Source organism: Phragmites australis, chromosome 15 (assembly GCF_958298935.1).
Source record: "Phragmites australis chromosome 15, lpPhrAust1.1, whole genome shotgun sequence".
Taxonomy (NCBI): domain Eukaryota; kingdom Viridiplantae; phylum Streptophyta; class Magnoliopsida; order Poales; family Poaceae; genus Phragmites; species Phragmites australis.
The window spans coordinates 14,864,232-14,936,320 of record NC_084935.1 but is presented as its reverse complement, the minus strand read 5'-3'; the positions used below and the strand labels follow the sequence as shown (position 1 = coordinate 14,936,320).

General features: G+C 47.1%; 1 protein-coding gene and 1 pseudogene across 1 annotated transcript; one reads left to right on the top strand and one right to left on the bottom strand.

Annotated features, from left to right (window-relative positions):
* Positions 1 to 15,028: 15,028 nt before the first annotated feature.
* On the bottom strand, positions 15,029 to 17,830 carry LOC133892955 (disease resistance protein RPM1-like). Its single transcript, XM_062333941.1, has one exon. The coding sequence runs from the start codon at positions 17,786 to 17,788 to the stop codon at positions 15,047 to 15,049; it is 2,742 nt and encodes a 913-aa protein (XP_062189925.1). The 5' UTR covers positions 17,789 to 17,830; the 3' UTR covers positions 15,029 to 15,046.
* Positions 17,831 to 37,777: 19,947 nt separating this feature from the next.
* Positions 37,778 to 65,448, top strand: LOC133892153 (uncharacterized; annotated as a pseudogene).
* The last annotated feature ends 6,641 nt before the right edge of the window (positions 65,449 to 72,089 follow it).

Below are 72,089 nucleotides of genomic sequence, written 5' to 3'. Positions count from 1 at the left end.
AATCAATCATTCTCCTTGGAATTTCATGTGCTTGATGAGCTATGTAGGGCCTGTGTAGCTTTGGGGGTGCTAACACAATGTTCTCTTCCTCTATCTCATCATCCTCCCCGTGGATGCTAGAACCGGCATCCACGACTTTTCCTTTTCCACGGACTGCTGTAACAAGAGTTGTTCCCCTTGGCCTAAAAATGCCTCTTCCTCTCATGGATTGTAACTTAGTCGATCCGCGAGGCACATTTTCTGATTGTGCCGGCTCCTCAATTCGAATTACTCTTTATTCAACACGCTGAGGAGGAGCATCGCTTTGTCCTTGAGCATGAGAATCACTTTTCTGTTTCTTCCTCCTCTCATACCCATATCCCTTGTTTCTATCTATCTCAAAAGACCTGAGATATACATGAAGATATATAAGAGAAGGCACAAGGGTTGGTTGAGAAAGTATTTTGAATTGAAGGAATGCTGAAAATTCTGACAGACCCGGAGTATCCGGGCCAACCTGGATACTCCGGGTAGCCTGACTCTAGGGCAAGAATTTGGGGATTTTGTGATTCTTCTTCCACATTGCAAAAACCCTTCTAGGGATTGATTCTAGGGACCATAAGGAGCATTTTCACCAAAGGAATTTGATTCTAGACCAAGCTATTTGGGGATCGGGTGAAAAGTACCTTTTAGGGCTAGATGAAGCACGGAGATTCAATCCGGAGGAAAGGTCGGAGATTCCGAGCTAGGGATAGTGAAGAATCCAAGAACTTCACGAAAAATCCTTGGACGAAACTTGAAATCACCAGAGCTCTCTTCTTGTGGAGAGGGGAAGGAAAAAGAAGTGAAAGGATGGAAGTAACAGAAAAAATTGGCGGGGTTTGCTGTATAAGCTGGGTAACCTAGAGACTCCGGACTGGCCCGGAGACTCTGGGTGGGAGTCTGGAGTCCGAACCGAAAGCTCGTCCCGGAGGGTGACCTGGACCCTCCGGGTTGAGTAACAAAATCCGGATACTCCGGGTGGACCCGGAGACTCCAGGTTCTGTCAACTGAATAAAACCAGAAGCTCACAAAACAGTGTCAGATTCCGGATACTCCGGCATAGTCCGCACATTCTGGGATCTGTAGATTTTGCAGATTGAGCTAGGAGCTGAGATTCGACGGGGAGAAGATTATTGGACAATTGAGACATATATATTTACCACTTGTGATCAGCCAACAAATATCATTACATAACTATGATCATAATTAGCAAATTATGATCCAAAGATCAAAGATCCAAATTTTTAAATTTTGCATACAAGAGTTTTTGAAAAACACTATCTATAAAACTACAAATCTACAACAATCAATTGTATGCAATATGTCAAGCCACATTGCGAGAATCTAGGATATTAAGCTAACATCTCAACTCGCAAAACCTCCGCTCATCTAATGGCTTTGTGAGGATATCGGCTAGTTATTTTTCGGTTCTCACATGACGAATATTGATATCCCCTTTGGTTGAGTGGCCTCTCAAGAAGTAGTGACGTATATCTATGTGTTTAGTTCTTAAGTGTTGTACGGGGTTATTGGCTATTTTGACAGCACTCCCATTGTCACACAAAAGTGGGACTTTGGTCATGTTGTAGCCGTAATCTCTCAATGTTTGCCTCATCCAAAATAGTTGAGCACAACAAGCGCCCGCTGCAATATACTCAGCTTCAGCGGTGGATAGGGCTACAAAATTTTGTTTCTTAGATGACCAAGACACCAAGGACCTACCCAAGAATTGGCAAGTCCCAGATGTACTCGTCCTATCCACTTTACAACCGGTATAATCGGAGTCTGAATAGCCGATAAGTTCGAAGGATGAACCTTTGGGGTACCATAAGCCAAGGTATAGAGTATGAACTAAATATCTAAGAATTCTCTTAACGGCCATTAAATGGCACTCCTTAGGAGTGGCTTGAAATCTTACACACATGCACATACTAAGCATAATGTCGGGTCTAGATGCACAAAGGTAAAGTAAAGAACCAATCATAGAACGATATACCTTTTGATCCATGGCCTTGCCTTCTTCATTTAGGTCGAGATGCCCATTTGATTGCATTGGAGTCTTGATGGGCTTTGCATTCTCCATATCAAACTTCTTAAGCATATCCTTGATATACTTCGTTTGACAAATAAAAGTTCCTTCCTTGAGTTGTTTGATTTGAAATGCTAGGAAGAACTTTAATTCACCCATCATTTACATCTTGAACCTCTTGGTCATAATCCTACTAAACTCTTCACAAAACATCTTATTAGTGAAACCAAATATAATGTAATTAACATATATTTGGCAAACAAATAAATCATTATCAACATTTTTAGTGAAAAGGGTAGAATCGGCTTTGCCTATTTCAAAGCCTTTCTTAATGAGAAAATCTCTAAGGCATTCATATCATGCTCTAGGTGCTGCTTAAGCCCATAGAGCGCCTTATGGAGTTTATACACATGATGAGGACATTTGGGATCTTCAAATCCGGGAGGTTTCTCTACGTACATCAATTCGGAGATTGGTCTATTTAGGAAAGCACTCTTCACGTCCATTTGATATAGCTTGAAATCATGGTGAGTAGCATAGGCAAGTAATATACGAATTGATTCAAGCCTAGCTATGGGAGCATAAGTCTCACCAAAATCCAAACCTTCTATTTGCGTGAAGCCTTGAGCAACCAACCTTGCTTTGTTTCTTGTCACGATCCCGTTGTCATCTTGTTTGTTGCGGAAGACCCATTTAGTGCTAATTACATTTTGGTTTGGTATTTCCACCAATGTCCAAACTTCATTCCTCTTGAAATTGTTCAATTCTTCTTGCATAGCCATCACCCAATCCGGATCTCCAAGTGCGTCTTCTGCCTTCAATGGTTCCAAAGAGAAAACAAAAGAGTAACATTCACAAAAATTTACAATTCTAGAATGAGTAGTTACCCCCTTTTGTATATCACCAAATATGTTATCCACAGGGTGATCTCTTTGGATGCTTTGATGAACTCTTGGGTGTGGCACTTGAGATTGGGGTTGAATGTCTTCTCCTTCATCATCAAGAAACTTGTTGTAATCATCATGAGCTTGATCTTGACCTTGTTCTTGATTTTGATCTTGCATAGGAGTTTATGTCGATGGCTCTAGTTGAATTGATGAAGATGGTTTACTTGAGTCATTATTGGCCAAATGTTGCTCTTGTGAATCTTGAGGCTTAATTTCTCCAATTGTCATCTTCTTAATTGCTTCACTTGGAATCTCTTCATCACCTAGAACATTAGGATCAACTTGCTCCACTTGGGAGCCGTTAGATTCATCAAATGTCGTGCAATTTCAACACAACCGGAGGTTTTGTTAAAAACATGTTAGGCGTAGGCATTTGATCCATAACCAAGCATAAAACCTTCATCTACTTTAGGAGCAAATTTTGAACTTTTTGCCTTCTTATTAAGAATAAAACATTTGCTACCAAAAACTCTAAAGTATGATACATTTGATTTGTTACCAGTTAGGAGTTCGTAGGCGGTCTTCTTCAAGATCTTGTGGAGATACAAACGGTTGAATGCATGGCAAGCGGTGTTGATGGACTCCGCCCAAAATTGATCCGATATGTTGTATTCATCAAGCATGGTTCTTGCCGACTCTATGAGAGTCATATTCTTCCTCTCCACAACCCTATTTTGTTGAGGAGAGTAGGGTACCGAGAACTCATGCTTTATTCCTTCTTCAACAAGAAATTCTTCAATTTGAATATTCTTGAATTTGCTTCCATTGTCACTTCTCACTCTCTTGATCTTCACATCGAATTCATTTTGAGCTCTCCTCACAAACTTCTTGAATACCCAAGTGAAACGAGAATAATCATCAACAATTAGTAAGCCATATTTGTTACCGCCAATGCTTATGTAGGAGATTAGTCCAAATAGATCCATGTGAAGGAGTTCCAATGGCCTTGTTGTCATCATCATATTTTTTGTGGGGTGAGGAGCTCCAATTTGTTTTCCCGCTTGACAAGCACTGCAAATTCTATCTTTCTCAAAAGAAACATTTGTTAGTCCTAGGATGTGCTCCCCCTTTAAGAGTTTAGACAAATTCCTCATGCCAACATTGGCTAGTCGGCGATGCCATAACCAACCCATGCTAGACTTAGCAATCAAGCAAATTTTAGGCCTCACTTCATCCATTGAAAAATCAACAAGATAAAGTTTACCCTTCAACTTATCGGTGAAAGCTATTGAGACATCCTCCCTTCTAGAGACGGTCACACACACATTAGTAAAAAGACAATTATAACCCATCGCACATAATTGTGACACGGATAACAAATTGTAACTAAGTGATTTAACTAATAAAACATTAAAGATAGAATGATCACTTGAGATAGCAATTTTACCTAGACCCATTACCTCACCTTTTCCATCATCACCAAAAATGATGTTTTCATGTGATCCTCCATTTTCTTCAAAAGATGAGAACATACTCTTCTTTCCGGTCATATGATTTGTGCATCCACTATCGATCATCCAACTTGATCCACCGGAGAAGTATGCCTACAAAACAAATTTTAAGCCTTTGCTTTAGGTACCCAAATTTGTTTGGGTCCCTTCATGTTAGTCACAAGAATTTTTGGTACCCACACACTCTTTTTCACAATTCTATCCTTTGTGCGGGCACCAACATATAGAGCAACCACTTTACCACGGCGGTTCCTCTTGAGCATGTAAGAAGCATAAAAAGATGATTGAGGCGCATAAGCCTTTTGTTGCTTCACTTGAGAGGTGTGATCAGCTTGCTTGCTTCCTTTGGTGAATTTTAGGCACTCCTTGCCTTTGATCACAACACGCTCATTTGTTTTGCTTGTATGCTTGTCAAATCCGAGACCTCTCTTAAGCTTGTTGTCTTTGGCCTCAATAGTCTTGTATAGTGCATCCTTTGATTTGTAGGTTTTAATACATCCATACTTGACCAAGGCATTTAGCATCTCATTCTCCTTTTGTAAAGTTTGCAAGGATTCAATGTTAGTAGCACAAGCGTTTATATCTATGTTATAGCACCGAGAACAACCATTGCTTGTGGAAACACTAGAGAGCAAGGTTGCATCATTAGAGTGGCATGAGCTATTTTTGAGGATATTAATTTGTGCTTCAAGAGTTTTATGACTCTCATCTAATCTTGATAATTTTTCTTGAAGCATAGAATTATCATTCTCAAAACTAGCAATTGAGCTATTGGCCAAATTTAGCTATTTTGGTCAATTTCTCAACTTTTTCCCTTTCTTTCGCAAGAAGTTCCTCGAGTTCAAGGTTTCTCTCCTTTTTAAGGATGGGAAAATCTTCTTGCTTCTCGAGGATCTCCTCTTGACCCTCTATTGTTTCCATAAGTTCTTTCAATTTAGACATGGTATTTTTACTAAGACCTTTAAACATGCTTTCATCACAACTATTACTATCACTATCACTAACTAAAGGCTTAGGATATGATTTTACCTTTTGCCCTTTTGCCATGAAGCATGTGGGAGTGTCGTCGTCGTTCATTTCGCCAAATAGTGATTTTGTCGGTGTAGGGGCTCGAATTGTGATGGTGGCGACTCCTTCATCATCGGAGTCGGAGTCAGAGTTTGAGTCCCACTCCTCGCCAATATGAGCGTGACTGGAATATTTCTTCTTGTATGCCTTGCTCTTGTCCTTCTTGAATGGTTTGCCATTCTTTTCTTCTTTGTCTTTACCCTTCTTCTTGTTAAAACAATCCACTATGAAGTGGCCAACTTCACCACACTCATAGCACGCCCTCTTGGAAGTTCTTCTTTTGGGCATGTCTCTTTTATATTTGCTATATCCTCCCTTCCTCATGAATTTCTTGAATTTCCTCACAAAGAAAGCTATTTCTTCATTATCGGAGCTTTCATCTTCACTTAAACAAGACTCTTCAACTTGTTTGCTCTTGCTTGCCTTGAAAGCTATTTCTTTGTTCTTGGAAGAGGAGCTTTTCTTGGACAAGTTCTTCACTTCATTTGCTTCTTCTTCCATGAGCTCATGAGCAAGTATTCTCCCAAGAACATCACTTGGGGTGAGCCTTTTGTAATCTCTCCTTTCCCGAATGAGGGTAACCAAAGTTGGATTTCTTGGAGCGAAGGCTCTAAGTAACCATCTCACAACCTTGTGGCCATCGAGTTCTTCACTCCCAAGTCCTCTTATCTTGTTCACAAGCACCATCATCCGATCATACATGGCTTGTGGAGTCTCATCATCCTCCATGACAAACCTTCCCAATTTTCCTTCAAGTAATTCAATTTTGGATTCCCTCACGCTAGTTGTACCTTCATGAGACACTTGAAGTGTGTCCCAAATTGATTTAGCCTCCTCAAGCCCGTCCATCTTGTTGAACTCTTCGGGGCTTAAGGCGCTAAGTAGGACACTTGTTGCTTGGGCATTTCTATGTATGGCTTATTCTTGTTCGGTTGTAAGCTCCATGTCTTCGGCCGAAAAATCAAGACCTACACACACAATTTTCCAAATGCTCACATAGAGCGATATTAAATGCATCTTCATCGTGTGCCTCCAAGTGGCGTAACGAGTACTATCAAAAAATGGTGCACGCCTAGATGGCACAGAGATGAAGTTGTTAGAAGGGGAATTTAATTTGCTATAATCAAAATTAATTTCAATTCCCTTTCTTCCTTTGGAGCCACCGGCTGTTGACGCATCTCCCGAATCCATTTGTCTTCTAGAACCACCACTCGAGGTTTCACCTTTGGAACTTCTCGGGCTTTTCTCTCCGGATGCCGACATCTCTAATTCCTCCAAGCGGTTAAACCATGTAGGAGGTTAGGCTCTGATACCAATTGAAAGTCCTTGATATCGACTAGAGGGGGGTGAATAGTCATTTCTGAAATTTAAAACTCAGCACCGGATTAAAAAGTGTCCGGAGACTCCGGCTCAATCCGGATACTCTGGGTTCCGGAGTATCCGAGTTCACCCAGATTATACGGACTATACAGGAACTCAAAATCAAAGTAAGTTTAAGAGAATCTACTAGAGACTATGAGCTACCACTGTATCCCTAAGATGGATATGTTCTTCTCAACAATAATCCTGCACTCAAATACTCGCAAGCAACAATACTGAGGTAAATTCTCAAATAACAATTTGAATGAATAACTTGCAAGAAATTAAACAGAGACAAGATTTAAATCTGAAGTTCGGCCGCCTCACAAAGAAGTGCCTATGTCTCCGTTGAGGAGCTCACAAAGAGCCAGATCTTTTCCAACACTATCCTCACCCAAGCGACCACAAAGATCAAGCTAAGGTTCTTACTCAATCTGTGGGTGATATAAACTCCCCATGGCACTTCATAATGATTGGGTGCTCTGCGGGTGACCTCTTGTCATCTAGAAGCACAAAGCTTCAAGAGAAAAATTGGAAATTGCAGCTTACCAAGAACTTGAAATGCTCAAAAAAAAATTCGCTCTCTTGCTCCAAATCTCACTCCCCAAATCAAACTCACAAATCTTAGCAAAGATTGGGCACTAGAGGGGTTTGTAAGGGCTATTGAATGCTCTAGAGAGAGTGTATGCACTGGTGGTTCAGCAAGCATTAAATGAGGGGTGAAGAGGTATTTATACTCTTCCCCTAAAAATTAGCCGTTACTATGCTATTCAGACAAACTCGGAGTATCCGGTTCACCTGGAATCTCCGGGTAGCACAGAAAGCCACACACCTAACCTGTCAGAACTAGCCGTTACACTGACCTGGAGTATCCGGGTTCACCCGGAGTCTCTGGGTAACACTTTGAGAAAAATCGGCTAGAACACTAGTTCAGAGGATGCACGGAAGATCCGGAAGCATCAGGACTCGAAGACTCCGGACCAACTCGGAGACTCCGGCTAAAAAATCTTAGCTAACCGAGAGCCTTTCTCAGAGTCTCACTCAGTGATTCCAGGACTTAACAACATCCAGAGTATCCAAACTAACTCGGAGACTCTGGGCTTAAAATTAAATCAAAACCGAGAGCTCTTCTCAGAGTCTCACTCGGAGGCTCCGGAACATTTGCACAGTCTGGAGTATCTGGGCTATCCCGGAGACTCCGGGCTCAGAATTAAAGCCAAACCGAGAGCTCTTCTCGGAGTCTCACTCGAAGACTCCAAAACACCTAATAGAGTCCGGAGTTTCCGAACCAACCCGGAGACTCCGGAACCAGACAACTCTGCCCTATTGTCCCGGTGTTCTTGAGTGATGGTGTCTCTCAAAAATTGGTTTTCACAAAATACTTTGAGCACTGAAACACTACCAAAACTACAAAAAGCATCCCTCTTAATAGTACGACATTCCTAAAACTCAAATTCAAAATAAAACTGAGTTGAAATTTATGAGTTATTTCATGTCTCTTCTCCTTTCTTTTTGAGGGATATTGACTTCTTTTAACCTTTTTCAATGGGACTAAAACATGTTCATACACTTGATAAAACCATTAGTCCCTTAATCGTTTGTCATCAATTAGCCAAAACCTACAAGGGGCCTAGATGCACTTTCAGATACTTAGCCACTCAAATGGATGCTCGGTCATAGTACTCCTCGAGTAATTGATGTCGTCCGCTCATAACTGCTCTTGCCCCTCTTCCGAGTAATTTTCCACTCAAGGTGATTCGAACTGGAATTCAGTCAGGAGCACTGCTTTTACTTCGTAGACTAAAAAGAACAGAGTTTCACTAGTGGCCCTATTAGTCGACGTACGAATGGCCTATAGTACCGTGGGAAGCTCTTTCACCCATCGTTTTGAGTAGGCCTTCAACCTGTCGAAAACCTGAAGTTTGAGACCCTGCAAGACTATACCAATGGCATGCTCAACCTGACTGGGGTGAGCTACAAAGGTGAAATAAGTTTTAATGTCGAATTCTTCATAGAACACAATAAAGGTCCCGCTTTTGAACTGGCTACCGTTATCTATAATTATCTGATGCGGAATTCAAAATCGGGTAATTCTGCGGTTATCTTCCCAGTGGGTTCAACCTCAGTCCACTTAGTGAATGTGTCGATAGCCACGAATAGGAACTTGTAACCATCTTGGGCCCTTGGGAACGGTCCCAGGATATCCAAGCTCCAGACGGAGAAAGGCCAAGAAAGAGGAATTGTTTGCAGAGCTTGGGTCGATCGAGTGGTCTGCCTTCTGAAAAATTGGTAGGTCTCGCACTTTATGACCAGCTCGCAAGCATCCTAGAGGACACTCAGCTAATAAAATCCTTAGCAGAAAGCTTTTGCAACCAAGGTACGATAAGACGCATGATTACCACACATGCCTCAATAGATATCGAGCAATAATTTATTGCCCTCTTCCTGAGTGATGCACTTCATCAAGATTCTGTTACTCCCCTTTTGGTAGAGTTTGTCATCTACCAAAGTGTATAACTTGGACTTACAAGCAATTTTCTCTGTAGACACATCATTGTTAGGGATGTTTTGACGTTCGAGATAGGCTTGGTACGGAGTCATCCAAGTTGGCTCACATTTGAGTAATGCAGCTACTGTGTCTGCAGTTTTTGCCTTGCTGACTTGGCTAGGCTGCTGGTCGGGTTGGGCAGCATCTGTTCACCGAACTATCGGGACAGATGGTCTGAGGAGTTTCTCAATGAAGACTCCTACGAGCACTGGTGCTCGAGAAAAAGCAAGTCTAGCAAATTCATCTACACCAGAGTTATCACTCCTTCTGATGTGCGTTACTTCTAGCCCTTCAAACTTTTCCTCGAGCTTTCGCACCTCATACAGGTAAGTCATCATGTTGTCATATGAGCACTGGTACTCCTTTTGAACTTGGTTTACAACTAGCTGTGAGTCCCCTTTCATGAGAAATCGCCTGATTCCAAGTGAGGTAGCTATCCGGAGACCATTTACCAGTCCATTGTGTTCTACAATATTGTTGGAAGCTTTAAAATATAATTGAACAACATGCCTGAGTTCATCGCCTGTCAGAGATTTCAGTATGATGCCAGCCCCCGAGCCTTGAAGTGTGAACGATCCATCAAAGAAGGGGGTCCAATGGTCCTCGACCACACTTGGCTTAGTTTTGTCAACACTTATCCATTTAGCGATGAATTCCACCATTACTCTCGACTTTACGCACAAGCGTGGTGCATAGTATATGTCGAACTCATTGAGTTCAAGCACCCATTATGTGATTCGTCCAGTAACCTCCCTATTGCGTATGGCGTCCTTCAATGGATACGTCATCACAATAGTAACCTTATGAACCTAGAAATAGTGTCATAGCTTCCAGAAAGACATCTAGACTACATAAAGCAATTTCTGCACTTGCGGGTATCGTAGTTTTGCATCGTGTAGGACTTCATTCACATAGTAAACAGGTTTCTAGACCTTGGCCTTTTCCTCGGGGCATTCCCGTTCGACCACCAGAACCATGCTTACAACTTTTGGGGTAGCTGCAATGTACAAAAAGAGCTCCTCTATTTCATTAGGCAGGGTAAGAATTAATGGAGACGATAAATACCTTTTTTAAGTCCTTGAAGGCGTTCTTCACTTCTTCCGTCCACTCAAACTGGTCGTGTTTCTTCACTAGATTGAAGAATGGTATCCCTCGGTCGCCCATCTTAGAAATGAATCGACTAAGGGCTGTTATACATCATGTTAGTTTTGAACCTCCTTTAGTGTTTGAGGTGACCGCATCTAGTCGAGAGCCTCGATTTTGTGTGGATTAGCCTCAATGCCTCGACTTGACATCAGGAAACCGAGAAGCTTGCCAGACGACATGCAGAACATGCACTTTTCAAGGTTGAGCATCATTTGGTACTTCTTGAGGTTGTCGAATGTTTCCTTGAGGTCATTAATCAATGCACCTTCGGTTCTAAACTTGACTACAATATCATCAACATAAGCTTCTACATTACACCCAATATGGGGTTATAGACAATTTTGAATACATCTTTGATACGTAGCACTAGCATTCTTCAAACCATAAGGCATCTTTACATAACAAAATACACCGAAAGGAGTAGTGAAAGCAGTTTTCTTCTCGTCCTCAACACCTATAATGATTTGAAGATACCTCGAATAGGCATCTAGAAAACACAGCAATGCACAACCTGCCGTAGAGTCAACTATCTGGTCGATGCGCGGGAGAGGAAAAGGATCCTTGGGGCATGCTTTATTGAGGTCGGTGAAGTCAACACACATTCTCCACCTGCTATAGCCTTCTTGACGAGGACAGGATTTGGGAGCCACGTAGGATAACGAACTTCTCGAATAAAGCCTACCTTTAGGAGTTTATCGACCTCCTCCTGGATTGCTTGCTTCCTACCCTCAGCATATCTTCGCTACTTCTGCACCATAGGTTTTGCATCGGATTTAACAGCTAGTCGAAGCTCGATTACTTTCCTAGGGACCCCGGACATATCGGACGGTTGCCATGTAAACACATCTTGGTTTGCCCGAAGGAAAGAAATGAGCTCGATTTCCTATTTGGGGTTGAGACCAGCCCTGACCTTGACTGTCTTTGTTGGTTCAGATGGGTCGAGGGGCACTACTTTGACACCACCATTAGTTCTTTTGTCTTTGGCGCCATCGTTGGTCTCTTCCTTTGCGGCATCATCAGACTGGGATGTGCTAGCAAGGCTTACGAGCCTGGAGTCACTGGCGGCTTGATGCTTCTAGAACTTGGACTCTGCACCATTTGAAGTAATTGACGATCGACTGAAGTGTTCGACCATATCCAGGCTCTGCTTGTCGCACTTGACTACTGCTCATTAATCTCCTTTGACAGTTATGACCCTTTTAGGGCTCAAGATCTTGAATGTCTGATACGCATAGTGCATGACAGCCATAAACTTACCTAGCATTGGGCAATCTAGGATCACATTGCATGCCATCTCGAAATCTGTGACATCGAAGTTAAGCTTCTCTGTGCGAAAATTGTTGGGCGTGCCAAACGTGATTGGTAACTCGATCTGGCCAAGGGGCACCGTCAATGAATTAGGGTTATGTCGTGGAAAGGCTCGACACCCTTCTTGAGCTTCGACCTCTCAATCCCCATCTTATTAAAGTCTTGGCGAAGATGAGGTTAAGCGAACTACCCCCATCAACCAAGGTTTGAGAAACTTTGATGTTGAGGATAGTCGGCTGTACCACAAATAGATATCGACCAAGATGTGAGACCGTGGGTGGACGACTGACTTGGTTGAAGGTAATCGGAACTTCTGACCACCTGATGTACTGAGTAGGCCCGATGAGAGCAGGGTTGACTTCTCGTTCGATCGCCTTGTATTGTTTTTTGGACTCATACGTGACGGATCCTCTGAAGATGTGTGCCAAACTTTGGCCAGGCTCATGGTACTCAGGCTCATCACCTTTAGCATCTGGCTTAGCGTATTTGTCATGGTGCACGATGGCGGTGACTTTAAGCTTTTCTTCTGCCTTCTTTTTGAGGACGTAGCATTCATTGAAGTCATGTTGATTAGTCCGATGAACGAGGCACCACTTCTTGCCACCCGACTCAGGTATTTACTGTCCCCGATGTTATGCAACTTGTTCCTATCGATTGCAGCTATGGTCATGTCCAGACCCTTGCGCTTGTCACCACGCTTGCCCTTATTCCCCTCATTCTTCGAGGACTCAAGATTGTCCTTGCCAGGCTCAGAATTTTTGGCCTGTGCCTGAGCTTCGGCTTTCTTTGTAGATTTGTTGACCAACTCAAAGACCTCCTTGACCATCTAGATCTTCCGGGTAGCAAGCTTCTCAACCAGATTTATGTTCTTGATGCCTCTCTTCAAGGCAATGATGACCGATTCGTCAAAAATATTCGAGATCATGTTTCACCTGTCACTAAATCATTGGATGAAGGCTCGGAAGGACTTGCCATTTCCTTGGTTCTGTTGATGAGGATCGTTTTCCATTCCTAGGCACTCGAAAGTACAATAGAAGTTGGCTATAAATTGAGCCTTCAACTCGGCCCATGATTAGATCGAGTTGGGAGGTAGGTTCAACAACTAGGACCTTGCCGGTCCATCAAATGAGGTTATTAGGTAATTGGCCATTACCTTGTTATCGCCACCCACAACTCAGATAACAGTGGTATAGATCTGCAACCACTCGTTGGGGTTGAGCTTCCCGTCGTACTTCTAGATCGGGCTCGCCATGAACTTCTTAGGCCACCATATTGAGCGGAGCTCTAGGATGAAGGCTTCGCAACCTCTGCCAAATTCCTCAGGAGGCGGAGGAGGAGGATTACCACGCCTGTCCCTTTGAACAAGGGAGTCACATCGACCGTTCCGTCCTGGAGATCTGTGATCGTTGTAGCATCAATTATCCTCATGGAGCTCCTCACAGGTTGTTATTGATAACCTCTCGTAAGTCACATCTATTGTGAGGGATGAGGTTCCTTTGGTCTCCGTGATTTCTGCACTCATGAACGGAGTTGTTATAGTTCAACCTGCAAGGTTGTACTCAAGGTCAACCTCCCGAGCTGCCTACTTGTGACCCTTCAACTCGAGAGCGTTCGCGTCCATAGCTCCTCAAACTAGCACCTTGCCGGCTGGGGAGCCTATAGGCACCATGATTGTTTACTCGAGCAACTTGGATCCGAGCCGCATCGAGTAGGGTCATGGCCTGATTAACCATATGGGTTAAAGGATTCGCATCAAACCAGCACCTTGACCTGATTAACTCCGGAAGAGATCCTAGAATCAGATGGCCCCCCTAGACATTAGCATCTAGAGTGGTAAAAATGTCACTACCGAGCCTCAGCTGCGATCGAGCCAACGAAGCCTCATGATGGCTACCCTGAGGGAGTTCGTTCCTCGATCTCAGGACCGGTGCTAGTGGAGGTGTGCCAACTGGAAGCCGTCATTGAAGACCAGGAGGCGCCGGTCTTCCTACGGTTTGTCGATGATCGATGGTATTAGGAGCGTATAGAGCTCTAGCTGTAGATGTCCTTGGCGGTATATCTCCAACGTTATTGGTGATGGCGGCCACTGCTGCTGGATCCTCAGGGATTGTCGTTCCATTATTCACCATGGCGTTTGGATCTACCGCCATTGGATCAGCAGGAGGGACCTTGGTTCCTCTAGCCATAAACATGGATCGATATGTTCAGCTGCTCTAGCTCTCGACGGAACCATCGTCACCACTCGCGTCGTTGTCGGTGTCCATGAACTACATAACACTAGGCTCCTTGGGATCCCACTCAAGGTGTCCCACCTCGTGGTATGCATCCAAATGGGCTAGACTCAAAAATACCGGTGTGGATCAGTCCACCCTGATCGTCCCAGCAGAAAACCATAGTTCCGAACGTGATGTCCAATCCAGCTTGAGGTGATTCGAGAGCGATTGCTGGCGACTCAAAGCGGTCGTAGAAGCCGGCGTCGGAGAATCCGGTGCGAATGTGCACTTGAGACATAGTCAATCTTGAAAAGCAGAAGACCCCTACCTGGCACACCAACTGACGAGGGTTTTTCCTTGACAATATGTCTATAAGAATAACGGGGTTGTCTTCGTGATCCAGGAATCAAACAAGAGATGAGGCACACGCAATGTATGCAGGTTCAGACCCCCGATTAGAGTAATACCCTATGTTCTTTGTGATTCATGATATATCTGTATTCACTCGAGTACAGGTAATATGTCTAGATCTATTACAATGAGTAGATGCAATCTAAAGTAAACTAATGATGAAGTCGCCGACTATCTCCTATGGCCCTAGTGCTTGCGTCGAGTTGTGTTCACCGGAAAAAAAATCTCACCTCGGGGGTCTGGGTTCCCGCCTTATATAGGGGTCTTGTACCGTCTCCTATCTCATCGTAGTCGATAGAGAGTCCTTCATCTTGTCCACCAAGAAAGATCAGATAAATCTGACTAGGATACTAATTGTTCTCGAGTTAGATAACCAATTGAAACCTTCCTAGCATACGCATTCTGGATCTCCAGGAGTATCATGTACCGTAAATTCGGTTCCATAATATCGAAAGTTGTTAAACATATACATGGCAAACCTTATCCGTATATAATATACACTTTATACATATATATCCATAGTCAGATATTCGACACTTTTATCTTCACTTGTTTCTCCCAACCCAACTCAAATATCTCGATGGCCCAAGTGCCTGAGGAAACTCTGATTTTGCAGGCTTGTAATATCCAGCATCACCACTCTGTTCCTTCAACTTATCGACAAACTCAGTTGGCATGCCAAAAGTTTTCAAGCTCTGGAGATGCATGAGGTTCTCCATACCTTGAGGTGTTTCAGTTAGCTCTGTGCACAGGCTAAGCACCAGATCACGTAGCTTTACAAGGCATCCTTGCTGAAACACTATGCGACTAAGGTTAGGCATGTCCTTCAAGATGAGTTTCTGAAGGGTGGAAAAGCTACCTCCTGGAAAGATCATGGCCCTGTCATGGTAGGTGGCGATGAGGCTAAGATTCACCAGCCCAGGAAGTGCCGCGAGGAGCAAAAGTGAATCTTGCGCAATATCGCAGTGGCATAACTGTAGTTGCACGAGGCTGGTCAAGGAGGATGTCCATGATGGCAGCTTCCCTCCTGCTAACCTGCCGGCCAAGGCGAGTTTTTGCAGCTTCAGTGGTGGTTGAGTAATTGATTCTAGGTCTAGTACTACGTCTGCTCCATGCTTCATTTCCAACCCCAAGCGCACTAGGCAGCTCATTCTGGAGATTGAAAAGGACAAATCGGTTGTAAGGCTCGCATCCACACCAAATATCTCCAGGCTCCTCATCTGCTCCAACCTTGCTAAGGATGTAACCGTCTTCATATCTGCTCGAACATATTTAAGTGTTTGCAAGCTGGTCAGGTTTTCCAGCCCTTCAGGGGCTCCTACTACCGTGCCAGGATACGGCTTCGAAAGGTCAGCAGCCTCACGCCTAAAAAGTATCAGGTGGCGCAAGCTCTTCAGTTTTGCTGTGCTGCTTGGTAACCTTTGGACCATGGACAACTTGGCATCCAAAGTTTGCAGCTTCTGCAATTTGCCCAGATCCTTTGGTAGCTCTTCTATGAGAGTCGTGCGGATCCCGAGGTACCGCATATTGTGAAGATTGGTCACTGAGTCGGGCAGCTTTTTCATCTCAACGAACCAGAGGTTGAGCACGGTTAACAGCCTGAAGCGAGAGAGGAACGTAACATCCAGTTCTGACGCAAATGCATGGAAGGAGCGAAGTAAGGCCACCTTTGGAACCGATTGGCAATCCACTTTTTCACATCTATCAACTGCAAGATGACGCACTCTAATGTTTATATCCATTGTTATCTTGTGATTTGCAAACTGAAAGTACCCCTCCTCTTCTCTGGACCTGCGGATAATCAACTCCCTGATGAGGTCGTGAATAAGGCACCGTTTGACACGGCCAGACTCATTCCTGTAAACAGCCTTCATCAGGCTACGCTGCACTAGCTGGTCCAGATAACCGTCAGCGACATCCTCTGCTGTACACTGGTCGGGTTTGTCGTCTACAAAGCCCTGCGCAACCCAATTCCTAATCAATATCTTTCTCTTGATCAAGAAGTCCTCAGGATATATGCTGCAGCTCAGAAAGCATCTCTTGAGGTGGTGCGGCAGGTGATCGATGCTCAAGTTGAGTATGCTGGCCGCCTCCCCTATCCCAAGATCGCTGCTGCTCTTATCCCACACGAGGCTGTGGCAGACATTTCTCCACGAAAACTCTGTTTTCTCCTTCAGCGCAAGGAGGTTACTGATGGAGACGATCGCCAATGGTAGGCCACGGCATCGCTCAAGCATATTGACAGCCAGCTCCTCTAGGTTGCTCGGGCACGTCCGACCCGGCTCTGTCCTAAAGGTGACGTTGCAAAACAGCATCCACGCCTCGCTCCACGGCAGAGGCTCTAGCATCATGATCCTCTCGGGCGGCGCGGCCTTGACCACGTCTCTGCTGCGCGTGGTTATGACCACGCGGCTCCCGGTCGCGTCGTCGAGGAACGCATGGCGGAGGTGCTTGCCCCACAGGTGCTCGTCCCAGATGTCGTCTAGCACGACCAGGTACCTTCTCTTTCCAAGATGACCCCGCACGGCCGCCACGAGCGACCGGTAGTCCGCATCAGCGTCGTTCCCGACGCGCACGGGGGCGTCGCGGTTTAGCTCTTTAAGGATCTTCCGGAGGAGGTCGTCCATCGTGAAGCCCTGCGAGACGGCCACCCACGCGGCGCAGTCGAAGTGGCTCGTCGCCACCTCCTTGTATACGCGCGTGACGAGGGTGGTCTTGCCGACGCCGCCCATACCGCACACGGCGACCAGCGTCAGCCGTGGCTCCACGTCCCCGATCACCCATTCCAGCAGTTGCTTCTCGTAAACAGTGAATCCGACGATCTCCTCTTTCTCCAAGAAGTGCGCACTCTCCGCCTGCGTCCGGCTAATGACGTCCACGGGAGAAGCGGGACCGTTGGCCGGGCGGATGCCGAACTGCTCCTTGTCGGCAGACAGCTGGAGAAGCCTCTCCCGAGCCTTGCGCAGTCGCCTCGAGAGCGCGAACCAAGACTTGACGTTGACAATGTCCCAGAAGAGGCCATGACCGGAGAGGTAGCAGCACTCGTCGGCGACGTCCTCGAGCTCGAAGGCGGCGTCGCGGACTTGCTTGACCCACTCAGCGGCGAGCACGTCCGTGCCGTGGTGGGAGTCGGCGAAGCGGAGGAAGGTGCGGAGGAGGACAAGGTCCTGGCTGGCAGTGGCGATGTCGGAGCGGACACCGAAGAGGGCCGAGAGGCCGTTGGCAGCGCTGCGGGACAGCGCCACGCCGAGTTTAGCGGAGAGCGATATGGCTATGTTCTCCGCCATGTCGCCGGCGAGTGCTTGACGCAGCGGGGTGAGGGAGAGAGAGGTGAGCGCCTCAGAAGCTACCGAACGAGATTTCTTTTGTTTCTCCGTGATTCCCTATTGGCTCAAAAGTCAACAGCACCCTCGGATTGCCAAAACAGCAAGCAACATCGTCAGTCTCGCTGATAGTTATCTATTGATACGCAAAGATACAACAGCAAAATTAAACCTCGGGCAGCGCACGTCAACATGGCAATAACTGGTTTTGTACTCTTGATGCACGTAGGTTGGGACTTGGGCGTGGTAAATTGGCTTTCAGCCGGACTTATCTTGTTAGTCGAAAACTCGAAATCATAAAATATCATGACGAATCGACGTCGGTTTACAAGACATGCTAGGTCAGTGTTTGTTTGCTGTGCGGTAAATCTATGATATCATTGTTAGGGGAATCATTGATAATTCTAGTTTGACTTTATTATTAGAGTTTAAAAACCTACTTTTAACTAATAGCCGCATCAAAAAAAATAGAAATAAATATATTTTTTAAATCATCGCAATACCAAATGGAGTCTGACCAAGCTAATCACATAGGCTTAGCAAAAGTCAAAACCATGTAATGTGTGTGGCAACTGCAGACCTGGCACGAACGAGATTTCTTTTGTTTCTCCATGATTCCCTATTCTCTCAAAAATCAAAACCACCATCGGTTTGCTAAACAGCAAGCAACATCGTCAGTCTCGCTGATAAGTTACCTAAGAAAAAAGTACAACTTTGGTCTGTCAACTCTTCCCGCTGTCTAAAAATGGTCCCTCGTCTCCAATACCATCCAATCGCAGTCCCTCATCTCACGATATCGTGTACACACGGTCCCTTAGCCAAGTTGAGAGCGGTTTCGCGTACTAAGATCTGATGTGACCGGCCTCTCTTCTCACGTGTTCTCTCTCTTATATTCTCTCACTCTCTCCCCCCAATCCATCCCTAATCTGGCACCCACACTCACTGTCGCCCCCAGGTTTGCTGCCGGCCCCCTACACCGGTACCGCCCCCAATCGTGCCACCCGACCTAGCCCCTACATCCCCGGTGCTACCCGCTCCTAATTCTCCGCTGCCCACAATCATACCACCTACCCTAGCCCCTACAACCCCTTCACCGCCCCCTTTCTAATTTGCCACTGCCCCCAATGGTGTCGGCCACCCCAGTCCCTACAACCGTGCTACCACTCCCAATCGTGTTGTCCGCCCCAGCCCCTACAGCCCTGCCATTGGGCCCAATGGTGAGCTCTAGGAGTGTAAGGTCGACGGCTTCTGGGAGTGTAAGGGGGACAGCAAGCTCAAGAGCTGGTTGTGGAGGCCACGGTACGTCGCCTATCCCGTACAGAGAGAGACCAATGGACTACTCGCTGGATGTGTACTGTACCTACGGTAATAAAGCCGTTTGCTTGATTTCTTGGACCAACACAAACCCAACAAGGAGATATGTCACGTGTGCACGACGTCGAGTAAGTTGGGCTCCAAATTGGTTCATTTTTGTCTACAATGAAGTGATTTGTGTGCACTAATTTGGTTTTTCGACACAGGTTGTAGGTTGTCCGTTTTGGGATTGGTATGATGGTGAGACTACTCCATTTTTTAGGTAGATTTTGAGGGATTGCCACAATGTCATTGAGGATTTGAGAAGGGAGAACAATGAGCTGCGTGAAGCTGTGGCGAATGCACATGTACAGCAGAAGGATCAGAAGGAGAACCATGAAGATGAGGTTGCTGCATTTAGAGAGAAGGTTCTGAAGGTTGAGAAAGAGAGGAGAATATTGGTTTTAGCTTAGTTGCTTGTATGCTAGTCCTAGTTGTTCTCCTAATGAGAGGCTAAATGATGTATGTACCAAGAGAATTATGTCTCAATGAATGCAATGCAATGTATCTCTGTTTGGTTGTTGCAATGCAATGTATCTTTGTTTGGCTTGTATGTCAGTCCAATTCAGGAAAATATGTTCTATTTATTGTTTATGATCTTCCATTTGAAGGAGAGACTGATTCTCCATATCCTGATAGCAATTTCCTTCACTTGTTCCATTATCATGGCCATTTGAACTGACAGGACCAGATTTATTTGTGGAGTGTTCCAAAAAAATTCCATTCTTAGATATCACCTGTACATAACACAACCAATAGCTTGGCATATAACAAGCTAAAAATGAGACATGCAAATAACACAAGCCATAGCTTGGCATATAACACAAGCATAAGTTTGGCACACAACAAGACATACCACATGTGCATATAAGTGACATGAACAACCAGATACTATGTTTTGGCATATTACATAAGTGACATGAACAACTATCTACTATATTGTGGCATATTACATAAGCGACATGAACAACCAACTATTGGGTATGAGGCATGTTAAGAAGCTGTGGTGGTGGCTTAGTGGTCTTGTACAACCTCAATTTAGTCTTCTTCTTAGATGGCTCTTGGGCATGGACACTTGCAGAAGCAGAACCTAAAGTGACTATTATATTAACTCTTGAGGTGGCCTTTGATGTCACATTGGACTCCAAGCTCAGTGTGGCAGTTCCACCTGGTTATGTAAAAACTTTGGCCCGAGTAGAATGTTCAACTCATTATTGTGTGCACTTCTTTTTCTCATATTAGTTGAGCTCTGCTATGAAGAAGGAAAAACAACCTGCATTAATAATCAGTTTTCAGTTAAGTTTACAAGATAGACTTGAGTGCACATACTAAAGTTTTTCTATAGATTACCATAGCATTTCACTTTGGAGCTACAGAATTGCCTACACTTGCCATCCATCAGTCCTGCTGTTATTAGACAAAAGAATGAACCAAGGACAATTGGGCCACTCTCATTTTGCCCTACACCTCTTCAAGTCATTCTTAGCAAACTTTATGACCTTCCTTGCTGCTAGCACATACTTCTCAACAGCCTTCTTGAATTGCAGCTTCCCACTAAAAGGCATGCCCAATGTAAAAGATGGAATGGGTGCACTGTTGTCATATCTTGGTAACTTTGGCTTCCTTCTGACCAGTTCACCATCACTTCTTTCATCATAACTGTCTTCCTCTTCACTTTGTGAAAAATATGATGTGTCACTATCTTCTGATAACTTATCAACCTGCAATAGCTCCAAGTCCTTATTTGTCATACCTTTATTATCACCATCAGCAAAGACAAAATACTTCCCTTGCATCTGAGCAGTACTCATCTCTAGGGAGATAGTCACTATCATCTTCGTCTGAGTTGTGATTGTTCTCCACCACAACATTGACTTTTCTACCTGAAGCGTAGGTCACAATTGGCCCACTAATAAAGGCAACATCCCTCTGATCTATAGCCATTGACTCAACAAATATGTCCATAATGGCCCCATCAGGGATGCAATCAGACATTGTTTGGCATGCCTTGTCATCAGTTAGCACTCTCAATCCATTGATTAACTCCTTCCCAGGAAATAACCAATGTATCATTACCATTCCAATGTCCTTGCAGTGGTCTTCTAGATGTCATCGGACCTTTGGCAGAGATATCTCTTTCTATATGTGACATCCCCTCTAAACCTCCAATATACTGCAAATTCTTGCCATCATTGATAAGCTCTCCATTGTAGTGAAATCTAACCCCTAGAATTTCACACATGTCCATTGCACAATGTCACTAACCACCTACACACAGAACAAATAACATTGGTGCACATGCATACCACTCCTCTGCTGCCACTCTAGACTAAACAAATCAGCCAAGATGCATATGCTCATAGACTAAACAAATCACTCTAGACTAAACCACTACTGACAGCCTCAAATAAACAAATTGAAGCAACATCCTACACTAATCAAACCAAAATGACTTAAATTATCACTTGCTCACATCGTTCCTTGCAATTTGAATAGAAAATTGCTACTTGCATGCAAAGTTCAACATGTAGATGCTCACTTACGTTTCACGGGTGATGACCTAGCTTGATGGATGCATGACACCAGGGCATGCTTCAGGGGAGCAGGGCCGGCAGCAGCCTTGGGGCTGGTGGCAACCTTGGGGCTAACGGCGAGATCAGGTATGGAGTGGCTGCTGCCCTAGGCCTAGGCAACGAGCTGAGAAGGGGATTGGGAGGATTGGGGAAGGAGAGAGAGAGAGCACATGAGACATATTACTAGATTAATAGAGAGAGGCCAGCCACGTTAGCCACGCCACGTCAGATCCCAGTACGCGAAACCGCCCTCAACTTGACCAAGGGACCAAGTGTACACGGTATCATGAGATGAGGCTCCAAGTATGGATGGTATTGGAGATGAGGGACCATTTTTAGACCACGGGAAGAGATGAGAGACTGAAGTTGGATTTTTCCCATTACCTAATGATATGCAAAGATACAACAGCAAAATTAAACCTCGAGCAGCGCACGTCAGCATGACAATAACTGATTTTGTACTCCTTGATGCACGTGGGTTGGGACTTGGGCGATTTAAATTGGCTTTCAGCCGGTTTATCTTGTTAGTCAAAAACTCGAAATCATAAAAATAATCATGACGAATCTACGTGGGACATGCTAGGTCAGTATGTGTTTGTCGTGCTGTGAATCTATGATATTTAGTTTGTTAGGGGAATCATTGATAATTCTAGTTTGACTTTATTGTTAGAGTTCTAAAAAGCTGCTTTCAACTAACAGATGCATGAAAAAATAGAAATAAATATTTTTAAAAAATCACTGCAATACCAAATGGAGCCTAACTATGCTAATCACATAGGCTTAAGGTGCATCTCTGTAATAACAATTCCTTTCAAATTACCACCTCCCATTCTAAGATCCTCAGTTTCTAACCTTTGCCCTCAGGAAATACCATGACGACAAAATACAAGACTTAAATATTTCAACATCTAGGTCTTCTTAGAAAGGCAGTGACAAAGCACACTAAAAGGAAAAAAAATCCATGCCAACTATACAGGTTATACAAGGTCGAGCTCCTGCCCTTGTTTCTTAGGAAAATATTTTGGTGCGACATTATCCAACCAATATGAGCTCCAATAGTGTGTGGTTTTCAGTCTCCAATTTTTACTAGTAGACACTATGGATGATTGGTGAAACGCCGATCTCACAAACTTGTAGAAAAAATAGGAGATGCTTCGTGTAGACGAATTGCAACACACATAGAGTTTTTATACAGATTCAGGCCTCCATTAGAATAATAACTCTACATCATGTTGGTCTTGTATTGATCTGAGATTGTTTACAAGGGGATTCTTGGCTAGCCTAGATGGATTTAAACCTAGTTGAAGGGCTCCTTTGTGCATAGTCGATGGGAGTTGCTAATACATATCTAAAATATAGAAGGATCAAGTGTTCAGAGCTCCTATAGGCTTGAATGGCTTCAATGGGCTTGTATGGACTTGTCCTTTACAGGGTCCTCTAGCTCCGTATATATAGGGGTGTCGTCATACGGCCTCTGAGTCCTTCCTTCTTATTCTTAGAGATAAACTTCTATATTTACGAGATATCCTGTGTAATCTGTGGGTAGCTTTTATACGTATAGGGATTTCCTTCTTGAGAATAGAGTATACCCTAAGAATATAGGAAACCCTAGTGTATCCAAATATGGTAGTTTTATAGTACCAATCATCAAGCCCTCCAGCAGTACGTGAAATGAGGCTTTGACGGATCAAAGGCTTAGTCAGCAAAATGTTTTGATCGATCACTTCCTCGAGTAGAGCTCAGGTCCCTGGATAGGTTAGTTCATCTAACTAGGTTTTTAGAGCCCTCAGGTTATCTATTCAGGATTCCGAACACCTTCAAGTACCCAAGTGAGCCCCTGAGAAGGTATTCCTCCGAGTAGGAATTCTGCTTCATCCGACAAATATCATCCCAATCTTTTGAAAGGACGGGAGAAAAGACTTATCACTGATCAGGCTTGAAATTTGAACTATAGCAGCGGAGATTTTGAGTAGTGGTGAAAGGAATATTTACCTAACAAGAGATCATGATGACATTTTGAATCTGTGCGCGTTTGGCGGAAAAGTGCGCCGGTTTCTCTGGGTTACTGCTACAACAGCCTCTGCATGCATCAAAAGGTATTCTGAGCATTAAATGTGATGATACATTGTGGTAGGAGACCGTTGCCCTGAGTCGTACTCAGAAACATCATTGCGCTAGTTGAAGAGCCGCCAAGACTACCTCTGCCTCTATATAAATTCAGACAGGGGAGCCCACACGATGTTTACCCCCTCTGTCATCATTTTCCTCGAGCCATTTTCTCTTGCGTTCCTCGCCTGCATCAGCCTCCAAAAACCCTAAACCTACCATTCCCCTCCTCTCGATGCCATGGGTCGCAAGAAGATCGACATGCCAGAGAGCTCGACTATTGGTGCCACCGCTGCCGTGATCCTGACCTAGCTGAAATCCGATGTTTTGGAGGAGGTTCTGGCCTGAGCGGAGCTCGACGAGGTTATCCCCTCACTCGCCTTGATCTCTTGCTCACCACCAGCGGGCGAGACGATCCTCAGTCCAGACACCACATCGATTCTTGTCTTTCTTGATTTCTTCCGCTTTGGTTTCCGTTTCCCCCCTTCCAACTTCTTCCTCCAAGTGCTCATCTTTTACTACATTGCGCTTATCCATCTCAACCCCAACTCCATCATCATGCTCAGCGTCTTCACGCACCTATGTGAAGCTTACCTGGGCGTGCGCTCGTATGTCGATCTCTTTAGGCATTTCTACCTCCTGAAGGGTTTTACAGGGAGGGTCGCCAGCAGCGCTGGGTTCATACCTTAATTTCATGCATATTCATGTTTACATGCAATTCAACGTCTTCGCGCACCTGTGCGAAGCTTACCTGTGCGTGCACTTGTATGTCAATCTCTTTAGGCATTTGAATTATGTGCAAGTTTGAATTGAGTCGAATTCAATTTGAATAAAAAGAGAATACAAATGAGATGAGGAAAATACATTTAAATAGGGCTTTACAAAGGAACTCACTTTTTCACCTATGGACCTAGGGCTAGAAACAATTTTATAAATTATTTTATCATGTGATATGAATATCAATGATTTTTTCTAGATTTATGGTAATTTAAGTGAAGCCATAAAAATGGCTAGAAGTTTCAAAAGTAGCCCTTTTTGAAGAATTTTAATTTGAATTGTACACGGGCTATTGAGGTGAAACATGTTAAAATGGGTTTCTTGTGAATTATAGAATCTATATAAATCGTTTTGTGAATTTTAGAGTACTCTAGGGTCTTGTTTTGAGTAGAAAGAGAGAGCAAAACTTTTTATCGAGCTCTGCTTCCTGTCACATGGGTCCCACTCGTCAGTCAGTCACCTTCCCATCCCATTGCATGGATAGAAGCTGGTCATCACGTGCCCGTTGATGCCTGGCCACTGCCCATGCCGGCCAACCATGGCTTGGCACTGGTCCGATCTTACCCCCGCCCCTCGGATCGGGAGCCCCTGACATCATGACATCGGTGATGTCATCATTGATGCGTGGGCCCAGCCCCACACGCCATTGATGGTGACGTGAAGTCAAGGGATCCCAGTCCCTCCCCCCCCCCCCCCGTTCTCTTTACTCTCTCTCCCTCCCATTTTCCCTCTCACACCCGAGAGCATCCATAGTGAGTTGCTACCAAGCCTCCTCTCCGCTGCAGCTATGCGTTGCCCGATTCCACCGCGCTGCCGTCAGATCGAACGTGCTCAAGTCAATAGAAGCAAGGAAGGAGGTCATGTGACGTGTCTACTATCGGATTACATCTATTTCACTGCCAGATTCTGAGCCCCGCCACCTTCTTCATCGAGTCTTGAGCCCTTTGCCAGCATTTCCCCGACGAGCTACCATCTCCCAGAACCTCCTCTTGAATCCATCGCACGGTGAGCTTCCCTACGCCTCACTCGAGCTTCGGCATGCGCCATTTTGGTTGTGGCTCATCATCGCCCTGGAGCTCCGCGTGAGCCGACCGCCGCCACTGACTATGCTCCGGCCGGGCCCCTTGGTCCACTCCTGTATCAAGGGTTCCCCATGATCCATTGATGCTCGTGGTCAGGATTCCCAGTCAAATCGCAGCTGGAATCTACTACCAGCTGGGCGCTCCGCCGCATATCGCACGCGTTGGCGCGAGCGCCAACCGGGTCAACCGTTGTTGACCCGGCAACGGCGCCCCGGCCCAGCTGTCATCTTGAGGGCTAATTGCTGCTTGGTGTAAAAAGTTTGGCCGAGTTTATTGAGTCGGGTTAATCAGGAAAACACAAAAATGAATTATAGTACAAGTAGTAAATCGGCATAACATTGAAAATTTCATAGCAAAATAAATATTGCTCCAAAAATTGTGAAGTAATTTTTTAGCCTTGTACGATCATGATCTACTATATAAAATTGTTGGTACTCATGTAAATTGAATCCTAATTTTTGTGTTGGTTTAATTTTGTTCAATCATGTGTAAATCACTGTTAATTCATGGTTAGTCCAAAAATAGTGAAACCAGTTCTAATAATGAACAGATTAATTTCTAGTAAAAATAGTGGTAAACATGTTCGAGCAGTTTGGCCCATTGTTTTAGCTCATGTTTAGTATCACATTGTTAAATTTTAAAATTCGTAAAAAAACTAAAAATAATTTAGGGTTGGGACCACTTATAAAAATCTTCATTGGTATAACCCTACACAGGAAAAATAATGGTTGGCATGTTAAGTCATTTCAAAATTTAAGTTGTGCTAGGGTACTCTCTTTTGATGAAATTGACAATTAGGACAGCACATCGCTTATTTCCTTATACTGGGAGCGTATGATCTTTTTTTTTTTGCATAAATCTTGCTCTACCATGTTCTTTACTTAGTGCACTGCATTCATGTGCATTTTCATGGCATTTGGATCACATTTCATGGCATTTACATGTTATACTTAGCAAGGCTTAGGTCCCTGATAGAAGTCGAGCGGTGGTCCGTCCATCATTCGCAAGCTTTAGGGATTTTATTGTGTCTCACCAAAGTAAATCTTGATGGTTAATGAGTCGTGATGATGAGATAAGATTTGGGTGGGTGATAGGGATGGATCGGGAATGGCGTCTCGATTGTCATAGGCCCACCTAGGTCGATTAAGCACCGATTGTTGATGTCATTGGCTTAAACACATATCCATACTTTTCATATATCCGAATATGGTAAAGATGAGCTGAATACCTTTTGTAGTTGCGGCCCTTTAGCTTAAACGTCTACGGTGTGAGCGGGTGGGCTTGTAGAGGCACTTGAGGTTGCCCGGTAGTGGACCTAAGTGGCCTCCGAACGAGAGGTGCATACTCAAACGGCTGGGGCTTAATTGAAAAAAGTTGTCATGGGTATCTCTCTTGCAATTTGATCGGTTACTTGAGCTGCATGGTCTCGTGTGATGTGGGTAAAGAAATATCCCCTGCAGGGTGTCAGATCAATTCGAATTGACATGCTCTTGGTCATGAGAAAACTTAATGTTCATCCGTATCAATTGTAGAGTTTCTGGTATTTGGGTGATTATGGATGTATGTGGTATGTGGGAGATTGGTTCTTGAGTATGTACATGATGAGAATAACTTGTTTATGTGTTGGCTATGTTTATGTACATGTGGTCATATGAGGATAGCTTGTGTTGATGTTCATGTTTATGATGTCACCATGTGTATTTTAAAATAGTTTTTACTTAAGTTCAACTTAACCTTGTGGCTTACTACTTTCTACTCATACTAAATTGCATAATCCTTGAAGTCGGGTTATTATATGTACCCATAATGAGTAAGAATTGCGAATACCTTCCTACTCATGATGCTATCATTGAAGTTTTGTAGGTTAGGATGAGATAGTGTATGGCTACTTTGTGTCCGCCGATGTCGGTGATGGGCAAGAGTCGTTACGTACTACTCGTGGTGTTCTGGTGGCGCCTTAGGGATAACTGTTGGGGAACGGTAGGCTACACTAGCCTAAAATAAAAAATTTCTACCATAATCACCTAGAAAACCATGCTAGTATGAGATCATAGATCGTTATCACTCGACTCATAGTGCAGTGGAAGAAGAGTTGGAGTAGGCCGATCCAACGTCGTGCGCGTCAAACTCCTTGAACAGCTTCTCGATCAGATCCACGAGCAGCCCCACACAAGTGGTCACGTGTGACCAACTCCAAGTAGGTGATCGTGCTCCTCGACCAGTTCCTTGACCAGCTCCCAATCAGGTCTATCATGGCCTCGACTACTTCTGAGTAGTCGTGTCATGCTATCCAACCAGATCTGAGTGGTCGCGTTGTGCTCTGTGACCAGACGAGCAGGTCTGTCGACTAGTGCGTCACAACCAGTGACCAGTCCTGAACACATCATGATTAACTAGCTGAGAAGATCAACGTCACAATAGCAGCAGTGCCTCTACGGTATCCACACGTACCGAGCAAAAACCCGACTGCCGATGTGCTAGCACCTCGTGCGCGGCTAGGGTTTTGGGAGATCTTGCGGAAAGCTGCAGCTAGGGTTTTCGAGTGGCTCAACCTCTCCATGCCCCACCCCACACCTCTGTGGCTAGGGTTTTCGCTAATGGGCTCCTATGTTGGAAGCCCTTTAGGACTCTAACACCTCATGAATCACAATCCAGTCAAACTCATATACGAATTCAATTAGCATGTTTTGTTCCAACCCATTAAGTGTGTGACCCGTTAGGTTCATGTACAAACGGGTATGACTCAAAAACTCTTTCCAAACCAAAATCAATAGCGGTCCCTAACAGGACATGTTGACTCCTGAGTATACACAAAAGATCATAGCGACTGAACCTTGATATACACATGCATCAATCCTTTTGCCTCACGATACCAATCAAGCAAGACGAGATACGTGCCACCCTTGTGATAGCTCGACCATTCACTCGATTAAGTAGTGGATTCATCATGTTTAACTCTTTAATCATATTGGCACGGACATGCACTTTCTCAATCCAACTACTTCGAGGGGCCCAGAAATATCTCTCATGTTATCAAGGAGGGGCAAATTCCATCTTGATCTCTCACACCCCACGACATGTTTCATGATGAACCCTAAAACTACCTTTATGACTACTCAGTTACGAAATTACGTTTGGCAGCCCCAAAGTATGTCACTACACATTCTAGGAATCAACGACGATCTCAGGTCTAAGGATCCTACAGGTAGCCGTATCTTAAGGTGAGTCTATCCAACATTATGTTCTCCAACATAAATGTCCACATTATTGATCTAGTATCTCTATACCTATGATCCATGAAACATGATCATCAATCAATACAGGTGCTAGTCTTATGTATCATCACGATGTTATGCGACCAGAGATCAACTAAGAATAACATCATGATATAAATAAAGAGTTTCATGGACAGGTCACATATTTGCCAATCAAAGTAAACGATAGTCATTTTTGGAATAACATATTATTCAGAAGTACATGAACATAGACATGTGATACAATCATCTCTATGAGTGCCTCTAGGGCATATCACCTTCAATAATGTCACCACTTCTTTTTCTATTTTTAGTCGATATTTCCACTGCATTGTAATGATTATGTGCTAGGTTATGAACTTCATGTATTTTGCTTAGTTTAGAGCTTAATTGTTGTATGTTGAGAACCGGAATTTGTTATTTGGATCTTTTTGTTTTAATTTCTGTATGTAGTACTTTAAATTGTGGAACTTGTAATAACTTTAAATACTTATAATATATTTAATTACTCACTCTTTATTATATCTTGATGTGATGAGGCTTGTTATATAGGTATATGTTCTAATCTTGGTCATAAAACACATACCGAGGCTACCAGAATTGTATTCGCTTTAATCATTTGTGTTTGCGATTGTGACTTTGAGATGTGGATTAGCACATGGTATGTCGAGAGATGGGCATATGCTAGTTCTCATCTTATTTGATGAATCGCCGATTTGATTAACTTGAATACGATTTGAACGGTTCTCGCATCGACGGAGTACATCGGCTTCTCCGCCAAGAGTTCCTGATCGAGGTGGCGCAAGAAATGGTTCTACTGCCATCCCAGCCAGCCCGAACTCCCATATCGAGGTCTCATGCCACTGGTGAGTCTATTGTGGATGGAGGAGCCAAGACCCTTGTCACCAAGATCCGGGAGCCAAGACCCTTGTCACCAAGATCCGGGAGCTTAAGGAGCGGGGGTTGACTACATCTGATGTTGCTAGAGACTTCATCAAGCATCACCGCCTGTGTCCCCTAAGGTCGAGGATTTCTAGGACTTGGGAGTTCACGGCCGCAGAGGACCCAACATGAGAAGGTAACCTAGGTACCTACTTATCCCGAGTAGCTATTAGGGGAGCTAATAAGCATATCCTTCATGAGTCGTTCCTTTTTGTTGGATCCTTCATGAGCTAATAAGCATATTGCTGATCCATCCCTTTTTGTTGGAATTTGCTATTAGAATGTATACAATATGCCATTTTTGGTTTCCATTACTAAGTACCTGTCAAGCTCCTGACTGTCTGCCTGAGAAGGATTTCCAGGTAGGCAGTCTAAATGAATAATGTAATAAAGTGAGAGAACTCATATTGCCTTTTGGTCGTAGAAAAGATTTTCACAACCCCAAGTGCACGCATGGGCCGAGGTACCCAGGTGGCGACTTACCTCGTTGTCGAGCATTAGAATGCACGAGAAGACAAATAAGGTAGAAAAGGTATTAAAATGACTTTTCAAGCAATATAATCTTTATTGTTACGAAGATACTCTTAGTATTTACATATGGAACTTACAGAGCTAATTAACGTTCCATGAATTATTGTAGATCAATTATCTTAAACCTAAATGACAAAAACTATATTAAGTCGATATGCAAGGACTCTACTACTTCGAGGATAGCACAGTGCTATTACATTGGACCCGAACTAGTCATGGAACCAAATCCCTAGATTATCAAGTTTGCTTCTTAGGGCGATGTGGTCGTGATCACGATGGAGGCTTATCGTCCACCTTGATCCTTGATCTCTTGGATTCTTTGTCGGGTCGGTGATGAGACGCCATGTCAAGACTCCGCTTGTCACAACGAAGGCCTGCCTTGGGGCAACCTTGGATGGTAATGACTCCCTCAAGCCTTAGGATCTTCACGCACTGGTAGGCGTAGTGTGCAACAGCAATAAACTTGGCTAGGGTTGGTCATGCTGAGATGGTGTTGTATGATGTCTCAAAATCGACCAAGTTGAATATAATCTTCTCTTTTCGAAAGTTGTTGTGCTTCCCGAAAGTATCGGGGAGCGATATCTCGCCGATGGGTGTGGCCGAAGACCTGGGCACTATGCCGTAGAAAGCTTGTGTAACCAGCTTGATGGCATATCAGGAGATCTATATCGCCTCGAGTGTGCCTGCAAAGAGGATGTTCAGAGAATTTCCTCCATCGATAAGCACTCGAGAGACCTTGTAGTTATTAATTGTAGGCTCGACCACTATTGGGAAGTGTTCTGATCGTATGAAGTTTTCTGGGCAGTCGTCCTGGCCGAAGGAGATTTCGGCGTTCGACCATTTGATGGCTTGACGACCCTTAGGGACCACCGCTAAAACATCTCGGGTCACCATCTTGTATTGTGCTTGGACTCGTAAGATAAGGAGCCATCAAACATGTGGTCGACGATCCTCTCTTCCGTATGGTAGGACATCAGGGGTTAGTCATCCTCACTGCTACTGGAGCTAGATTCTCTACTCTAGGTCGCGTCCTGGGTCTTCTTCCCCTTGGCCTTGTCGATCTCGACCTTGACCAGTTTCTGCCAGATGCGGCACTGATGGAGGTTGTAGCCATCGGTCTGGCGGAGGTTGTACCAGGTCCTGTCATTGCGTTCACTAGTGCCCAGCTTGTAGTTCTTGCCCTGGGACATGCTAGAGCGCTTGTTGGGACACATGTCGGGGAAATCTACAAAAATCGCATCAGCTTTGGTTTTCTTACCCTTACCTCCCTTGGAGTTCTTCTTGTGCTTGCTTTTTGCCGCATCGTTGTCCAGTCCAGGATGATGGCATTCGATGCTCTAGTCCCTCTCCTTGATGAACAAGAGCGCCTCTTTGGCTTTGGCTGACTTTTCGAGGATCTTCATGAGTTCTTTGACTGTCTCGGGATCCTTCCTGGCAATGTCTTTGACGCATCATCGGCTCCTAACCCCTCGAGTAAATGCTTAGATGACGACATGGTCATTTATCTTAGGGATGATGTTCCGGGTGTTGCTGAAGCGGTGGACGAACTTGCACAAGGTTTACTTCTCCGTCTATTCACAATGGAAGAGATCGTTTTTTAATGCCAGGGTGGACGTAGGTACCCTGGAAGTTGGCTCAGAACAGATCGTAGAGCTGCTCCCATGAGTACATCCTCCCTGGCGGTAGATTGGTCAACCAGGTCGTCGCTGCCCCTTTAAGGGTTGTGGAGAGGTAATTTGCCATCACCTTTTCATCCTCGCCAACTGCTTGGATGACTGTATTGTAGATCTGGAGAAACTCAACAGGATTAGTATTCCCGTTGTACTTCTCGATTGAACCGAGCCGGAACCAAGCCAGCCAGTTCAGTGTGTGTTAAATGCGTGCTATATGCTAACCATTGTTTGACTGGTGAATTCTGTTGATGCCATGGAACAACATTATCAATATTGTAATCCTCCGGAAAATCCTTTTCAGTTTTTCCTGACCGTATGGAATCATGATTCTATTGGACTTTAAAATCCATATTATTTCATAGGGTAAATTAATTAATTTACGATATGTATGTGAATAACGTAAAATTATGAAATGATTAATATGGATGCACTTGTTCACTGCAAATTTATTGAGAAAGTCTTTTAAAGTACACTTTAACCATTAACTTCTCTTATAGTAATATATTATCAATTGCTACGAAACTAATATCTTATTAAAAGATATGTGAAGTATGAATATCTTGTTACATCTTTTGTACATTAAATATGTGTATAATTTAACTAATTATTGGTCAAATTTATGAAGTTTGAGTTTTTTAATCCTAATACGTCCTGGATTTTGAACGGATGGAGTATTTTGTATGAACTAATCATTTCAAGCGTGATACATGGACCATATTGATTTTAGAGAGAAATACTCGTATAGACTAAAAGACAGCAAACTAAACTAATACAAGCCTGATTACAATCACATATTTTGTTGTTGGGATCATGGTATAGCCAATCCTAATTTCTAAGCATGATGCCGCGGGTGTTACACAGTCGTATGCAATCCTAAATTTCACGTCATGATCATGTAAATTTTGTGCAATGCGTATAAATGATACCGGCTCCGTAGGATACTAGGATCTTTACGATTTTACCATGGACTATAGATCCAAAATGCCAAGCTCCCCTAGGCAATTCATCCTGCAAACCTTGGAGCAAGCATGCATATGGTCCACGCAAGAGTGGCGTGTCGTCGCTGGTCAGTAGAGCAATGAGTTGGCAGCTGCTGGTGGGCCCTTCAGCATCGAAGGTATGATCCTCCAGGCCCACCCGCATCAACCAGCAGTACGCAGGTTCGAGGTTGCCGCCTGCCCGCGTGCCTTGGATCGGATAGGGGATGCCGTCCAATGAATGCCCAAAGATTCATTTATTGATTAAGAAAGGTTCTGGTTATGGTTAATGTAGCAGATTTTACTGACGGCCTACCATGAATTCACAGGGAAGTTGGATTACTCGGATCAATTCCTTGAATAACTAAAAGTTGCCCAAAGGGAACCGCCACGCAATGACGCGCCCCATCGTCAGTTCACACACTCTAACGCGGGGCTGTCGGTCTTGGATCTGACAATGATCTAAAATCGTAGCAAGAGAGCAGCTTCCCTTAATGCACCGCAGCAATAAGAGGTAAAAAGATTTCTAATCAGATTATGCTTGTTAGTGGAGAGCGTCAGCTCTTATGGAAGCGGAAGCAGCACAGCTTGGCGTTTTGGACTGTCGCTAAGTTCAAGTGACTTCTGACAAGGTAATAACCGAAAAGAATATGTCTGCAAAGTCCACTCTTCTCATTTAGGCATCATAGGTTGGTAAAGACGGTTGCTCTGTCAGTAAGAAACTCAGAGCCAAGTGCTTTTTTTTTTTTTTGCCCGAACTTAGACTCAGAGCCAAATGTGATAAAGAACATGATCATTGATCAGCAGGGAACAGCAGCTCATCATCAGTACACTAGCCAATGGCGAGCTGGACTAGGAACCATCTTCACCTATTCGTTTTTAATAAATCTCACAAATCTCAAAATCCTAGGTGCCTGATAAAAATCTGAACTGGCAGGATTGTGATATCTAGCATCACCATTCTTTTCCTTCAACTTATCCACAAACTCTTTTGGCATGCCAAACAATTCCAAATTCTGGAGATGCATGAGTTTCTCCATGCCTTGGGGTGTTTCAGTCACCTTTGTGCACAGACCAAGCACCAGATCACGCAAGTTTACAAGGCATCCTTCTTGAAACTCTATGTGATTAATGTTAGGCAAGTTGTAGGATCGAGGTTGGCGATTAGAGGAGGTGAATAGATATCTTAACAAATTTCTTTCAGAATTGATGGTCTTCTTATATTTGATCATCTAACGCACATTAAAACCTCAGTGGAAACAAAAACATTAGAGGACTATTTAAAAAGAGAAGTTCATAGGTAACATGACTCTACCGATGTTATATGACTCATAGGTTGCATTTAAGATCATTTTATATATCTTTGTGTATAAAAACTTACAACTTTGAATCAACGTGAGCTACAAATAGAAGAAAACCCCCCAAATTGATGGAACAGAGGCAAGAGAATTCAATATCCACTTGTACACATAAGTGTATGAATTTTATGCCTCTAACAATAAAGAGAATGACTTCATAAGGAGCAAAAACTTCAGTCTAAAAACTAAGACAAAAATCGTATCCATAAGGAAAAACTTGCAAAAAAAAATACGGAACCAATAGAAGGAGACTAGAAGGAGATAAAATCGAATGCCAGAGAAAACTTGCACTTCATTTTAATAAGAGGTCAGTCCTATTTTAGGCAAATTACAAAGTATTTTCCTCTCTCAAAAGCTCTAACCTATTACAAATACTAAGCATATCATCTCCTCCACTCTAAAACCCTAGCTCTCAAACATAAGTGGCTGGATCACTCTCTCCCAACAGTCATACCTCTCTATTTATAGGTCTTGTGAGCGTCCTTAGATACTAAGTTTTCTTGTTCACAAAATACCCCTCGCTTACAATGGTCTCCTACCTACTACAGGGGTATTCTGGTCCATATTTTGCTTCATCCATCGAACGGCCATGATACCTTCATGACTTAACTTTGTCTCGACGCTAGCTTCACGATGATACCACGTGCACTTCACCCTTCCATGGTTTTGAGGCCAAACCGTGAAACCACCTTGCACGCTTCTCAAAGTGTGACTCACAGCTGCTTACTTTGACCTCAAGCAAACATCCTGATGTTGATACATGTACTCCATCTTGCGATCTTGACCACCGGTAAGTCTCTCCCGCTTATGATCCCTCGAGCCACTGTCACGTCCCAAAAATGATAAGCCATAATTAAGCATCGCTTAACCATTATCGCATGTGTTATCACCTGTGTTGTTACATAATGGTCCGACAAGTTTAGTTCGAAGGTGCTTCAAACACCCTAGAGATAGTTTAGAGCTTCTTAGAAAAGCACTAGATCCTTTGGAGAAGAAAGGAAGGGAAAGTGGGAAAACTTAGAAAGATTTGGCACAAAATCCCTCTCGTTGTCTGACCGAGATCACCCGCGGTCTAACCGCCATGTGGTAGCCACGTGTGCTTGCTGCGGTCTGATCGATGCCCTACGCAATCCGACCGCCAGCACACAGAGGCTCGACTTAAGGTGGTCGATTGCCTCTCTCACTCTCTCATTTGCTCTCTCTCTCTCTCACTCTCCACCCAACACTAGAAGGGAGAGGGATTCCGTTGTCATCACGTTCAAGGGTCAGAGATCGGAGGAGGGGACTCTCACAAGCTCCCGAAGGACTTCCCCAAGTGTCTCCCCTCTTCTCCCTTACCGGAGACCCGCCGTTCACCTCAATCTCCACCACCACCCTGGGAGTCAATCCGCAAATCGAAACCTTCCCGAAGCAAACCCATCCACTAGAAACTTCAATGCACTAAGCTGAGGCTTCCCCTACCATCTTTCCGTTGTTTTGAGCACGATTTGATCCCCCATGCCATTTACGCCCAAAACTCAACCTAGCCTAGATCCAATCCATGGGGCATTTTGAGTTTAGCTTGGTGAAAATAGTCCAAGTCACTTTAGAAACACTTAACTAGTCCCATAGAGCATTTAGGTACCCTCCTTGGTCGAGAGTCTTGCCGGAGCTGTCGCTGGCAACCCCACAAGGGTGCTACCGGCAAGGCCTGGCGGTCTGACCGCCGCTAGGGCTGGTCTGACCACTAGTTGGGACCGAAAGGTCCGAAGTGAGGGCTCTATACAGGGGTCAAACCGCCGCTAGCGCCGGTCTAACCGTTGGTGGGTGGTCTAACCACCGGATCAACGTCGGTTTGACCACCAGCCCCCAAAACTCTATGCTAGCCGCTGGTTTGACCGCCAGCCACTGAAGGCTTTGTGCACTTTAAGTTGGTTTATTCGGGGTTTCACGCTTTGAAGCCCTAGTCCCTTGGCAGCCTTTTGCGGATGTTTTTGAGTCTTAGTGCTCTACTATTACTTGAGCATGAATTTTATGCATCCTTTTTGCATTGTTCATTTATTTATGTAGCCGATCATGCACCCAAACCAGCTATGTCAAGGGTGTTTAGTGGCGAAGCAGGCGAGACAGCCATTTCCGGTAGCGGCAAATTTCAGGGCGGAGAAGCCACTCGAGCTGCTACATGCTGACCTCTACAGGCCGATCACACCTTTGACTCTTGCCTATAATAGTTACTTCATGTTAATTATTAATGAATTTACTCGGTGGATGTGGGTGTATGTGATCAAGATGAAGGATCAGGCCTGCTCTGTGTTCAGAAGATTCAAGTTGCAGGTCGAGAACACGAGAGGGTGGCGCATTAAGACGTTGAGGACTGATTGCGATGGGGAGTTCCCCTCTGGCGAGTTCACTCGGCTATGCGAGGAGGGCGGGATCAAACGGCACCTCACTGCGTCATACATGCCTCAGCAAAATGGCATGGTGGAGCGAAGGAACAGGACCGTGATGGCGATGGTGAGGTCCCTCCTCAAGAGCATGAATGTGCCTAGAAAGTTTTGGGGGGAGGCGGTGCAGCACACGGTGTATCTGCTGAACCGCTTGCCAACGAAAGCGCTGCACGATCGCACTCTATTCGAGGCCTGGAACGGAAGGAAGCCACATTTGGAACACCTTCGTGTGTTCGGCTGCACGACACACGCGAAGGTAACAACGCCATACTTCAAGAAGCTCGACCACCGAAGCCAGTCGATGGTGTACCTTGGCGTCGAGGACGGTTGCAAGGCGCATAGTCTCTTTGATCCACAACACGGGAAAATTCATGTAAGTCATGATGTTAAATTCGATGAAAGTGTGGAGTGGAGCTGGTGTACAGCTGCAGGTGGCAGAGAGCCGTCTGATTTCAATGTCAAGGAGGCGATTAGCACTGAGCTGGCGGTGGGCGGTTCTGTGCCACTCGCGGGTGGTCCGGCAGGTGTGCCAACGCCCACGGCACATGATGATCAAGCTCCTTCGTTGACTCCGCTAGCTGGCGAGGTGACATCGGAAGGGCCAGCAACCAGGACAAGTGCTGCCGCATGCACAACAGCAACCTCCCCGGCATCTCCCTCCACTCCGCTGGTGACACCGGCCCCTGAATCGCTTGCTGGCGATCTAGTCACACTGCTACCGAGCAGTGGTAGCAGTAGCACAGATGAGGACCCTGTGTGTTACAGGCACATCGATGATATCATGAGAGATGCTCCAAGAGTGGATCTCGATGGGGACGTGGAAAAAGAGGCCATGCTCATGGAGACGGAGGAGCCATCTTGCTACCTTGAGGCCGCTGGGCAGCAGGTCTAGGAGGATTCCATGGCCAAGGAGATCGAGTCCATAGAGAAGAATAACACATGGACTCTCACAGCACTGTCGGTTGGTCACAAGTCGATTGGACTCAAATGGGTTTACAAACTGAAGAAGAACACAAAAGGAGATGTCATCAAGCACAAGGCAAGGTTGGTCGTGAAAGATATGTGCAGCGGCAAGGAATCAATTTCGAAGAAGTGTTTGCACTGGTGGCTAGGCTGGACACCGTATGCGTCATCCTTACTGTTGCAGCCAACCGAGGTAGGCAAGTTCATCATATGGATGTCAAATCGGCATTCTTAAATGGTGAGCTCGAAGAGGAAGTATACGTGACCTAGCTGGAGGGATTTGTAGTGAAGAATAAAGAGCATCTTATGCTCAAACTCAGCAAGGCGTTGTATGGACTCCGACAGGCACCACGGGCATGGAACACTCGACTTGATAGAAGCTTCAAACAGATTGGTTTTAACAGGTGTTCTCAAGAGCAGGCCATATACACAAGAGGATCAGGTCTTGCAGGTGTGATAGTCGGAGTATATGTTGATGACCTCATTGTGTAACATCCTGATTTTTAGAATTTACAAGTTTCTTAAATTTTCCAAGATTATTGAATAGCTTCACCAGTAGTATAGGTTTAAAACCTATTTTCTTAATCAATCAATCAATATAGATTATTATTTTGTGTGCATTGCATGCTGAGTTTTATTAGGAGCCAGGTAAATGCATTAGAGTTCTTTTTCCTTTTCTTTCTCTTTGTTGTTTTGAGTGAAAAAGGTTTTAAAAAGTTTTTTGTAAAACTCAGTAGTGAATAAGTTAAGGATCTTAATGGTTGGAATTCAAAATCTTTGATTCATCATCTATTCAATCCTTGATCATACATAATCCTTCTCTAGTTCAATTCAAATCTTATACAAATCCTTGTTTAAAGTCAATCTCTTCTCTTTCTCAAATTCTACCCAAATCTAAATTCAAATTCCTTATCTATTCCTATTTTTGTTCAACCTCATTTTTCGTTTCTCTCAAATTCACTCCAAGCTCAATTCAAATTCAAACGCTATTCAAATTTCTCTACAAAAGTATCTTTTCTAAACCCTAGATATACCAAAAGTGTCTTTGGGCTCAATCTTGCTTAAGTCCAAACCCTTAGCTAAGTCTTCTAGATGACCCAACAAAGGATCCACGAAATCTGCAAATTTTCGCAGAGTCCTGCACAGCCTCATTTTCTCATGATGTTTCGAAGTTGAAAACGACCTCAAATGCAACTCTTGATAATACCAAAGTTGTAGGTCTCGTCGAGAGTTTCGATTTGGACCTATGGAAGTCCTCTTTTGGATAGCGGAGCTAGAAGTTATGGCCCCCGAAATCAGTGCTGCGCAGAGAAGTCCGAGTTCAAACAGTTTATCTTGTGACGCATGTTTGAAAATAAAGATGGCGTTTTCAGAAGTTCCAATGACTACCAAAGTTGTAGATCGTTTCAATTACTACAATTTAGAATCAAGAAACGTCCAATTTGGAGTCCGGACAATGGAGATATCATCCTCAGAATACAGAGCTGCGAAAAAGAAAATCGTAACCGACTCGAACTCAAATCCGATTCGTGTTCGGTTTGGACTCCACCTCAACCAGCCGCCCCTAGCCCTATATATATGAGTTGCACACCCTCTCCTACCTATATTCCATGCCCCCAAACCCTAGAAGTCACTGCTGCCCTGCCCGTGCGTCGCCGGAGCGCCGCCGTTCGCTGGAGCCATCGTCGCCGCTGCCCATGATGCGCTACGTCGTCTTCTCCGCGAATCCAACTTCCTCGACCATCAAAACAAGATGAGGACCCCTTATTCTCCTCCCTTACTACTGTTTTAGCATCATACTAAGTCCCTAGCCAAGCTCTAGCCCCGGCCAAAGCCCGATCTACGCCGCCATGGTCGTCGCCGTCGCGGACAGCCGCAGGACAGCCGCGCTGTAGCTGATTGGCATCGATATTCCCGACCGACCAGTGGTCAAATCACCAAGCCCTTTCACCGGTGCATGTCCCATGATGTTCCCCACGCCCTCACCAACCAGGTCAGCCAGTATATTAGCCAAACTATCGAAATCAAGGTCGACATACCCGTTGTCCGTTTTCTGGACGCGTTCTGCGTGCGCACCGGATTTGCATTCGCATTCCCCGTCAATCCGAAAGCTGTATGGATGCACCAACTACTTCACGGAGTGTCCCATTGAGTTTTCTACGTTACCCTAGGAGCCCATCCCCGTTTGTGCAGCGACACGACCAGGACACCATTTCCAACCACAACACATCGCAGCCATCACCCGTCTCATCTATGCTGATCGTTCTTCCTCTCAGTGGATGATCTACCAAAAGCCATGCCATAGGATTGTGTTCCCAGGTTATATGAACATCCTTGTTCAAACGGTTCCTCAAAATTCATAGCCAATCTCCTGGACCGCGAGCGTCTTCGTTCCTGCATTTGTTCGCGGTCACCACCAAACCTAGAAGCAGTCATCGTTGTTTTGCCGCTACCTCGGATGACCCCTTCCAAAACCAACCATGCCGCTGAGTTAGTCTTTCCGCGTTCGACACCATACTTCCCTCGTTTTACTGAAACACCACAGAAGCCGACATCGATGTCTGTGGCCACATGCCCGATCACCATGTCCGACAAAACCCAAACCACCACTGCTACATAGAGTCACCAATAGTATCCTTAACTTAGAAGCGCAAACTTTAGCCTTTTTGATCCATCATAGGTGGTCGATACTAGATATCAGCGTATCACTTCTTTAATCCAAGATGGTACTTGCATAGCATGCCAAGTTAGCACCCCATCATTCTCCTTAGCCTAGTCAGTGAAGTCTAGTCTGCCCTACACTTCTTGAATCTTGCGCAATAATATTGTCAAGCCTGACACAGTGATTGTGTAATAAACTCTTTTCCCATGGGAAGATAACTCCAGCAAATTAGTCTTTCTTTTCAGTCTAATCCATCTCTCAAAAGTTGTTCTCTTTTCATCTTAACTCCGATTTAGACGATTCTTGTATCTAAATATTTCTAAAATCATTCCTATCCAACCATAGTTTTTTTTAAAGTGTTTTGATGATGTTGGTATGTTGTTCTTAGTGTTTCCTTTGTGTTGTTTGTCGGTAGTTCTCGCGATTAATCGATAACGTTCCGGAGCAGTTTGAGGGACTTCAAGACCAAGATTTCGACAATACTGAGCAGCATTGGGAAAAAGGCAAGTGTCCTTGATCATATTGAACCTATGTTTTTAAATATTTTGTTTTACAAAATTGCATGCAGTGTCTGTCAATATGATAGGTAGTCACCTATGTTAGGGTTCTCCCTAGATTTTTCCTTATCATCCCTTAGAACCTAGATGGTTTATGGTTAGGTGTCCTTTGTGGGTAGATTGCTTAGCCATGCTTTTGGGATACAGGGAAGTGTCATAATCTTGACTAATGAACATATGCAACAATGGTCGTAATGTGTTAATGGTCTAGCAACATGGAACCTTAGGTCTTGAGCAAAGTGGTTATGATGTTGGTTTAGTATTTGCTCAAGTAACCTAAGTAAGGACCAGTTCGTGGAGCGACAACCCAAGAAGTAACGTACCAACCACGAGACTGATATGGGTAAGGCGTGACATACTGATTAGAGTCTATCTAGTGTGTGTTGGGTCAGCACAAAAGGGGGCTTCTGGGTAGGAGTTGAACTCGCGTAAAGCCTGGCGGTGAAACCTAGTGGGCAGACACATACTGGGTTAGTCTCTGGTTAGTGGCAAATGTCATTCAGTGATTCTTGGTGGCACACCACTGACGTGTGTTAAGTGTTTCGCGAACACGGCAACATGAAATTTACTGACTCGTGGGGAAAGATGGACAACCTCTGCAGAGTGTAAAACTGTTATAACAGTCGTGCTCACGGATATGAGAGACTTGGATCCTCACATGATTAGTGGGTTGTGGTTATGAGTTTGGTTGTGGTTATGGTTCTAATACAGGGAGTACTAGATGGTTGTGGTTATGGTTCTGGTACAGGGAGTACTAGATGGTTGTGGTTTTGGTTATAATACAGGGAGTACTAGATGGTTATGGTGTGCAAGGTGGAGAGCCTTGCATGCTGGGTGTTGCTCTGTATGGGTTACATTCACTTAATAATTGCTTAATGCTTTTGAGTCCAAATACGTTTTCATTACTCGCATTTACGCAAAAATACCATTTGTTAGCCTATTCTTGATATAAGCCTGCATATCATTATCTTTCCCACACTTGCTGAGCGCGTCATGTGCTCACACTTGCTATTTTCTCTATACCATACGACATATATACTGCTGCTCAGTGAGTGAAGATGTTGAAGACTATCAAGACGAGGTTGTGACGTTCTAGGCGCGTGTCTCCCGGTCGGTTGCCTACGGTGTTGTTGGGCACCAGTACTTCTGTTCCGCTGTAGATATCTTCTTAGAAGACAATATATGTCAATTGCTGTTAGAGTTTAACGTTTATTCTATAAAAAGTATTGCTTTTGTTACTTCACCTATGACGTCCTTATGTGTGTTGAACATCCTAGGCACACATAAGCCACATCTGGTTTTGTCCGTTAAAACCGGATGTGACACATTGTGACAGGAGAAAGTCCAGAAGAGATCATGGGATTCAAGTAGCAGATGATGAGTGAGTTCGAGATGACCGATCTCGGACTGCTCAATTACTATCTCAGGATTGAGGTAGCGCAAGAAGATGGACGAATTGCAATCAACCAAACAGTGTAGAAGAAGGTCCTTGGTCAATTTGGTATGCTGGATTGCAATCCCACAAAATTCCCTATGGAACAAAGGGCGCAGCTGCATAAGGATCCAGATGGACAGTCAGTGGATGCAACCGAGTATCGACTCATCATTGGTTGTCTAAGGTATTTGCTCCAAACAAGACCTGACCTTTCATTTTCTGTCAAGGTGGCAAGTAGATTTATGGAGAAGCCCACGGTAATGCATCGCAAGGCAGTGAAGCAGATTCTTCGGTATTTGAAGGGCACCGTTCATTATAGGCTTGTGTATAAGAGAGGAGGAACAAAAGAAGTAATCACAGGGTATACTGATAGTGACCTGGCCGGTGACATGGATGACAGGAAGAGTACCGGAGGTATGGCTTTCTATATCAATGATAGTCTGGTGTCATGGAACTTGTAGAAGCAAAAAACGGTGGCTTTGTCTTCGTGCAAGGCTGAATTCATGGCGTCAACGGCGGTGGCATGCCATGCATTGTGGCTTAGAAGCCTGTTTGGAGAGCTGACAGGAGAAGATCCCGAAGCCGTCAAATTGTTTGTTGATAATAAATCGGCAATTGCTTTGATGAAGAATCCAGTGTTTCATGGCCACAGCAAACACAATTACACCAAGTTTCATTTCATCCGTGAGTGTGTTGAAGAAGGCTAGATTGAGGTTGAGTGTGTTTGAGAGATCAGCTATATCTACATCTAGATTTAGATTTTTTTTCATGATGATCTAGAATATATTAATTGTTCTAGATATATATGAAGCTCAAGGTATAGATCAATATTTAATTATGTGTTACTATAAATGGCTAGCTTTAATCTAGTATTCTAGATAAAATTTGAATTTTTTATACAAACAAAAATTATCAATACCTATATAATATTAACGATAAGTTTTGAATTAATGTTTGCCTTTTTTAGGTATTTATGTATATAATATAATGGTGATCATTAATTATTTTTGAATTAATTGTCATTTGTATGGTTCATTCATGCATGCATGCATAGTAGCTCTATTTTTTGACCAAAAGCTTGATTACTCTCTTTTATTAGGTTAATTTGATATTAACTAACTTCATACATTTTAGATGGATTATGGCTAGATGTATGGTTCTCGTACGAACCAAGGGTACCTTAATGGTGTGGCGGCTTTTCTGGTAGCTATCAAGGAGGATTTTTTGGAGAAGGGTGTTAAATTTATATATTGTCCTTATTGTGATTGTCGAAATAAAAGATCATTTATTAGACCGAACGAAACCCTACAGATCCAAACACACTTGATTATTAGGGGTTTCAAACTGGACTACACATGTTGTACCAAATATGATGAAGAGTAGAATGTGTTACACGAAGACATTACTATCGTAGAACAACCCAAAGTCGACATAAGAAGAGAAGATGACGAGGAATTTAGTGTAGATGATGATAATTGTGGTGGTGCAAACGACGATGATAGGTTGGATCAGATGTTGTGTGATGTAGACGTGAACTTGAGTACTCAGAGAGACTTTAACAAATTCATATGCTTGATTGAGGACTCGGAGAAACCATTGTTCCCTAGATGCAAACCAGAATACACAAAGTTGTCATCCATGCTTGAACTGCTTAAATTGAAAGCAAGTAATGGTTGGTCGGACAAGAGTTTCACGACGCTATTAAAACTCTTATCGGACATGCTTCTAGATGGAAACGAGTTGCTCAAAAGCAAATACGAAGGAAAACAGGTTCTTTGTCCATTAGGGATAGATGTAGAAAGGATACTATCGGTGACACAGGAACCAAGGGTCCCTAAGTCCTGAGGCCAGACCAGCAGGTTGCCACGTGCCGACCACCCGCAGGGATGATCTCCCCGAAGCGCGAGAAGACTAAGTACCGAGAGAGGGCGCTCGGGGCCATGAACAATGGTCCCTGAGTACCCAAGTTCCCCGATGATCTGCGAAGACCAAGTGCGGGGAAGAGAGTGCTCGGGGTCATGAACAGTGGCCCCCGAGCACCTAAGTCCCCCGACGACCAGAAAAGCTAAGTACCGGGAAGGGTGTGCTCGGGGCTGCGAACAGTGGCCCCCGAGCACCCGAGTACCTCGAGGATCCAAGGAAGGTAGTTCCGGGAGAGAGTGCTCAGGGCTACGAACAGCGGCCCCCGAGCACTCGGTTCCCCGAGGATCTCAACAGCCAATTCCGGGAGAGAGTGCTCGGGGCCGTGAATAATTGTCCCCGAGCACTCGGTTTCCCGAGGACCAAGAAAGGGCATATCTAGGAGACAGTGTTCGGGGGCTATGAACAGTGACCCCCGAGCACTCGGTTCCCCGATGGCCTCAGAAGTCCTTCGCCGGTGGCCCCCACAGGGGTCCAGCGGTGAGGTGTCAGCCAGTGAAAGACCCGATGCCGCATTTAAGAGGGCGCGTGGCCTATCACTTCCAACTGCTCCTACCACGTTCTGGCAGGAGGGCGTGGGGACATTTAATGCATGGGTCCCATCCCGCATCATCCGGCGCGCCTCGGGATAGCATCGCAAGGCCCAAGGCGCCCCGCCTGCCGCCCTGCTGTGTCAGGCGTACAAGACCGGGCGGGCACGCTAGGCTGCTCTGTGGCTGCCCGGTGGGCCCTCTCCGCGGTGCCCATTGTAGAGCGCATCATGACGACCGATACCAGGCGGGGGGGGGGGGGGGGGCGCATTTTCAACCCCCGCGTCACTTCGCGCAGTAGCCTATGACGGCTGATTTTCCATTTATGGCACCTTGGAACTCGTGCCCTCCCTTTTGGGGCACACTACCGCCAGCGAGTATTTAAGAGAGCCGGTGGGCACGGACAAAGACAGACTCTCGGACACTCTCTCTCTCTCCGACCCGGACGAAGATCGAAGACAGAAGAGCACTCAGTACAAGCACAGAAGCTGAGACCACCAAAGAACAAGGAGCCCGAAGCTCTAGGATAGACAGACATTCTTGTAACCAGCAACATCCCTGAGAGACATTCTCAGTGCATTTATAGCATCCACACAGGAGTAGGGTATTACGCTCAGTGCGGCCTGAACCTATCTAAAAACCTCCATTGCATTTACTGCATTCTGCATTCGATCATTCCATTCCACCTGCCATCGCATTTACGCCCATTTACTTCACCTGCAAACAGATTCAGAATCATCCCCCCTGACGAATCTCAAAGGGGGTCCCTCCGGATCCCTACTTTAGAAGTTCATCCTCCGACAGTTGGCGCGCCAGGTAGGGGGGTTGCATCCCTGTATTTGTTTGTTTTTCCTACAAGAAAAATGGCAGGTGGCCATCGTCTCTGACGCACCGGCTCCAGCTCCAGTGAGGAAATGGAGCCACTCGCGCAGGAGGCCCCAGTCGCTGCTGCTCCTCAACAGCAGCCACGGTCCACACGCATGGTGCTCCCCTCTCATGGGGACCATGGCGCTGGGCCCAGCAGGGCCGCTGCTGCCGTTGCTAATGCATCGCCTAACCCTCAGCAGGCGGCGGAAACTCCTGCCGCTAGATCCAAGTTTGGACAGCGTCGGGCGCCGTTGCAGCGTAGGCTCGCCTTTAGCGAGGCCAGTCCTGGGAGTGCACTGCTTGCGGCGCAAGCTCTCCTCAGGCACCCGCCAGTCCAGGCGGCGGGTGAAACCCCAGAAGGTCGCTGGCTCCAGGAGGTGGCCACTCTGGTGGGCACGGCTCACCGTCAGGTGTTGGCCGACAGCTGCCGGGCTACCTCCCACTGCGGCGCAGCCAAGACCGGCCCATCATCAGGTGGCAGTCGAACTGGCCGGGGGGCCTCCAAGCAGAGTGCCACCCCCCAGCCACTACCGGAGCTCAGGACCTCCGCTTGCACCTCAACGAGCGGAGGGCCATCGAGGATGCGCGTGTTACCCTCGAGCGCCAACGGGAGTCCCAGATTGAGGCCGAAGCTGAGGACCAGGCCTCCTCCATGCCGACCCATGACAGCCGGGGCTCCCCGGATCGCCGGCGTTCACCGCCCAAGGGCGCTGCCCGCGCAGCAGGGTACGGCACAGGTTGTCGTGCCTTCACCAGCGAGCTCCGTCGGGTCAAATGGCCCACCAAGTTCCGGCCAGAACTGCCAGAGAAGTACGACGGGTCCATCGACCCCGTCGAGTTCCTCCAAATCTACACCACCGCTGTCCAAGCGGCTGACGGTAGTGAAAAGGTGATGGCCAATTATTTCCATGTTGCCTTGAGGGGCTTTGCCCGCTCTTGGCTAATGAACTTACCCCCAGGATCCATCGGCTCCTGGGATGACCTCTGCCACCAATTTGTGGCAAACTTTCAGGGCACATTCACACGCCCCGGCTTGGAGTGCGACCTCTATGCCGTCAAACAGCAAGAGGGGGAGACGCTGCGGTGCTTCATACAGCGCTTCAGCCAGGTCCGCAACATCATCCCGCGAATAACCCCCCACGCTATCATTGTCGCGTTCCGGCAGGGTGTCCGCGACGAGCGGATGCTCGAGAAGCTGAGCACGCACGAGGTCGAAACCACCGCAAAACTCTTCGCATTGGCCGACAAGTGCGCCAAGGCGGCAGAGACTCGGGCGTGGCATGTTCCGCACCCTAAGCAGCCCGCCGCCGATCAACTAGGTCCTTCCCGCTCTGACAGGCGGGAAAAGAAAAAGAGAAGGAGGTGCGAGGTTGTCCCTGTCCTGTCGGCCCAGGGCCCCACCCATGGGCCAGCCCAAGAGCCTGACCACCGGCCAACGCGCCGGGTGGCCGCCAACAGAAGGCCCGCGCCCGCAAGGGCTCCAGCCCGAGCCCCTCCTAGGGCCCCGGCTCCAGCGAGGGCTCCTGCTCCCGTGAGGCCCGAGTCGGGAAAATGGTGCCAGATCCGCCAGACCAAGTGGCATGACCTCACGGAGTGCCACACTATCAAAGGTCTCATCGAGCAGCGCCAGAGGGACCGCGAGGAGCCCTGCAGGGGTGGCGACGACAGAGCCAACCCCGACAACCAAGAGCTTGGCTTTCAGGAGCCTGAGCACACCGTCGCTTTCATCGACGGAGGCGCGTACACGCCCTCCTCCCGCCACAGCGTCAAGACCATGTGGCGCGAGGTGTGCTCGACGACCTCGAGCGCAGAGGCCGCAAGGCCCCTGAAGTGGTCGGACTCCCCGATCACGTTCAGCCTGGCCGACCACCCCGCAAGTACTGCAGGCGTGGGGCGACTACCTCTGGTAGTGTCCCCCACCATCTGCAACGTAAAGGTCAGCAGGGTGCTGATCGACGGGGGTGCAGGCCCGAACCTCCTTTCCCGAGAGGCCTTCGAGAAGCTGCAAGTGCCTTCTAGGCGCCTAAAGCCATTGCTCCCCTTTTACGGGGTGACGCCCGGGCACTCCCTGCCCCTCGGGCAGGTCGAGCTGCCCGTGACATTCGGGTGCCGGGATAACTTCTGGACAGAGAATGACATCTTCGATGTCGTGGAACTTCCCCTCCCCTACAACGCCATCCTCGGGCGCCTGGCGCTCCCTCGGTTCATGGTGGTCACCCACTACGCTTACCTCACGGTCAAAATGCCGGGCCCTGCGGGCCCCATCTCCGTGTCCGCCGAGACCGGCAGTGCCATCTCCTGCACCAAGCAGTTATACTCGGCCTTGGTCTCTGCTCGGGCCGAGGACGAAGGTCATCCAGGGGGCTCGGGACCCTCTTCATCCAAACCCCAACTCGCTGCCGACACCTCCATTCCAACGAAGGATGTCGTGGTGGGCGAAGACACTTCCCAGGTCGTCCGAATCGGCGGTGACCTGGGCGGCAAATAGGAAAGCGCGCTCATCGCATTCCTCCGGGCTAACGTCGACGTGTTTTCATGGCAGCCGTTCGATATGCCCAGGATCCCTAGGGAGGTGATCGAGCACCACCTCGCCGTGCGCCCGGACGCACGGCCGGTGAAAAAGAAAGTCCGACGGCAGGCGCCCGAGCGCCAGGAGTTCATCTGGGAGCAAGTAACTAAGCTCCTTGACGCCGGCTTCATCCAAGAAGTCCTCCACCCTGAGTGGCTGGCAAATTCAGTCACCGTCCCAAAGGCCAACGGCAAGCTCCGCATGTGCGTCGACTACACCGACTTAAACAAGGCTTTCCCAAAAGATCCTTTTCCTTTACCCCGCATAGATCAGATTGTAGATTCAACCGCGGGGTGCGATCTTTTATTTTTTTCTAGATGCAAACTCTGGTTATCACCAAATTCGCATGGCCATAGAGGATGAAGAAAAAACTTCTTTTACCACTCCGGTGTGGACTTATTGTTATGTATCAATGCCATTTGGTTTGCGTAATGCTGGGTCATCCTTCTAGCACGCTATGCGGATTACCCTTGACTGGCAGGTTGGCCACAACGTCGAGGCTTATATCGACGATCTCGTGGTCAAATCCCGAGACCGCGCCACCCTGCTTGAAGATCTAGCCGAGACTTTCAACAGTCTCCGCACTACCCGCTTGAAGCTTAACCCCGAGAAGTGTGTTTTCGGGGTACCTGCGGGCAAGCTCCTCGGTTTCTTGGTCTCCAGCCGAGGAATCGAGGCCAACCCAGAGAAGATCCGGGCCATCGAGCAGATGCGACCCCCGGCTTGACTCAAGGAGGTTCAGCGCCTCGCCGGCTGCATGGCGGCCCTCGGGCGCTTCATCTCCAAGCTCGGGGAGCGAGGACTCCCCCTCTTCAAACTCTTGAAGAAGACCGGTCACTTCGACTGGATGCCGGAGGCCGAGCAGACCTTCCGCGACTTGAAGAAATATCTCACTTCGCCGCCCGTACTGGTGGCCCCCTCTGAGGGCGAGCCTCCACTTCTCTACAGCTCCGCCACTCCTCAGGTCATGAGCATGGTACTGGTGGTGGAGCATGATGAGTGCTCAGAGCAAGGTGCTGGGTCCTAGCTCCCGGCCGCCCCCGGGCAGTCTCCAGTCCTCGCGGCTCCCCCCGAGCAGGGGGTCGAGCCCGAGCACCTGGCTCCCCCCGAGCAGTGGGTCGAGCCCGAGCACCCAGCTCCTCCCGACCAGGGAGTCAAGTCCGAGCACTCGGCCGGCCCCGACCACGCCGTAGAGCTTGGGGGTTGTGATAAGCCCTCAGGTGAAGCCATAGTCCGGGCCCGCCGTGTATAGTGACCGGTCTACTTCATCAGTGAAGTCCTCCGAGACGCTAAGATAAGATATCCCCAAGCCCAGAAGCTGCTCTATGCCGTGCTCGTCGCTTCCCAGAAGCTGCACCACTACTTCCAGGCACACAAGGTCTCGGTGGTTACCACGTACCCACTGGGGCCGATCCTCCAGAACCGAGAAGGCACTGGGTGCATCGTCAAGTGGGCAGTAGAGTTGGCGGAGTTTGATCTTCACTCTGTCAGCCGCCAGGCGATCAAAAGCCAAGCGCTCTCTGACTTTGTGGCAGGGTGGACGCCCGTCCCCGAGATCGACCAAGAAGAGATTTCCGCATATCCCGGGCATGATGCGCCCGGGTACTGGATTGTGCACTTCGACGGTTCCCTCACGCTAAAAGGCGCAGGGGCTGGAGTGGTTCTCACCTCTCCAACGGGTGAAGAACTCTGGTACGTCATGCAGCTGCAGTTCCGAGCTACCAATAACATGGCGGAATATGAGGGCCTCATCGTTGGCCTCCGGGCCACGGTGGGCCTCGGGATTTGTCGCCTCCTGGTCAAGGGATACTCCCAGCTAGTGGTCAACCAGGTGTCGAAAGAGTACCAGTGCATGGATCTCGCAAGTACTGCAGGCGTGGGGCGACTACCTCTGGTAAGTCAGGAGGCTGGAGAGGCACTTCGACGGCCTGGAGCTACGGTATATATCTCACCGCGATAACGCTCTAGCCGATGACCTCTCTCGCCTGGCCTCTTCCCATGCGTGCGTCCCTGCCGGAGTCTTTGAAGAAAGGCTCACACGACCTTCCGTCCTGCCTACCGACCAGGATGAAGGGGAACCCTCGAGCCTAATTGAGGGGAGCCAGGCGGCGCCCTCAGTGGGGAGCCCCATCAGGGTGCCACCGCCCGGCGAGTGTGCTGCGCTTGCTGGCGGTTCTCAAGATGCCTCGTGGATGGACGAGATCTGAGGGTACTTGAAAGAAAAGTTCCTCCCCGGGGATGATGCCTCTACCGAGAGCATTGCACGGTAGTCCAAACACTATGCCATAGTAGATGGGGATCTCTATTGGCGCGGCACGGGCGGTGTCCTCCTGAAATGCATCACCCGTAAGGCGGTGAGCTTCTCACTGAGATCCATGAGGGCGAGTGCGGTGGCCATACATCATTCCGCACGCTGGTCGGGAAGGCCTTCCGGCAAGGCTTCTACTGGCCTAACACTCTCCAGGATGCTTCCGAGTTGGTTCGGCGCTGCAGGGCATGCCAGTTCCACGCAAAGCAGATTCACCAGCCAGCTCAGGCTCTCGACACCATCCCCCTATCATGGCCCTTCGCGGTCTGGGGGCTGGACATCCTGGGTCCATTCCTCCAAGCAATCGGGGGCTATGAGTACCTCTACGTCGCCATTGACAAGTTCACCAAGTGGCCGGAGGCGGTTCTAGTCATCAAGATTACCAAGAACACAGGGCTTCAGTTCATCCACGGTATCACAAGTCGCTTCGGCATCCCGAACAGGATCATCACCGACAATGGCACTCAGTTCACAAGTACCCTGTTCGGGGGCTACTGCGAGGACCTCGGTATCAAGCTCTGCTTCACCTCAGTCGCTCATCCTCGGAGCAATGGCCAGGTCGAGCGTGCCAATGCTGAGATACTGAAGGGGCTCAAAACCCGGACCTACGACGCGCTCGCAAAGCACGGGAAAGGGTGGATCGACGAGCTACCTGTTGTGCTATGGGCCAATCGGACTACGCCAAGTCGCGCCACCGGGGAGACTCCTTTCTTCCTCGTGTACGGCGCTGAGGCGGTCCTCCCCTCCGAGCTCACTCTTGGCTCCCCTTGGGTGCATGCCTACTCCGAAGGCGAACAGGAGCAGCGAAGGCGCGACGACGTCAACTACCTGGAAGAGTGTCGGCGGCGTGCTGCCGTTCGAGCAGCCCGATACCAGCAAAGCCTGCGGCGCTATCATCAATGTCACATCCGGGCCCGGTCTCTCGAGGTTGGGGATCTAGTTCTCCGACGTGTCCAATCGCGCGAAGGAAGGAATAAATTGTCCCCCATGTGGGAAGGCCCCTTTACCGTGACCGGCATCCCGCGACAAGGCTCGTTTCGGCTGGCTGCGGAGGATGGGCAGCCGCTCCCAAATGCGTGGAATATTGAGCAACTGCGCAAGTTATATCCATAGGTGACATGTTTGTGCTCGAGCCAACCAAGCCAGGGGTCCCCCCCCCCCCCCCCGCCCAAGTTGGCCGGGGGCTACCACTAATCATGTAAGTCACCCAGTCTTGTACAAAATTGTCAATATATATTATCATTCTCCAGTTCTTATTTCAAATTTTATTTTTTTCTCTGGAATCCATATGTTTAATCTGTCTGGTGAGATACTCAATTGTGCGAGAAAAACATGCTCTCTCTTTTTTCCCATTGATAAAAGAATCCCGATCGGTATGCGCGCAGGCAGTTGCCGCTGACCTAAGTCTGTTGTGGTAGGCTGTGGTGTCCGGTGCCATGGCAGCACCCCGAGCATCACCGAGCCTCTAGGATTCTCGGGTAATCCTACCACTTGAGCAAAGAGTGGTCAGGAGCCTAGACCCCAGGGGGCGGGCTGTCGGTGCTCGGCCTGGTCAGTCCTTCCCGGGCGCCACCAGGCCATAGGACCTCTGGGTTATGCCTCTGATTGCATACTTCGCCGGTTCGGCTGTTCGAGAGGTCTCGGGTCAAAAACGAGAGTAGTCTATAATGAGTACCGCACTAGTAGAGCGCACCAAACAAAGAATCTTTTCCTATCTTCTTAAGTTACAGATCTACAACCAAGAATAAAAGTAGCTCGACGGCAAGGGCCTCAATGCCCAGGTCACTGCTCAGGCCTAGGGGGTCCTCGGGTGGTCCTACCGCTCGGGCATGAGTGGTCAGGACCGCCTGGCCCCGGGCACCCTCTCATGCTTCCCAGTGCTCGGGTGCTCCGACCGAAGGAACCAAGTTCCAGGGCACCCCGAGCTCGGAGCGCATACCCCTCCTGGATCGGTTGGCCGAAAGGCTGACAGCTGTCCGGTGAGTGGCTAAAGTCATATGAATTTACATTCTTACATATTCAGTAATCTATTGTTCCTGAGTTATCCTCGGGACCCTCGCATTCTAATCTGTTCGGCGAGATGGTCTCCTCACACAAAACCCTGCCCATGTGCTCGCTTTTTCCGGAACGACAGAACGGATAGTAGAAAGGTGTACCGTACGAACGGTGATGTCTGACCGAAGTCCTTCATGGTGGTCGTGGTGTTCGGCCCGCTCGGCAGTACCCCGGGCACTACCGAGCCTCTGGGGTTCTCGGGTAATCCTACCGCTCGAGCAAAGAGCGGTCGGGAGCCTAGACCCTAGGGGCTGGCTGTCGGTGCTCAGTCTGGTCCATACTAGCCTGGGCACCACCAAACCGTGGGGACTCTTGGTCGCATTTCCGCCCGCACGTGTCTCCGGTCTGCTTGTTTGAGTGGTCGCAAAATGGGAAAGTGTTCACTGGTCGTGGCGTGCTCCGTGCTGGATCCACCTATCTCCCGAACAAGGAAGTTCGTGCCTTTGTCTCTTCACTTAGCCGCTGCGGACTCGCGAGGGCTCTTGGGCTGAACGCGTGGAGAGGCCTCACTACTCGGGCGATGAGTGGTCGGGGCGACTTCGTTCTCGGGGGGGGGGGGAGGTCGGGCTCGGTCCGACTAAGTACTCCTCGGGACACCAAGTGAAAAGAGAAAAGACTTTATCAAGCATCAAGACAACACCGGAGTTGTGATCCCAAGGAAAGGCTTCCATTATATTCAAAAAGGAGCTGTTCAAAGGGATCACTCCCATATTTACAACAAGTCAAAAGAAAACAAAATACAAAAGCCTAATCTAGGTCGGCGGGCTCTGGAGGCGGCGAGGACTCCTCGCTAGTGCTGCCACTGCTCAGTACCGGTGGCGGCTCCCGTGTGAAGCAAGCCGCCACCTCGACGGCGATGCCCCGGACAGCCTCCCGGGCAGCCCCTTCCTCAGCCTCGACCACCCCCTACCGGGCTGGCTCCAGCGAGAAGTTGGGGTCCCGGCTCCGATAACAGGCTAGGACATGCTCGGCCATCACTTGGACTAGAGCGCGCCCTTCCCGGGAGGCCAACTCCTGCACGGCCTGGGGAAGTGCCTTCAGTCGTCGGCTGATCTCCTCGAAGCTGAGGGCGATGTGGCTGATGGTGTCTTGATCCATCCCCTTCTCACCCACGTTGACACGCCTGAGCCCGGCCACCCTCACGGACCTTCGTGCTTGCCGAAGGATGTCTCGCATCATCAGCTTGACGTTGGCCCGCTCGGTGGTAACGGTCTCGAGCTCGTCCTTCACGATTTGCAGCCGCTCCTCAAGGGTTATCTCCTCGGCCGTGCTGGTCAGGACGGCTTGCCCCTGCTTCACCTGCTCGGCGAGGGCAGCGAGGGCCTGCTCCTGGGTAGTCAGCTCCACCTCCCACTTGGCGGCTTGCTCCTCCCGAGCAGTTAATGCCACCGACGCCGAGGCGGCCTCTGCTTCACGACGGGTAAGCTGCTCCTCCCGGGAATCCTGAGCCGTCGCCGTGATTTCAACGTCGGTGGACTTCGGCACGACTCTGCTCGAGTTCGTCGTTCCGGCAGGCTAAGTCTGCCTGGGAGGCCTCCACCGCCTTCTCGCGCGGCAGGATGGCGTCTTCCCGAGCACGCACCAGCCGCTCCCTAGCGAGCAGCTCCGTGGCCCACCACCGCGATATTTCCCCCAAGCGGGTGGCTTCTTCCTGCGCGGCGATGGCTTCTTCGCGTATCTCCTCAAGCACCTCCCCGCTCCTCGTCCATCGCGCGCTAATCCCTCTCATGGTTCGCGCGGGCCGAGGCAATGCGAGCCTCCAAAAGCCGGCTGACCTTCGCCAAACTCCCCCTTTCCTCGACGAGGGCGGCGCGGTCTGCCTCAAGCTACGGCCGCTCCCCCGCCACGGCAGTCTCCAGCCGCTCGATCACTTCCCAGGCGCTTCCTAGCACGTCCGGGAGGGGTTCGGTGGCCTGGCTGGATGACGGCTGGGTGCTGGGTCCCCTGCAAGCCCTCTCTGCAGAGCCGCTCGGGGTCCCCAATTGCTGCCACATTGGAACCGTCCTTGCCAAGGCCATTCGCCCCGCCCTCGAAGTACTCAGGGTGGGCTCGCCCGACACCGGCTGCTCGGGCGCGACCGCTACCCTCGGCTCGGGGCAGGGCGGCGCTTGCGGCTCTGGCTCAGCCGGCGCGCTCTGCGGCTCCGGATCGGCCGACGCGCTCGGCTCAGGCACGCTCAGCTCAAGGGCAGGAGCCGCCCTCGGCGCCTTCGGTCGCCTTTCGTCTCCGGCGGTGTCCTTGGGCGGCTTAAAAGCAAACAAAGGTTAGTCCCCTAGCTAACCCCGGGGAAAACGCGCTCGGGAAAAGATGAAAACTTACGCTGACTTTGGTCCACAGTATTGCCATCGTGACTCCGGGATCTTGAACTTCAGGCGCAGTGGCTTCAGCCTGGAGTCCGCCCTCCTCCTCTTCGACGGGGGGCTCTGAGGGGCTGCCGTGGAGCCCTTCTCCGGCGGTGGGCCGGCTTGGGCACTCGCTGTAGACGCGCTCCCGCGCCGGCCTTTGTCTCCGAGCTCAGGCGCCCTGGGCCTCGCCTCCGTCGTGGAGCCCATCTCCGGCGGTGGGCCGGCTTGGGCACTAGATGTAGATGCGCTCCTACACCAGCCTTGGTCTTCGGGCTCCCGCGCCCTGGACCTCGCCTCCGTCGTAGATTCCGCGCTGGATGACTGGCCACCCCGGCCTCCCTCCTTCGCGCCACCCGCCGATGGCCGCTACCGTGGAGGCGACGGCGACGACGAGGACGACGGCTGAGGCAAGAACGTTCGGGGGCGTTTTCCCTTGTCCCCCGGGGCTGCCGTTCCGCTGCCGGTGGCGCCTCTTCCGTCGGCCTGATGGCTGCTGCCTGTGGCAGTCCCACGACTAGCCTGCGGCCTGCCGCCCGAGGCGCCCCTGCCACCGGTCTGCGTCCGGCCACCGCGGCCTCCCTGCCACTCGCCTGCGGCCTAGCACCTGCGGCGTCCCGGCTGCTGGTCCTCGGTGCACCACCGATATCCTCATCCACCCTGGGGATCTGGATGGTCCCGGGGTTCCGGCGCCCTGGCCGGTCGACCAGACCCTGGGCGTCGAACTCGGGCAGCGTCGCTTCCAGTGCCACCCGCCCCGGGTCCGCGCAGAGCGCCAACTGCTCCCGGGGTAGCACCGCCCGAGTCAGGTCTTCCACGCCAGTCACCACCCGGAGCAAGCACGCCAGCGCCGCCTCATCCAAGTCCCAATCCTCGCCGGTCCTGGTGATGTCTTGAGGTCCGGTGTACATCCAGCAAGGGCGGGCTTGCTGCCGTAGAGGCGCCAGGCGGTGGTGCAGATAATCCACCACCACCATCACCGACGTCAACCCCGTCTGGCGCAGGTCATCGATGCGGTTCAGCACTGGCCGCATCCGCTCGTCCTCCGCCGGTGCCGTCTCCCAAATCGACCTCTGGGGTTCCACCGCCACCTCCGGCAACGTGAGGCGGTCGTGGGGGCTGACGTCGATGTAGACCCAGTCACGCCGCCAATCATCCCACTTGCTCCGTAGCACTTGGGGGATGTACAGCTCCGCCAAGCCGGCCTACAGCCGGAAGTTGCAGTAGCCGGCGACGTCCGTGGTGCAGAAGCCTCTCTTCTTCCCGGCCGGCCGCAGGACGAAGAAGTGGCGGGACAGCGCTACCGACGGTGGCACTCCGACGAACATCTCGCAGAAATGCGCGAAGATCGCCAAAATGACCACCGAGTTCGGACTGAGGTGCGCCATCTGAATCCTGAACGTGTCGAGGATCTGGAGGAAGAATGTCGAGAACGGCGGCACCAATCCAGCCACCACGAAGGAGACGAAGATGACAACGCGCTCCGGCCGGTCCGTGTTGGGCGGGAAGTTCACCGGCGTCACCACCAAAGCCTCCCGCTGGCCTTCGGGCACCATCATCTTCCGCACCTTGTCCGCCCCCTCCTCGTTGATGATCCGTGACTCCGGTAGTATGCTGTCGACCCCCTTGTCACGGCGGCTACTTCCTACCCTCGGCATTGTCTCGAGGTGGGGAGTGTGCAGGAACGGTGGGGGAGGAAGGGTTAGCTATGGGCCAAAGGGAGGGCGAAAGCTCTGGAGCGCAAAGAAGAAGAAGAAGGCGAAGGCTTGATCGCAAAGATGGCGTAAAGGGGGAACAGTTCGCACCCCTCTCCTTTTTTATATCTTCGGGATTTCAAACGACGTCTGCCGCAGCGCGTTCGGCGAGACAAAATTCCTCTACTGGGGCGAGCGCCAGGCGAATCTCCCTCGGTCTACGCAGTTGTCAGCGGTTGCCAGGCGCACTATCCTCGATCTGCGCGGTTGCCACGTGCGCCGCCCGCCTCGTTATCACGATCCTCGGAAGTTGGACGGGCGCGCGCCCGTTCGGCTTCCCGCCGGGCCGTACGGAAGGCCCAGGCCAGAGAAAACCGACGCCTGTGAATCAGCCACGTGGCATCAGTGCTGGGTTTGGCCTCGTTGAAGACGAGGGCCCCATCCGCAGTCTCTGGGCCATCGCTTGCCAATGGGTCCGGGGGCTGCTATCGGTGACACAGGAACCAGGAGTCCCCGAGTCCCGAGGCCAGACTAGCAGGTTGCCACGTGGCGACCTCCCGCGGGGATGATCTCCCCGAAGCGCGAGAAGACTAAGTCCCGGGAGAGGGCGCTCGGGGCTATGAACAGTGGTCCCCGAGTACCCGTGTTCCCCAATGATCTGCGAAGACCAAGTGCTAGGAAGAGAGTGCTCGGGGTCATGAACAGTGGCCCCCGAGCACCCAAGTCCCCTGACGACCAGAAAAGCTGAGTACCGGGAAGGGTGTGCTCGGGGCCGCGAACAGTGGCCCCCCAGCACCCGAGTACCCCGAGGATCCAAAGAAAGTTGTTCCGGGAGAGAGTGCTCGGAGCTGCGAACAGCGGCCCCCAAGCACTCGGTTCCCTGAGGATCTAAACAGTCAATTCTGGGAGAGAGTGCTCGGGGCCGTGAACAATGGCCCCCGAGCACTCGGTTCCCCGAGGACCAAGAAAGGGCATATCCGGGAGAGAGTGCTTGGGGCTGTGAACAGTGACCCCCGAGCACTCGGTTCCCCGACGGCCTCAGAAGTCCTTTGCCGGTGACCCCCACATAGATCCAGCGGTGAGGTGTCAGCCAGTGAAAGGCCCGATACCTCATTTAAGAGAGCGCATGGCCTGTCACTTCCAACTGCTCCTGCCACACTCGGTGCCAGTCCCTGCCACGTTCTGGCAGGAGGGTGTGGGGACATTTAATGCACGGGTCCCACCCCCAGTGACTTCGCGCAATAGCCCATGACGGCTGCTTTTCCATTTATGGTGCCTTGGAACTCGTGCCCTCCCTTTCGGGACACGCTACCGCCGGCGAGTATTTAAGAGAGCCGGTGGGCACGGACAAAGACAAACTCTCGGACACTCTCTCTCTCCGACCCGGACGAAGATCGAAGACAGAAGAGCACTCAGTACAAGCACAGAAGCTGAGACCACCGAAGAACAAGGAGCCCAAAGCTCTAGGATAGACAGACATTCTTGTAACCAACAACATCCCTGAGAGACATTCTTAGTGCATTTATAGCATCCACACAGGAGTAGGGTATTACACTCAGGCGGCCCGAACCTGTCTAAAAACCTCCAGTGTATTTACTGCATTCGATCATTCCATTCCACCTGCCATCGCATTTACGCCCATTTACTTCACCCGCAAACAGATTCAGAATCATCCCCCCAGCCGAATCTCAAAGGGGGTCCCTCCGGATCCCTGCTTTAGGAGTTCATCCTCCGACAGATACATGTATGTCCGAACGACTGTATCCTCTACCATAAAGATATATTAGACTTATATTCATGTCTAGTGTGCAAAGCATCTCGATACAAGCGTAAGAGTCAATCAGATGACGGCGAGGTCAAGAAAGGAATTCTTGCTAGTGTGGTGTGGTATCTGCCTATAATTCTGCGTCTTAAGTATTTTTTTTGAATCGAAAAGAGGCCAAATTGTTATGCTGATACTCGGAGGTCTGCAAGAAAGATGGAAAGCTAAGACACCCTGCCAATTCTCCCCAGTGGAGAAACATCAACATGATCTTCGGTGATTTTGGTGTAGAACCGAGGAATATAAGGTTTGCTTTGAACGCGGACGGGATGAATCCTTTTGGGAACATGAGTAGTAGGCATAACACTTTATTGCCACTTGTTCTCAGTATTTACAACCTACCTCCTTAGCTGTTTATGAAGGGGAAGTATTTGATGATGTCGCTACTTATCCAAGGCCTAAAACAACCTGAGAATGATATTGTTGTATACCTAAGACCATTGGTGGAAGATCTAAAAACATTATGGATCGAACATAAACTTTTGGGCCAGAGTAAACAAGTAAACACGGCGGTACCTCCCGGAAAGCGCAGCACCAATAAACAGTTGGACAAGAGCAAGGAGGTAGAAGAAGAACCTCTATCAAACACCTATGTAGCAGGCCAGCCGTTACTAAGCAAGAAAGCGCTAAAGCAATTGGGCTGGACAAGTATGATTCTACACGACATATACATGAAGAAAATCCATGAGGAGAAACTCTTTCTCCTTATGGTTTCAACGCCAAGTACCAGCGGCAATGTTTTCTGTAACTAGCTGGAACCTTCCTAATGACCTTTGAGGATTTATTCCTCCTCTACCGTCATGACATGCTGGATATCGGTCTAATGAGATGTTGGACACTGTAAGTGTTATTAATCACGGTCTATGCTTAATGAACTGTCTAACTCATTGATACACTTATTCATCTATATTACTCTTATGTGTAGACATATGATTCAAGAAGCCAGGAGAGAGAATCCGAGAATTGAATTCCTCAACCCACAGGTCGTATGTGGGTCAACAATCACTTAGTCTTCAAGGGAGGTCGAGAAAAATGTTGCAGAGGTCATGGTTGCTCTCTGTGGATCGAAGGGTCTTATTCTTTTATCGTACAACTATCGAGATCATTGGATGCTAGTTTGTATCTATACACACAATCACCACTGCATATACTTCATCCCTGGTAACTACGATACAGAGATATATACATATCTGACAGACTTGCTGACAAGGGTGTTCATGATGTATGTTTCGATGGGTGGGCTTGTATGGAGAGATAAGCACTCGGCAACCCATCAACATAAGTTCCTAGTAATAATTCTTCTGTCGCACCTCAATTTACCGTTATAATATGCATTCCATAGAACTAAATTTATCGTGCACAAATTTCTGCAGTGTCACAAGTAGTCACAGGGCACCAACCTCTGTGGATACTATGTTGCCCAGTACATGATGCAAATCGTTAGCTCTAGTACACCAATATATCCATCGGTTAGTGTAATTATAGCATATTAAAATACATTTTTCATCGTTGTACTTAACTATTTTAATTTTCTTGTACAGACATATAAATTTTCTACAAATATTCTCGAGAAAGACAATCTCATGTATATTAAAAACGGCTTATCTATTTCATACATGCAGTGATCATAAAGGAGAGCGGCGAATTACATGATCGCAACAACTTTAGGAGTCAAGGTTTATAATCTCAACAAAAGCTAGACAGTTTAATATATTGAAAATACTTGCATCTTGTAGTCTATTGATTTATAATACATTTATGGCTATTGATATAGAAAATGAAGCAAATGAACTCATTACTTCCTTTTAATTCAGTGTGTTAAAGCTAATTTGTTGTTTTACATTGTCAGGCACGGGGTTGACTCAAGAATGAAGAATGAAGAATAAAGTGCTTTGTTTTGAATGAAAATGACAAATTTAGAAGTCAAGTGCGCCGTCAAACCTCCATATAAAACGGTAAAGGCTGCAAATATTGTGAGCCTTTGCAATATTGATATTTTACTTCTGTTTATAACTTAGTGAGTTTTATAGATTTTGCACGATATGTGTATGACTTTGTTACATTGAATAAAAATGTTCAATCTGTTGTGTGTATTATCTGTGTATAGAATTTGAATGAAAATGACAAATCTGTTATTGATATGTTTGATCTGCTGTGTGTATGATCTCGTGGATGATCTGTTTGCAGTTTTACATTGAATAATATATAAATTCAGTAATGTATAAAAAATATACATGCGGTTTTAGATCTACAACCATCTGTAAAAAAAATACATAACAGACGACTTAAAATCAGAGCCATCTGTACTGTTCATATTTCACAGACGGCTCTAAACTAGAGCTTTCTATACTGTATCATATTCACAAACGGCTCGAAATAGGAGCCGTATATATTGTTTGCAGTTCACAGACAGCTTCGATCTGTCTGTGATATTTTTATAATATAGATGACTATAGTCATGAGCTATATGTACAAATCTGATTTATATAGATTTTTTAATAAACGATTAAAAAAGTGTCTCGTATAAAATTTTGGAACCACCGATACAAAAGCTTTCATTCTGGGCATCTTCTTGCTCTCGTGGGTAGATTCGGCTTCCAACCCGGCTACCTGTGAAGCCTGAATAGCAACATGATATGCAATGGTGATCTGATGTGGATCTGCGTCATCTTGCCTCCTTGGACGCAAGTTACCACCAGGAGACAAAAAGGGACAGAAAAATAACGGTAACTGAGGACCTTCACATCATCTAATAATACTACTAGCTACTAGCTGGAACACGACATTTCTGAAAATTAAACTACGTATGTAGCCTACTCATTTCCAGTAAACAAACAACGATGCCATCTGGTCATCCAATCAATTGCTTCTGATAGCTGTATATTAATTTTCACGGTTATGAACTTAGGGCCTGTTCGGATGTTACAGTATATAGAAACCATAGTTTCTGAAAACTTTAGTTTTTTAAATTTGTGCAATAAAATACCATAGTTTGTAAATACAACAGTATTTTACAATTTTAGAAAAATCATGAAGTATTTGACATCTGCAGTATTAAGTAAAGTATTTTGTTTTAAAGAAATAACTATTAGGCTAACTTGTCATTATAATGAAAAACTAAACAAGCTATGCAGATACATACGCGAAACAATTCTACAATACTATGTTTGTTTTATTAGCTTTTCAATGTAACTGTACATAACTGATGTATATCCATTTACGTGTAAACAAGCAAATTTTGTATAGGCTAGATCATATTCAACTTTATTAACTCATAGGTTAACACTATGAAATATAAATCTATTGATACACGTCTATGCACTGGGTAACGTATGGGTAGGGGTTCCTTAGCAGAAGAATAACGCGAAGCTGTATGCGAACTTGAGAGCCAAAGCTCAGTTTCAAGAAAAAAAAAAGGTCAGAAGTGGATTTTTAAATACTCAAAAATACTATGGTATTGGGCATACTTCGGTTTTTAAAACCATAGTTTTTATTGTATACAAACACCTCAATGTTTTTAATACCACAATATTTTTAAGAAACTATGGTATTGCCTAAAAGCTTAAAAATACTTTGTAACCAAACAGGCCCGTAATGCTTCCTCCGTTCTCTTTTATTTGTCGTTTAGGAAATAGGCATGGTCTTCAATACTCATGTTTTAATATTACCTTTTATAATTATTTTTTAGTGAAATTACTTAAACATAAAATCATATTAAAATATTTTTATGGCAGATCCACAAATATCATTTGCATGTATTAAATCTTAGCAGTTTTGTATGTATTAATGTTCAAAGTTTCTAAAGTTTAAATAACGCATTCTAAAATGATATCTATTTGAAAACAAAGATCACAAAGTGTTAAACTATGTGGCTCCAACACTGAACCACACAAGCAATCAAGCTCTCTGCTGAGGTAATAATACTCTCTAAGAGCATCTCCAAGAGACTTATTATGTTCCCTACAGTTAAATTTAGAGATTTTTGACTAAAAATCGCCCTCCAACAGCTCTCCAAACAGGATCTCTATTTTTACCGATCCACTAAACACACCTCCATCCTAGCTAAATCTACAGAGTGGGGTTCGTTCCCAATCCGTCCCCCGCGGCTGGTTCCCGCGCAGGTTGCGTGTTCTCGCTCTCTCGCACTCCCGTCGCGCGCTCCGCAGGCAACCACCACCCCGCCCACCCGCCGCGCACCGTCGACGGCCCCAACTGCGAGGACCCCCCCCCCTCTCCCGCCACACACCATCGACGCCCCCCCCTCCTCCTCCCACTCCAAGGTCGATTCCCGCCGGCTGCCACCACCCCACCCGGCCCGCGACCTCATCAGTGGTTGCGACCTCCGTCGGCCGCGCCCGCTCCTCCTCCTCCTGCTCCAAGGTCAACTCCACCACTCAAAGGTGGTGCTCCGCCGGCCGCCACCACCTCGCCCTCCTGCCACGCACCGTCAATGCCATCGACCGCGTCGATCCTACCCATCCCGCGACTTCATCGGAGGTACAATCAAAAGCTCGATGACTGGATGTATGATTTCCTCCGTTGGAATGGGGATCTGGGCAAAGATCATCAGAAGATGGATGCAATGTCTCAGGGGTTGGTAGGTTTATGAATGAAAATGGTCATGGTTTGGTATTTTGGAGTAGTAACGTGTGAAGGTGCGATTTTTATCTGAACTACAAGCAACAGTTGATAATGTCTGTTGTGTTAGCTAGGCATTTCAATTTTGTATTGTGAATTGATCGCCTGCTCTTGATCTTACTGATGAATGTTAGTCGGATTGTCTGGTGAATTTGTAGAAATCTGTCTGCATGTTTTCATTTAGGCAGAATCTACCATTGTGCGGCACTTTGTGCTAGATTTTTTTACTAGGCCAAAACTTGTTGGCTATGTATTATCTACCAATTGTCTGTTGTTTTCATTTAGTAGCAAGTACAATTTTTTCGATCTTCCAAAACAGTTTTCATTGAGATGCTGTATAGTTCATAGACAGATATAGTTTTCGTTAAGCCATTGCCCTTTTTTTTGAGATATACAGAAAACACAAGATCGTCTTGCAATTACTCATCTTTTGCATGCAGATCAGACTAAAACTTGTTTTTCACTAAAATTGCAATTAGAACCTGTTTCTTTTTAGTTGTATCAAATGGAAACAAATACCAAGTAATGAAACAGGGGTTATCTCAATTTCATTATGAAATTCCTTATGCTATCTCTTGAGCTACTGCTGCAGTTTCCATACCATAATCTGAATCTGTTCTAGCAGACTTTCAATGATTGGACGTTTGTTCAGGGTGGTTCTTTTATGTCCTGCATATTGTTCTAAAACAAATATCATTTTTATGAATTTAATAGGGACTATGGACGGAAGTGGGTATTATACTGTGCATGAGATGGACTGAGTAGCCCACCTGAGGAGCAGGTAACACCAGTTGTGGAAGTGACTCCCACCGTGGGACCAAACTAAAAAAGATCAAAGAATTTCAATGAAAAGTAAGACGAAATCTTGGTGTCGGCATAGCTCAATATCAGTATGGATGCAGTCCAAGGCATCGATCAATCTCGTTCTACATATTGGAAGAGAATTTATGATTATTTCCACTCTAACAAGAACTTTACCTCTGATCGCACCCAAAGTTCCCTCATGCACCATTGGTCTGCTATTCAAGAAAATATCAACAAATTTGCCGGATGTCTAAGCCGGATTGAGGGTAGAAAGCAAAGCGGAGTGTCGTACCAAGACAAGGTTCTTGATTTCACTTCGTAGCCCTATCTTGATGAATTAATGTCAGGATTTATTTTTCCTTATTTTCGTAAGTAGAGTATGCTTCCACTATGCCAGGACCCAAATCTGTATTTTAGTATCTTGTTAAGCATCTACTGTAGTATCTCGGTTGATTTGGTTTGCGCAATATTTGGTACTTGCTAACTGTAAGAACCATTTGTGGTAATTCCTATATTGTACTTGAGGACTTGATAAGCTTCTGTTGGTACATATAATAACGTTAAGTGCTGCATTGACAATTTTGCATATCATCACGTATAGCTAGTGCTGCATCGACATTTTTGACAATTTTTCATATCATCATGTATAGCTACTGCAGTTTTGACAGTTTTGCATTGACAATTTTGATAACTTTAAATGCATTGACAGTTTCAATTGTTAAACGTACTGATTTTTTTGTTTTTGACTTGTATAGCTAGTGCAGGCATGTATTTTGTTCAAATCAGAAGATAAGACCAATAAATTATTTCAATTCATGCATTGCTAGAACATGATACGAACACAACCAAAGTGGTTAGATAGGCATACTCAAAAGCCATCTCAGAAAAAATAGAAGACAACTAACACTTCAAGTCTGGCTACGTCTACTCCTATTTGCCCTGATGAGAGTGAGGCTGCAACTCCAGAGTATTCCATATCGAAGAGACCAATAAGTAAGAAGGGGAAAAAGGAAAAATTATGTCAAGGTGGAGGTATTGTGTACATGGAGGCGCTAGATAATTTATGGGCTAAGAAGAAAGAGGCTGATGCAGAGAAAGAGCTCAAGAAAGAAGAGAGATCCAAGCAAGCATATGCACTCGAACAAAAGAGGATTGCACTTGAAAAAGAAAATCTAAAGTTAAAGAGTAAAGAGTTTGAGTTCAAGAAAATATTGGAAGAAGAGAGAATTATGTCAATAAATATTAGTGGCATATCTGATCCGCAACAACAATACTACAGAAGCTTGCAGAATGAGATAGTGACTCGACGATTGAACACCTCGGGTTGATAGCTCGGTCTGGGTGCAGATGCTGCTACATATGTGCTACTGCTGCTGCTGCTACTTGTGTGCTGCTACTGCTGCTGCTTGTGTGCTGCTACTTGATCCATACGATGTGTGTTGTTGCTACCAGTACTTGTCTCTTGAGTTATGATATGGCTAAAATTTGAGGCCTAGATTGGTAGTTGGGTAGTATGACTCTATGAGTAGCTGTAAAAAACTATGTACCCTGAATTTTATTTACTGCTTTCTATTTTTTTTCTAGTTTACTCTGCATCTTGTCATTTTCAGGGGTTCGCTTTGTTTCCAATATCAGTCAGATATTGGCAGATTGGCACTGACTAAACTAAAGTAGGCGAGTATAGCTTGTTATCAACTTCTCTTGAGGATAAATAAACGTATATCTGCAACAGAGGAAAGTATATATGATTGTGTACTCAAATTTGAGCTCATCTTCAACGATCATGTTATACATAATTATACACGCTCTCATAATTTGTCCGAGCATATCTCGATCCTAAAATCACGCTGGTCCTCAAACAATGGCAAGCTGAGTTTGTAGAACTTTAAATGCTCGTTCCACGTCCTTCCTAACTGCTTCTTGAGCTTTGGCGAAATATTTCTTCTTATTGCCAAGTGGAGGTAATATTGTCTTTACAAATGTGACCCATTTAGGATATATGTCATCTATAAGGTAATATCCTATTGTGACCTTCAGCTAGCTTCGCAAAGAGTAGAGAGTGTTGAAGAACATTGATATTATTGTGAGACCCAGGTAAACGAAAGAAAACATGCTAAATCCATAGATCTTGTGAAGCAACAACTTCTAGAATTATTGTAGGCTCGTGAATATGACCGTTGTACATACCTTTCCATGCAGCCGAACAATTCTTTCACTTCCAATACATATAATCAATGGATCCTAGCATTCTCGGAAAACTTCTTACCTCCCCAAGTGCAAGTAATCTAGTAGTATCATTCTCATTTGGTGATCTCAAATACTCATCTCCAAAAATTTCAATAATGGATTTGACAAGCCTTTTCATTCTATCTATAGAGGTACTTTCTCCGATACAAACATAATCATCCGTAGCATCCACTGCTACTCCATAAGTTAGTATACGAAATGATGTGGTAACCTTTTGTAAACAACTTAACCCAAGTTTACCGACTGCATTTCTTTTATGCACAAAGTAATCATCATGTTCTTCTACAGCACACATTATGCGTACAAACAGAAAACACCTCATTCTAAACCTGTGCGGGTATGATAAGAATGGGGCATACATATCACGAGCTACAACAAATAAAAATAAAAATATATGTACTGATTATAAACCTGCGTCTGAACAAAGTAGGGTCGTATGTAGGATTATCCCAGAAATAGTCTTGATAAAGTCTCAAATACCCTGCTTCTCTGTTCTAATAAACTACTTGATGTCCAAGGACAGATCCGTCATGGTGCGATTCATTGTCTAGCTCATATTGATTTTGTGCTATGTGTGCTGCAGCAACAATGAATTCATTGTCATCATCCGATGATGACAAATCTAAGACCTATTGCATAAGAAAACTACGACGACTCATCGCAAAACAGATCAATTCCTACTTCCTCCCGTGAAGTGGATCAACTTTGTTACAAATACACAAAAATCATTAAAAACTTCAAGTGCATCTGCTTAACATCAACCACAGCGAAACCAAGTTCGTATGGCTGCACATGTACAACAAAAAGATGCTTACCAGTGGATCTCTGGCACACGCAGTTGTCACAAACGACGGCGCACGCAGGGCCGTCCGACACAGCGGGACCGGCCACGGGACGAATGGCCCGTCCGACGCCACGCACGTAGGAGCGGCGACCGTGCCCGTCAGACACCACGCACAGAGGAGTGGCCACAAGTCGCGATTGGCTCCGACGCCCGTGCAGGAGACGCGCCGGAATCGCATGCCAACGCGTCGCGAGTGCCTCCTCCGTCGCCCGTGTAGGAGCGTCGCCCGTGCAGGAGAAGTCGCGTACGAGGAGTGGTTGGTAGTTGCCTACGTGCATCAATTTTAGAATATAGGGAGTTATAAATTGGAAATCTGCTGGAGGAGGAAAGATTTAGAGGTAAATTTTTTAGGATGCCTCCCTATATAAGGATATAGGAAATCAATTTTAGATATCTTTTGGAGATACTCTGAGGCTCTGTTTGGCGTTCAGAAACAAGATGGGACCTGATCCACAACAGACATGGATGGGATCACTGACACTCGTATATGCATAGGAATTTTTTTTATATTTAAAAATAAAAAATTTGCAAAAGTAGATGTCCATTTGAAAAAATTATAAAAATAGGCGTTTGTCACCTACTGGAAGGGCGACAGGTGCATGTCGTAATGTTGCCCTTAGAACGAGTGAGATGTTAAAAATAAAGAATTCCAATACTTCAAAATTCAAAATACTATTGCAATAATTATACAAATTTCTGAAAAAAAATATTATTATAGAGGACCCTATAATCTAGCTAAAAAAATTCAACTCCAAATATGAATTGTACTATGAGAAGAAAAAGGCAAATTGTATTGTACATTGTATAATTTGTCTCATTTTACAAGTCATATATTTCTTTCTTAATTTTCAACAAAAATTTTTAGAACTTTTTAATGATAATTTTAGTAGTGTTTTGAATTTTGCGAATAAGAGAACAAGTACGCAAGGAACAAGCACGGCCTGTGAAACAACAAGGACCGCCCAGTGCTCGCTCTGGCTCAGCCGCTTAACTCAAGGAACGCGAAAGGAACAGCGCAGTGCCTCTGTACCTTTAACTGACAACTGTCTCTGTCGGTGACATAGGAACCAGAGGTCCCCGAGTCCTGAGGCCAGGACAGTAGAATGCCACGTGGCGCCTTCCCTCGGGGACCATCCCCCGAGGGCCGAGAAGAGCCAGTTCCGGGAGGGGTGCTCGAGGCCATGAACAGTGGTCCCCGAGTACCCAGAGTTCCCCGAGGATCCGAGAAGAGGCAGTTCCGGGAGGGGTGCTCGGGGCCATGAACAGTGGTCTCCGAGTACCCGGAGTTCCCCGAGGACCCGAGAAGAGCCAGTTCCGGGAGGGGTGCTTGGATCTATGAACAGTTGGTCCCCGAGTACCCAGAGTTCCCCGAGGACCCGAAAAGAGTCAAATCCGAGAGAGGGTGCTCGGAGCCATGAACATTTGGTCCTTGAGTACCCAGAGTTCCCCGAGGACCTGAGAAGCCCCTTGCCGGTAGACCCCACAAGGGCTTCACGGTGAGGTGTCAATCGGTGGGAGGCCTGATGCTGCATTTAAGAGGGAGTGTGGCCGGTCACATCCAACCGCTCCCCCCCCATGCCTATTGTACTGAGTACGTTAATCCCTGCCACCACCTGGCAAGAAGGCGTGGGGACATTTAATGCGACGGGTCCCATCACACATCACCCTGCGGGGCCCATAAGGGAAACGGCTTGGAGATATCGTCGCTGGGCTCGAGGTGTATCTCTTGCCCCCCTGCTGTGTCAGATTCGCTCTGACCGAGCGAGCATGCGGGGCAGTTCAGCGGCTGCCCAGTGGGCCCCCCTGCACCTGCTAAAAGTTGGGCGTAATGGGCGACGGGACCAGCCGAAGGCGCATTTTCAACCCCTGTAATATCAAACTGTAGCCCCATGGTGGTTGCTTTCCATTTATGGCTCATGGGAACTCATGCCCCCGTTCTGAGCACGCTGAGCCTCCCCCGATACGATAAAAGGGGGGGTGCACTCCGTAAAAGAAGAAGCTCTTTGAGAGGTCGAAGATTTTGAGAAGTCTAGGTCGAGTAGAAGCTCAGAGTGACCGGCACGAAGCTCAAGACTTAGACAAAAAATCTTGTAACACAGAGATCCAGAGAAAGGCATTCCAAGAGCATTAATAGCACATCATACACACAGGAGTAGGGTATTACGCTCTGTGTGGCCCGAACCTGTCTAAAATCCCTTGAGCATTTACTCTCACTAGCCGACAATCATCCGTCCCCCCTAGATCTCATATATTCGTATTAAATCCACGTATGAGGTAGATCCAGAATCAGCCCCCCAGCCGAATCTCGAAGGGGGTCCCTCAGAATCCCCGCTTGCGGTGTTCATCCACCGACATGCTCCACTCTCACCAGCCACCTCAACCACCTCGTTGATGACGAACGAGCGCGGAGCACCCCTGTGACATTACCGTTCGTGCCCCTCAGCACGCAGGAGCACCTCGGCCACCGCACCATAGTGTGCAATGGAGGGCTCAACTGTAGGCCTCCGCCACTACCACACTAGCAGCACTGCCGCCGGTTGCCGCAATTGTGCCGCACCTCAGGTTTTTTTAGAGAAGAGAGGTTGAGCCATCAGTTTTCCATAACAAAACTATTGTTTTCATTACAAGATTTGTTGGGATTAGATAATTTATAATACAGATACTTGGGTTGGGAAAAGTCTTTCGGTTGTATCAGAGATATGATCCGGAAGGATCATGTTCAAAACTTCAAGCAAAATACGACTATCCTCCCTCTAGCTATATAAGGAGGGGTAGAGAGCATGGTCAAAAACACGCACAATGTGCAATACATGAGAATCCAACAACGCAACCCTGCACAAGACCCAAAGCACAGAAGAACTCACCAAGTAGACAAGGAATCACATTGTAATATGTGGTTATTGAATAATACAAGGCGAAAGTAGCAACAACACATAGGGCTATTATTCTAAGAGGAGCTAAACCTATCTAAATTTTGTGTTCATTAAGCTCTATGTGGTTGTAGAAGTTGGAGGCTAGGTATACTCAGATTATACAAATATTTTCTTAGAGGTAAATCGACAAGATCCATTGACATAAATCAACATAAATAAAACCCAGCAACATAAATAAATTGACAAGATAGCGGCGGTGTTTGGTGGCCTTCCACCATACCTTGCAAGTCCTCTAGCTTGCACCAACAACAATTCTGGCGGAGAAGACGACTGCAACCAGCAAAATTTCCTAGAGACAACCTTCACGCCTGCCGCCAAGTCCCTGCTCCTTGCGCCGTCCACAACAAGGCCGCGGCCCTGTTCCAGAACTTCCACTGTGACAGCGTCGAGATTCAGTGCGCGGATTAAAAGGAACGCCTCCACCATTCCGGTGGCAAGACAGGCATAGCACCGTCTCATATGTGAGCTCGACATGGGTGCGCCCTAGTGAACAGATTGGTGAACAGGTGCTGCAAACCTACCTCAACATGTACAAATACACAATCCCTCCCAAGGCGTTCATGGCGATTCGAAAGATCACCAGCCTTGACACTGAGGCGGTCCTGAAGGCTTCGGCAGCCCTGGTGGATTTGACCAATGCCATTGTTGCAACGCCGGAAGAGGTGGCCTGACCTTTTAGCGCCCCTGGTTTGAGTTGTTTCAGCAGTGTCTATGTCTCAGTTAGTCCAAGCAACAGTAGTTGTGTTTCCTGTCAAGTTATGACTGGTCAGTTCCCGTGTGATGTTTGTGTTCAGTGCTGTGGTTAGTGTTGTGGTCAGTCCTAGGTTGGGCATGGTTCTTGGGGTGGCCATCGTCAGGTTCCAGTGGTTTTGCCCTCCACCAGGCTACGTGCTCGACTCGTGTACCCGTGAGCTCTTGTATGATTGTTGTTGGGTGTTGCGTAGTTGTCCTGTCCCCTTACCAGGTTTGTGTGCTTGGCCCATGTATGTTGATGGCTGGTGTCATGGTTAGATTTATGTCCGTTGCTGGGTGCATCTTGGTTGTCCTATCTCTTTTAGATGAATGAGGCAAACCTCTCAGCTCTGATCTGGAATGTCCGAGGTCTCAACAACCCATCTCGGAGTGAATCCGTGCTGGAAATGCTCAACTCAGTTCGGCCAAACATTGTGGCTCTGCAGGAAACCAAGTTGACATATGTAGATCAACATCTGGCATGCAAATTCCTCGGAAATAGAATTATGGACTACTATTATCTACCTACACATGGTACTTTGTAATGGGATGCTACTAGCCTGGAATAATGTCTTAGTGACAGTGACGAGTCCCTCGATCAGAAATTTCTCAATCACGGCAATAGTTGCTCTATGGGAGTTAAATGCTCCTTTCCAACTTACGACCGTCTACGGTCCGTCAGATGACTATGGGAAGCAAGAATTTTTAGACGAAATCCAGTCTCTCAAACCTTCGACTGCGACACCATGGATGATTGCAGGTGACTTCTATCTAATTTACAAAGCCAAAGATAAAAACAACCTGATTTTGAACAGGCCCATGATGGGGAAATTCCAAGCAGCTCTAGATGAGGCGGAGCTTCTGAAAATTGCGCTTCCTAACCGAAAATACACCTGGTCCGACGAGTGTGTAAGACCAACTTTGGTGCGTTTGGACCATGTCTTTTGCAATGCAGAATGGGACCTCCTCTTCTCGATGCACACTCTACAAGCCCTGTCCTCATCGGTCTCAAATCACTACCCCCTACTCCTTGCCAAGCAGAAAAAGCCCACCATGACCTGCCACCTTCAAGTTTGAGTATTTTTGGGTCAAGGTTCTGGGCTTCAAAGAAACGGTACAGGAGGCTAGGGACAAGCCTGCTTAGGGTCCGGCAATGGTGGTGCTACAGACGAAGATGCAGACCCCTACCACAGCCCTCCGGCAATGGAGGAAATCACTATGCGGGCGTGCTAAGCTGCAAATGCATATCGGATGATGAGCACAAGCTGCAAAAAGATCTCAAGCTACACAT

Bases quoted from the DNA above. Each gene is read 5' to 3' on its own strand.
- LOC133892955 (XM_062333941.1), bottom strand. From the start codon at position 17,788: ATGGCGGAGAACATAGCCATATCGCTCTCCGCTAAACTCGGCGTGGCG.